General features: G+C 43.6%; 5 protein-coding genes and 1 pseudogene across 11 annotated transcripts in view; 3 read left to right on the forward strand and 3 right to left on the reverse strand.

Moving 5' to 3' along the window:
- Positions 1-1,742: 1,742 nt before the first annotated feature.
- LOC118794507 (galanin receptor 2a-like) lies at positions 1,743-3,760 on the forward strand. Its single transcript, XM_036552769.1, has 2 exons — positions 1,743-2,089; positions 2,995-3,760. Exons 1-2 carry the CDS (start codon positions 1,743-1,745, stop codon positions 3,758-3,760), a joined length of 1,113 nt encoding a protein of 370 aa, XP_036408662.1.
- Positions 3,761-17,486: 13,726 nt separating this feature from the next.
- Positions 17,487-23,325, forward strand: LOC118794510 (zinc-activated ligand-gated ion channel-like). The gene is made up of 9 exons (XM_036552771.1): positions 17,487-17,635; positions 19,059-19,204; positions 19,283-19,327; positions 19,720-19,826; positions 20,123-20,292; positions 20,597-20,712; positions 21,653-21,863; positions 22,138-22,302; positions 23,060-23,325. Exons 1-9 carry the CDS (start codon positions 17,578-17,580, stop codon positions 23,311-23,313), a joined length of 1,272 nt encoding a protein of 423 aa, XP_036408664.1. The 5' UTR covers positions 17,487-17,577; the 3' UTR covers positions 23,314-23,325.
- Positions 23,326-23,503: 178 nt separating this feature from the next.
- On the reverse strand, positions 23,504-43,374 carry LOC118794183 (exocyst complex component 7-like). Of its 7 annotated transcripts, XM_036552376.1 has the most exons (22): positions 43,168-43,374; positions 42,286-42,351; positions 41,761-41,945; positions 40,881-40,986; positions 40,514-40,736; positions 38,855-39,022; positions 38,268-38,279; positions 35,887-35,979; positions 35,159-35,227; positions 33,221-33,366; positions 32,426-32,578; positions 32,165-32,263; positions 31,765-31,827; positions 31,220-31,286; positions 30,069-30,107; positions 29,405-29,470; positions 27,360-27,480; positions 26,660-26,755; positions 26,343-26,406; positions 25,439-25,480; positions 24,836-24,969; positions 23,504-24,096 (listed from the first exon to the last, which is right to left on the reverse strand). In XM_036552376.1, the coding sequence occupies exons 1-22, from the start codon at positions 43,225-43,227 to the stop codon at positions 23,994-23,996; spliced, it is 2,175 nt and encodes a 724-aa protein (XP_036408269.1). In that variant the 5' UTR covers positions 43,228-43,374; the 3' UTR covers positions 23,504-23,993. The 7 variants fall into 7 exon arrangements, with proteins under 7 accessions (XP_036408269.1, XP_036408270.1, XP_036408272.1 ...); XM_036552377.1 differs by lacking the exon at positions 35,159-35,227; XM_036552379.1 differs by lacking the exons at positions 30,069-30,107; positions 38,268-38,279.
- A 2,054-nt stretch (positions 43,375-45,428) lies between these two features.
- Positions 45,429-47,092, reverse strand: LOC118794511. Its single transcript, XM_036552772.1, has one exon. The coding sequence runs from the start codon at positions 47,090-47,092 to the stop codon at positions 45,449-45,451; it is 1,644 nt and encodes a 547-aa protein (XP_036408665.1). The 3' UTR covers positions 45,429-45,448.
- Positions 47,093-57,615: 10,523 nt separating this feature from the next.
- LOC118794512 lies at positions 57,616-62,790 on the forward strand (annotated as a pseudogene).
- Positions 62,791-63,529: 739 nt separating this feature from the next.
- Positions 63,530-71,056, reverse strand: part of LOC118794514 (Golgi apparatus membrane protein TVP23 homolog B-like) — an 8,267-nt gene continuing 740 nt past the window's right edge. The window contains exons 3-7 of the mRNA XM_036552775.1: positions 70,646-70,790; positions 70,218-70,307; positions 65,721-65,849; positions 65,013-65,141; positions 63,530-63,553 (exon numbers count right to left, since the gene is read on the reverse strand). Of these exons, the coding sequence (XP_036408668.1) occupies positions 63,530-63,553; positions 65,013-65,141; positions 65,721-65,849; positions 70,218-70,307; positions 70,646-70,790 (517 nt within the window). The remainder of the gene's footprint in view (positions 63,554-65,012; positions 65,142-65,720; positions 65,850-70,217; positions 70,308-70,645; positions 70,791-71,056) is intronic.

Here is a 71,056-nt window from a genome sequence, read left to right on the forward strand (position 1 = left end):
CTGTGGCAAATGCTACACTATTGAGAAAACCCCTGGCCAAGATGCATAAGCCATATACCTGTAGAGACACACCTGCTCTGGGCAATGAATTAAATGGTCTACGTGCACTCTCAGGTAAACATACTTTCTTTCTGGCTGTTGTTGTTGTTGGTATTGTTTGTGTGAAAGGTTGAGATTAAAGATCCCATGAACCTTAATTTAAAGAAAAAGACTCTGGTATCCTAACCAAATTCCTACTCTGGCTCTTTCAAACTGTCCATCTGGTCATACCCTAGTTTGACTGGCTAAATATGAAAATGTACATACCATAAATGTACATACAACATACAGTTATACTCAGTACTAATAGTACCCTTTAAAAGTTCCATTTTGTTAAAAAGATTATTACTATCACAGTCAAAACCTCCCACAAAACGTGTCAGCGTTTAAACCTGTACTTCTCTAGATGAACACCAGGGGGCATGTTACGACAGTATTTGCTAGTACTTCTATCCCTGTAGGCATAAAAAAAAATTTAGTTATGCCACTTCTGTGAGCAATGACATACAACATGCTTATGAGTTTGAAATCCATATAATTATTGCTTTCTTCTGACGTAACCACTAGGGGGGCGTCGCGCTTCAAATTTTCTAGCGTTCCACCGTTTTCCAACTTAGCCTGGGCTAAATGTCACCCATCGATGCAGAAGGATGTTTACAGGAGTATTGCTGGCACCCAGTAATGTACCGTTCGAGCTGCAAGATACAACAACAGTTCCAACATCAAACTCCACACGTGTACGCAATTTAGCAGCCTGTGCTGATTATGTTCACCTTGTCACCTAGGGGGAATCAGAAGTGTTCTGCGTCTAATCTGAGCCCAGCACAGCCACCACTGCATTTCGTATGACAGGGCACGCGGGTTACGCCGTGCCTTCTCGATCGCAGTCTCAAACTGCGCGCAGTTTCGCAGTCGCTGCGTTCACTCGGAATCGTGTATTCCCTTGGGGTATTGGATCGCGTTTTGATTGAACGCCCACTCTTTTTTCTATAATCAGACTCATGCATGTTTTCTCTGTCGTGAAATGTGAACATGATATTGCTGTAACATGGGTGGGTGAGAGGAATTTTTTATGACCCCGTTCTTCTGGCATTTAAGAAAAATGGCATTAAAAGTCGGTCTGTGCTATGTTTAAATGATCAAACAATATATACTGTTGCAGATGTAGGTATGTTTCATTTATGTATTAGTTGTAGGTGGGGCTGGTGAGAGTTTGCAGTGGTATAAAATGAGTTGAGTAGATACAGAATGATCATTGTTATCATCAAAAGAATGCGAACAACTAAAAAAAAAGCACGGGACCCCTCTAGAGACGCTAATCCTTGCGTGGACCTTTTGTATCCCTGGTAACGGAGTGCATCTTTGCATTATGGTGCATTATGATCTTTGAGTTCTGGAAGACCTGAAGTTTTGGACATAGAACGCTGACGCTGAGGACCCAGGCAAGACAGCGCGCGGACGTACTGTGCAGAGGAGAGGAGGAGAGGAGAATTGCGTGATGATCCGATTTTTAATATGACAGACGTTGACTATTCTAAAGCACTTTTAAGAGAACTGTAACCGAATTTTCAGTTGGCAGCTAAATATGACACGCTCACGTGAAGACACATTAAAGAGTTGCACGGAAATTCGTATTTGAAATACGAAAACATTTCAGAGACATATTAAAGTCTTCTGGAGTGCTGAGGCGATTTAGAGGTACGATGAATGCGTCTCACGGCAATCACACCACTCTGACATGGAAATCGGAGTCGGTTGTAATTTCTCTGGTCTTCTCCCTGATCTTCCTGGTGGGCACTGTTGGGAACAGCCTGGTCCTCGCCGTGCTCCTCCGAAACGGTCAGATGCACACAAAGAGCACCAACCTTTTCATCCTGAATCTCGGGGTCGCAGATCTCAGCTTCATCGTCTTCTGCGTGCCGTTCCAAGCCACCATCTACACCATGGACGAGTGGGTCTTCGGTCCCTTCCTGTGCAAAGCGGTGCATTTTTTCATCTACCTCACCATGTATGCCAGCATCTTCACGCTCACCGCCGTGTCGCTGGACAGGTGAGGGGACTGCGCGCGCCGTTCAAGGTTGTGGGATTTTGTTAAACACTGTGAGATTACTCTACGAATTAATAATAATAATAATAGTAATAAAATACATGTTAATAAAACATATTTATGGGATTACTCTAAGATTTCATTTAAAAGCATGTTAATAAAGGTGACAAAAATGTGTTTTTACGAGAGTAATTGTCACACTGTTGATCGCCTACCGAGAGCTGGGGATGGATTACACAGGGAGAATATGTATGTATTACTTTAATTACAAAATGCGTTGTTTTAATGACTTATTTGATGGAATTCTACAAAATGTATTAAACACCATCTGATTTACTTTTTTGTACAGTATATACGATTATTGTCAGTTGTAATTATAATTTTAATGGATGATTGTGTAATTATTATTAATATCAGTAGTAGTAATAATGACGTAATAATTATAATACAGTTGATTATTCTGCATTATTATAATTCACGGTTTTGTATGTGAAAGGAAGCCAGACAATTCTCGCAGAAAACAGAAGGAATAAAACTTACAAAAGCTAATAATTAACCGTTAATTAAATAAATTATTTAAAACAAAACCAAACCAGCACTGAGCACACAGCCAAACGGCTGAAGCAAAAGCGTCTGACTAGGTACACACCTGTATTTTACTGTATTTATCAACAAGCGAAGGTAAGTGTGGCTCAGTAAGCAATTGCTTGTCTACAACTAAATTATAGATAAGAAATGAAACAAGATATGAAACAAACTTAAAAATACAACACGAACATTTCAGTTTTGGGGGTACAGGTGAAGACCCTCCTTCACAGCACAAACAGCAAAAGGATCATCACATTAGTGTGTGTACTTGAAGACGTGTGTGTATGTGTGTGCTTTTAATCATGCTCATGTGGACACAGGTACCTGGCAATCCGTTACCCTCTTCGCGCCAGAGAGCTGAGGACCCCCCGAAACGCCCTGGTGTCCATCTTCCTGGTGTGGTGTCTGTCCCTGGTGTTCTCCGGCCCGTATCTCAGCTACTACCAGCAGGTTGCGCTCAACGGCTCCGCCATCTGCATCCCCGTGTGGGACTTCCGAGAGCGCAGGGCCATGGACGTGTGCACCTTCGTATTCGGGTACCTGGTGCCCGTCCTCATCCTGGGCCTGACCTACGCCCGCACCATCCGCCACCTGCTGACGGCCACCGACCCGCTGGAGGAGGTGTCGGAGTCGCGGCAGGCCAAGCGCAAGGTCACCAAGATGATCGTGATCGTGGTGGCGCTCTTCTGCCTCTGCTGGCTGCCGCACCACCTGGTCATCCTCTGCATGTGGTTCGGCCACTTCCCCCTCAACCAGGCCACCTACGCCCTGCGCATCCTGTCCCACCTGGTGGCCTATGCCAACTCCTGCCTCAACCCCTTCGTCTACGCCCTGGTGTCCAAGCATTTCCGCAAGGGCTTCCGGAAGGCATTCGGGTGCGCCCGGCGGGGGAGGGCTGTCGACCCGGCACAGGCGGGCGGGCCGGCAAACGCGGCAGTCAGCACAGTGGAGGGCGGGTCCACCGAGGCCCTGCAGGTCAGCGACGGCTGGCAGGGAGAGGCGGGCGGGGCAGCGTGGGGCGGGGCCAAGGGCGACAGTTACCAGCGGAAAATGACCAGAAGCTTCATGACCTTCCATGTGACCTAGCCGTCAAAGATCCCGGGTGTTTTGCTTTTCTTGGTGGGGAAAGATAAAATGGAGCCTGACAGACTTCTTCTGCACAGGTTTTGCCTGCTGAGTGAGATTTAGCCTGCCCCAGCTGACTTCACCCAACACCCGAAACCACTCCGTGCTTGTGTTTTAGGCAATGCGTCTGACTGGGAAGTCACTCACACCCCTGGGCAAGGGAGGGGAGATGACATTTAGTTTTCGTTATTGGTCTGTTGCTCAGATAGGTAATCCTACCATTGGTAGGCAAAGCCTCAAGGGCAAACCAGGTATCCTACATCTGTCTGCGGAATGGGCTCAGTAAGAATATGAGAGACCAAGGCAATCAGGATATTTTGAAATTATTTCACAGGGTCTGTGAGATTTGAGATGTTTAGAACAAAAACAGTAACAGAAACTCTCTTGAAATTGTTTACTCATTTCAGACCATTTACTGCTTGCTTGCAGTCCTCACAGTATTGCTGTACCACTGCCAGGGAAGAGGACAGACTCCAGGAGCCCTGTGTTGCTGTATGTGCTGTGTTGTAATGACAGTGAAAACAAATAATATTCCCAAAGTCAGTGTTCATTAAGTGCAAATTAAACACAACAGAGGATTCATTTTGGTAGTGTGGTCTTGTGATGTAAATCGCTCAGCTTTCTTTCCATATTATTATCTTACAACCTTAATATTATCCTTACTATATTTTTTTTCTAAAGGGTGGTTCTCAATGTGGTAGTTGTACTGTGCAGCATTTGGTGTAAAATGTATGTATGACAGTGTTTGGATGATGTGGAATTGTGATTCATCCTCCCATTAAAGTCAGACTGGTGAACTGAAGTTTAGTCTTGCCTTAACTCTATCACAGTCTCATGTGACTTTAGGGTTATTATTTCCTGTTGTGTTTGTGGCTGTCTGAAATGTGTGTGTGTGGTTATGAGATAGAGTTTGGCCACATCCTCATCCCCAAACATTCTATTGAGATTCTCTTACGGCCATTCCTGGTTTGAAAAGGCTCACACAGGCTCTCTGACATCACTTCCTGTGCAGGGATGCAGGGATGTGTGTGCATGTTACACATCTGTGTTTTGATACTTACCAATGAGTACAGTCTTACAGTCAGACCCTGGTTATGGGTGATGGCTTCCAAAAACAGTTGCAGAGAGCATTTGATTTTTCATAAACATTTATTTACATTGAACAATTTTTCACAACTTCCACCGCTGGAAGAAAGAATTATTTGTATTATGAAGATATAAAGAATTATTTGTATTATGAGGATATTGTGTGTGAGAATAGGGAATTTAGAAGACTTTTTTAGAAGAGTTTTGAAAGGCACAGTTGAGAAACTGAGAATGCAGAAGTGATATGTATTCGCTGAAGGTAAATGAATTAGAACAAATGCACAGACAGACCTGTGTGTGTGATTTCAGTACTCAAAGCATAAACAAATGCTGTGTTGCTTCTGTGTTCTCCGATAATGGTTATCATAAGTTTTCTTTAAAAATATTTCTTGGAATGAAGCTGATCAAATGAGATCTGCATACTGTTAATGTGGTAATTAGGAAGACAAGTAAGGACCCTTTCTTTCAAAATACTCCTTTGGGTCAATTTTTTTAGAGTTCTTCCTTATTTTCCCCTAAAAAAATGACCTCAACTTTCACATAAATCTTTAAAAAAAATAAATTCAAGTGGAGGTTGTTAGGAGACAAATTCAAATGTAACTTCTTTGCTGTTACTGTTAGAGCGGGTTCAGGAGGACAGGTCGTTATTGTATCGGATGTCGAAAGCCACAGGCCCTCTCATGGTGAACCCCAGGTAAAAGGAAACGCGGCCAGGGCAGTGAACCTGCGCCACATTATCAGGATGGACCTGAATCTGCAGCTGTCCACAGTAAGCAAGCACTTTGCGATCCGCGATGACACCGCAAACTCGAAGAAGGCATCCTTTCACCTCGTCATTGTTCCAGACTGCTTGATCTCTCCACTGGTGGAACGCCTGATCTTGGAGAGCAGAGGCTGTTCCACTCCCCTGCTTTTGGTCGTTGCCCTTGTCTGAGTTACGGAGACAAAGGTCGACCGCAGATCGGTGAACCAGCCGGCCCAGTCCCTCCCCTTCCTTCAGGAAGAAGTGGGGTAGGATGTAACGGGACCGCAGGCGCTTCTTGTAGCGCTGGTCGTAGGTTTCCTCAAGCCGTTTCACCAGGTAGTTCAGGTCGAGGTGCTCATCTGTGGAGTGGTGTTCTTGGCCCCCATCCTCAGAGACAGCATCTTCGCATTTCTCTACCCACAGCAATATCAAGGCCAAGAAGTAAAACTCTGGCTCACCGCAAATTTTACTCTTTAGTAACTGGTGCATAGTGGATGCCAGGTCTGCAAAGGGGGCGACGTCTGGGGATGCAGGCCACACACAGCTCAGGGCGACATTTGCGAGCACATAGCACAGTTTGTCTGCGGGGGTCACATTTTCACTCTGCACGATTCCTTTCCACAGTGCCATGATCTTTGTTAGCTCTGTCTTCCTGTTTTTTTGGTAGAGACAGTGGAGCAAACCCGGGAAGCTGGTGGCTGTTTTCATCTTGAGTTCTTGGCGGAGTCCATCACCATCCACCATCACTCTGCCAGACTTTGCATACTTGAGAAAGCACTCAGTCACCTGATCGCGAATGTATGGCGGGTCGTACTCTGTACCCTTCAGTTTGGAGTATGTGAGGTAGCTTTCAAAGAACAGGAATACCTTCTCAACCTCGGGTTTTAAACCAGTGATTAAAGTCTTGAATTTCAGGAGTGTCTGCAGGGTTTTGTCTTCAACCTCTCCACGCAGAGACGTGATCTGGATGTCCAGTGTCAGGATCCTTGACATCATCTCTGTAGGAGGAAGACGAGTAAGCATGTCGAATACAATGCTGGCAACTTGAATGTGACCAAACATTCCCCTGTGGTTGAAAATGTTCGACTTCCTCGTGATGCCGTCATCTTCCATGGCAGCCTCATCCTCCTTCTCTGCCAGCTTTTGCTGTTGCTCAAACGCGGCAACTGCTTTCTGTGCCAATTCCAAGCATTTGCCCAACATTTCAGGATTCTCCCACTTCAAGTGGTTCTTGTGAAGTTGCCCCAAGGTGTCTGCGATGAAAGAGTTGTTGGGCGCTCTCCTCATGGCCTTGTTCGCCCACTTCTCAGCCTTTGAATAGTTACGCAGTTTGGAGAGGTAAAGGAAACGAGCCAGCGCCTGGGGTATGAAGGCGTTCTTGGAGAACTTCTCAGAGGCGCACTCCAGAATGTTCACACAGTCCATGACGCTCTTCTCCCTGATGCTCTCAATCAGTGGAGAAAACTGTTTGTCTGTCGTCCTCTTCACCAGCAGGTCATTGATGCTGACCGCCAGCTGTTTGTCTGTCTGCTCTCTGTCAAAGTCCCTCAGTAAGCACATTGTTGTATTGCTGAGTGTCAACCCACGATCTGCAAGGTAGTGGCAGCACTGAGTGGCTATCAGGGGGTGGACCATGCGGACCAGGTCATGACTGATCAGCTTCTCCCGTCTGGAGAAGGTGACTAAAAGGCTTGTGAAAGCCCCCATGCGTTCCTCAAAGGGCGGACCTCCATCGATGGGTGCAGGGGGCCCAAGGAATGCCTGGCACTCTGACTTCAACAGGGAGGAGTTGGGGACGTAGGAATTCAGCAGTGCCAAAAAAGAGAGGAGCCGGGTGTTTTGAGCCTTAGTCTGCACTCCTTTCAAAACCCGATCAACCACTTCTCGCACGTAGTTCGGGGAGAAATTGTTTCGCATTAAGTTGAAGCCATGGAAGTCCTCCACGCGCTTCTTATATTGCAAGCGCAGCTGGGCCTCCTTCTCCTCGAACTGAGACTGCTCCTCTGCAGAGAGCTCTCTCTTGAGGGTCACGCCATTCCTGAACTTGCTGTCGATGCTCGCGACACGCACGCAGTTCAGGACGATGACCACCGGCTTGTGGGCATCCACCTGGCTGTCAGCGATGCACTCGACCAGGCCGCGGTGCAGATCGTCCGTCTCCGCCATGTCGTCTATCAGCAGAAGGACTGTGTTCTGTTTCTCCGGCCCACCCTCCCTGAAGAGGGCGATAGCCTGGCGGGCGACGTCAGGGGCCTTGGCAGTGTCGTCTCTGAGCACCGCACACCTCAGCCGTTTCCTGAACTCCCACAGTACTTGCATGGCCAGCGTGGAGCCACCACTCCCTGGCTCGTGGTACAAATGGATGGAAGATACACTCAGGTGGCCACGTCTCTGCTTCTCCACCAGCTCCACCATCCTAGCGAAGCCGTCCCTCTTGACGAACGCCGACTCCTCCTGCCCCTCCGGTCCTGCCACCTTCTCAGCCAGGTAGAAATTGAGCCATTGGGCCTTCCCGCCTTTGTAGAAGTCGGCTTCTGCGTTGACCACATGCTTCTCTGGCATGGCTGAGCCCTCACATTCGTTGGCATACAAGATGTCCAGGGTAGAGAGCAAGTCCCGCTTTGCTCCCTCCAAGTAGGTCCTGCCCTGCCCGCAGTCGGGGACGTAATTGCCACTGTGCATTGTTTTGCTGTTGACAAGCAATTAGAAAAAAATCTCTTTACGTTTCTCTTTCCTTCTCTCTCTCTCTCTCTCTCTCTCTCTCTCTCTCTCTCTCTCTCTCTCGTGTTTCTTCAGTGAAGTATCTCCACTCCGTTAACTGTAGTTTTTATTCCTTGATGTCTGCTTGTAGCTGTGTGATTTCCTATAATGTCCTATAGTGTTAAATGAGACAAAAAGAGTAAATTTCCTTGAAATTTTAAAGCTTGTTTGACTGGAAAGACATGATTTTGCATACGGGCAGGTCATCATGGTTATGGTATGTTAAATGTAAACAAACACTCGATTCTCTAATCTCCATACTGGGCATATTTCAAATAATTTGGCACACTTGACCTGTTGGAAACAGATTCATCTCACTGATAATCAGTTAGTGTTAAATTTGGTAACAGTACTTACTTTCAACATACTTACATTCATACATTTACACAACTTTAACTGTCTAACCTAAAGTGCTTCTTTTGTGGTTGCTGTTTTTGATAAATTTAGGGTTCAATTCAAGTTCAGTTCAATCCAAAGTAAGGAACGCATAAATAATGAGAAGTTTTCCATGTTTTGGGTCGTACGCAGTTTGATAAAGTATTGTTGTTAAAATTGGACAGAATTTGTTTCTCTCTGTTTATAACTTATATCAGGGATCCAAATATACAAAGTTAGGGGCTTGCTACCCCGCATTGCCATCTGTCATTATGAAAAACAGAAAAATGAAATTGATCTTTGTTTAGGCAGAGGTAAAGTAATCCCCACCGGGCTGCAAGGTGTGTCTGCCAAGAGTGTAGAAATGAGAGAGAGCACGCAAGGGTATTTTTAGCGCTATGGCTACGCAGAATGATTTAATTCATTCTACAGGTTTACTGACAGGAATTTACCTGGTGGCTCATTGTTAATTATTTCTGTCCAGGAGCTAAGAGTTAGCAATGAGTTTACTTCACTGAAGACAAGCAGCAAAGGCTGCAACAGCAGTAATCAAGATAAAACATGCAAAGCTCTGGAGTTCCAGGTCGTTATCTGGCTCTGCCGTGTTGCTCATAGATAAGCACAGATGTACAGCCCACACCTCAAAGCTCATTAGCAAGTGCTTGGTCCAAGATCAGACCAGTATTTTGTCAGTAGCAAATATTGAAGCACAGCAATTTAGTCAGCATTCATTGTCTGAGGAATATGGGGAGTGATGATAACCACAGCCTGATAGGCTGCCTGGTCATACTCAAAGAGGGGCACTGCTGCTGAGTCCTTGAGCAAGGCACCCAACATAAATTAGCTCTGTGTTCTGCACAGTTTTTCACAGTGAAAATTTGATGAGCTGCATGTTAGCTGTACCTCTCTCAATGGTATGACTGCAGTGACCCGCCTGGGGGGGAAAGCACAGGAAAACTCACCTGTGCTGTACCTTCTATGTGTCAGTCCTCGATACGTCCACTGTGTATGTCCACGTCGCTCTCTCCAGTGTTTGCCAAGCAGGTGTGCTGAGATGTGAGTCTCAAGCAGCTGACTTGTGCTTTATATGTCCTATCCTGACACAATGGATGATGAATGAGCACGAAATGGAATGTAAGCACTCCCTGACACTCCTACATCAACATCAGTTTTATTTCAGGGGTCAAGCGGGCTTGAACGTAGGATTCACGTTCTTTGAAATGAAACTGAAAGTGTGAGAGCGTTACTCGTAAAAAGTATAAATAGATGTCTGTCTACAAAGCATGGGAGGGGCGGGCATCACACCTGTGGTATGGAAACCTAAACAGAGTTTCTTTTTCCCCGCAGATTTGAGCATTCTCTGGGCTGGGCAGAAGGATGGCATGCTTCCAGGGCAAAGAAGGCATTCCAAAAAAAATGGGAGCATAACAATAACCTGAGGTGTGTGGTTATGAAAGAATGAACCTCTGCCATTGCGCATACCTGAAGCTCGGTGGGGTGTTGGTTCCCTAAGCTTGTAACCCTCGTCAGCAGGCCGGTCAGGTTCGTCAGAACTTGAACTGATTGGTTTGAGAGCTAAGGTTTGATTACACCCAGGTATTCAGTGAATGAAATCTTCCAACGAAACAGACATACCATGGTATTGAGTAAACCTGTTAGGTTTCCCTGTACTATAATATTTCTATTTACAGGAATGGCTGCTAGATTAAAAAAAATAGGTTTGGATAAAGTACTTTGTGCGCATCCACAAATCTACGTCACTGAGTAAAACACTGAAAGCTGCACCTACCCGACCTTTTGTTGCGAACCAAGACTTTCTGAACTCTCTCAGCTTTTATTTGGAAGAGATCGATTACAGCAGGGAGAAAGCAATCTGACAGAGACACTAATGGCTCAAGCAGAAGAGGAAGTCATCATTCATGATCATGTGACACTTTAAATCCCAGGATTTCACTCGTGGTTTCCTCTATGGGAGCCAACAAAATTAGATATTGATTGACCACCACATCCTAGCAATGCCTTATTCAACACATAATGCCTGGATCTGATGCTGACATCTACAGTACCAGTCAAAAGCTTGGAATCACCTGATTAAGATAATGAGAAACATGCATTCAAAGACATTTTTACATAAACACTTATGTTTAAATGCTTGAAATTTGTTTCTTATACAAATATAAATTGTGAGGTTGATGCCTATGCATTGTGTGCGAAATACCTGGTGGCAATTGGGGGGTCCCCCCTACCCATACCTGCCAACATTTTGGTTTCAAAATACGGGAGGTTTTTTCGGCAGGGGGGCGGGGTTGGGGGGGCTGTGGATAGTAAATAGAGAAATAAATAAATAATTGTATGTATTGTATGTAGTGTGTGGATTGTGTGTGTAGATTGTGTTTCATAGACGATCTGGCAACTTGGTAGCTCTGGTAACGTTAGACAAACATACAAAACTTATGGATCTGTGTATGACAATTATTCATAATAAAGTTTGCTGGGCACGTCTTTTGACCACAACTTTTGAATCATTGCAATGAAAAGCAAATACATTATTTTGTGTTATTTTTCATACAAAGAGGGATGTAATGTCAGCCCTATGCTGGAGACAATGCAGAAATTTGCTGTGATTTCAAAACCGGTTTAGTCGACAACGCTTTTTATGCTGTTTATTTTGACATGCGGTACGTTGTGAAGCGATAGAGATTTCGTGACTTATTCAACCGAGAAGCAGGAGTGTGAAAATGGGTGTAGAAATTAGTAAAGATATTACTTTGCGGAAGTTTGATCTGTCTTCATAACGTGATTACTTCAGTATGTACAAATATGTGACTAGCATCATTACAAAGCTCCGGTTCCGCTCTTTCTTGTGATATGTATTCCATATCTATGCAATGGCGAGTTCATGAGTAATTCAAACAAGAGTAATGGGTGTGGAGATGGACGCAGAGCTGTATGCAAATTGTAACTATGATTAAATTTGATATAAACTCAAAAGTATTTTTCCAACACTTTGTCGCATAGACAAGCAACTAGCATCGTTAGCGATGAATCCTCCTTGAGCAATTCAACAGAGAAGAAGGGATGTGGATTTGGACGCAGACTGCGTCCGTCGGGCTTAAGGGTTAAAAGACATTTTTAGTGACAATTGTAAGTGCCAAATTTTTTTAAATGTTTTTTTCCCCCGAGACCTGGTATATGGTATAGAGCATTTATGAACAAGCATTTATGAACAGGTATTGCATTTTGGGTGATCGTTGGGATAATAATGACACATTGCCTAACAGTCTGAAACAGTCGTTGCCCCTTTCGGTAAAGGGTAAAGGATTCTCTGTCGCCATGAAGGAGAATTGTTTAATACGTTTATTTTTTCTGCATCTGGCAGAGATTGTTGTGGTCACATTAGATGCCAGATGCAAAAAAAAATAAAAATAAAAAAGTAAAGGTATCAAAGACGTAGTACTACTGGTGCTTCTGACGGCACTAGTGCTGTGATCAGTGCTTCTGACTGCACTGATTGCGGTCTGCAGGCTAGGCTAGCGCGGGGATGGGCTGGAGGAGAGCAATTCGTGCGCAGTTTCGGCGCTGGTGCCGGGGGCGCCCGCTCGGCCAGCGGGAGTCGCTGTTGCTGCGCCTGTGCCGCTGCGCCTGATCTGGCGGGGCCAGCGTGTGCCGCCTGTGGGCTCCTGTTCGCTCCCGGTCGCTGTCGGCTGTTGGCATGGTTGGGTTCGATCCCGGGTTGTGGTGCTTGGTCTGCGTTCAGGGTGGGTGCTTTTACCGACTGCGCCACTTGTGATCCCACCCACCCTCCTACCTTCCTGAGATGTTTTTAAGTCTGTCGTCAGTGGTTTTGGCCCTCCCTGTTCCTCTTTGCGACTCGCTGGCTGTTTAAACACACTTTGTATACACAGCGTTATCACTGCTCACGGTCTCAGGGCTGGTGGATTGTACCACTCCCACATAAGCTGTCAAACCGTCAAAACGGTGTTTTCTGTTTTATATTGCTGAGTTGGCTCAATGAAGGAACCATTCAGTGCACTTTTCATGTCCTTCCTTCTCATGACTTTCAACTCCTTTCTGTTTCCTGGAGTTTAAACGTGGTTTTTTACAGTGTATCTCCACTGCATGTAACGACTTTACAGAAATGCAGATGACTGGTAAAGATCTCGGGACACATTAATATTGATCCAGAGTGACAGGGTCTGGTGTTAATATTGTAATGTTAAGACTTAACAGGAGTCCTTCTATGGCCTGTCACCCTAAACTGAAGGAGGATTTGTAGAATAAATGTTAGAGTATTGATCTGTGGAGAGATGATCTGCTACATCTTTGAGCTGCTCATGTTCAGGGTCCCATTAAAAGGTCGTCGTGAGGAACCCTGGGTGCGTCATAAAAGCATTATGAACTGATCTGAGAGCGCGCTCCCCGTGGTTCACGTCACCATGATAATTAGTAAGAGTCGGCATGATGCTTCCCATCTTCAACATTTTTTAAAGATTTTTCCAGAGACCCCCCCCCCCAAATTTTGCTGTTGAGGCTTTAAGGGGGTCTCAGTATTTCAGTATGTACAAATATGTGACTATGATCTATGCAATGACGAGTTCATGAGTAATTCAAACAAGAGTAATGGGTGTGGACATGGACGCAGAGCTGTATGCAGATTGTAACTATGATTACAGTTGATATAAATTCAAAATAATTTTTCTCGCCAACACTTTGTCGCATAGACAAGCAACTAGCACCATTAGCAATGAATACTTCATAACCATATTAACTTATTTGTCATAAGTGACAAATAAGTTAATGGTGACAGAAGGTGACCTACGGGTGATCCCTTTCTCCAGGCATTCATAGAACCCGCACAGGCAGATCTGCTGGAGGAGGCTGGGGTGGAACTTCTCGAAGGCCTTCACTTTACGTTTACGTTTATTCACGTTTATTCATTTGGCAGACGCTTTTATCCAAAGCGACTTACATAGGTTACAGTTCTGTACAATGTTATCCATTTATACTGCTGGATATATTTACTGAGGCAATCATGGGTTAAGTACCTTGCCCAAGGGTACAGCAGCAGTGTCACAGCGAGGATCGAACCTGCAACCTTTCAGTTACGAATCCTGCTCCTTAACCACTATGCTACACTGCCGCCCTTCTTTCACTTCTTTCACTTCTTTCAGCCGGGTTAAAATGATGTCCACATCTTCCCCGGATCTTTCTGCGGGCCTGGAGGGAGGAGCACATCCCTGTTAGGTCTGCAACAAGCCTCAGATTAAGTGGGAAACCAGGTAACCTTACCTGTACGACGTGCTGCATGGCCCATGAGACCAGTGCAGATAACTAAACACCCTCAGCTCTACACTGCCTTTGTCAATGCAAGTCTAAAGACTTCCCCATACCTTACTTTTACCCCTGTGAAATTAATGGCAGCACTGTCCTATGCAACCAAGACATAAGAGATAAATAGAAAGACATGTAATATGTTATATTATATCTGCATCTATCTATATCAATATTACATATGTGGTAAATGGCATAGAGCATTTATGAACAGGCGTTTATGAACAGGCATTGCATTTCAGGTGATTGTTGTGGTAATAATGACACATTGCCTAACAGTCTGAAACAGTCTTTGCCCCTTTCAGTAAAGGATTCTCTGTTGCCATGAAGGATAATTATTTAAAATGGTTCAATTTAAAATGTTGTTCAAAAGATTTGTTTAGTAGTACTTCCCATGGCTCTGAGATGAGTTGGAGAAAGCATTTTGTATGCAGCGTTGACACATGGGCCACAGGTGCCTGATTGACCAGGAGGGGTCGCTGTTGCTGGTGGGACCGGGTCCGTCTACATGGCTCTGCTGCCAGCGTGCCTGCCCCTATTCCTGACGAGGGAGTCGGTGTGCTCTGCCTGTGGGTTCCTGGCTGCTGTCTGCTGGGGATGTGGCTGGGTTCGAACCTGAACTGCGGTGCATGTTCTGTGCGCAGGGTGAGCGTGTTTACCGACTGAGCCACTCGGGAGCCCCCCCACCCTCTTACATAGTTTTAACCCTGTCGTCTGTTTTGCAAGTACACAACTACAGACAATCTGCGCTGTTTCGCGAGCATAATCATTTACTCTATACCGATTGGTGTCAATTATTCTGTGAGGAGGATAAAGGGGAACAGGTTGAAAGTAATGATAGATTTAAAAGTAATGTTCGGGCTTCCCCTGTTTCCAGCTCACACGCCACCAAGCCTGTCGGGTAGCAGGTAGCGGCTAGACGAACGGTTTCAGCGGCTACATCACTCACCGAGACCCGGTTAAGTAGCGTTGTTGCCAACAGCCTAAGAGCAATTTGCGTTTAGCTCAACTGGCAACGACGCCGGTTTTATGTGTAAAATGTAAAAAAAAAAAAAAAAAAAAGTAATTTGGCGAAGTCACTCAGGATAAGAGTGTCTGCTAAATGCCAACAGTGTAATGTAATGTATAATTTGCAAAGCAGGGGGTGTCAGAATGCACCTGAAAATCTTTCCATTTCCAGCCTGCACAATTCAATCTGTGGCTCCGTGGCACTTAATTGTCACAAACACGGGAATTAACACAGGAACAGAAATGAACAACAGTCACCTGTCATCCCTATGCGTGAGGCATAGACAAGCCTTTCCCAGCACAATGCAGTGTTTGTGTGCATTTCCTGAAGAGGGGGATATGAAGAGACTCTGTGGTGTTAAGGCTATTACTGCGCTCCCGACACTAATGTGTTTCTGATGTTGTCTGCCTCCTTCCTTTGTGTACACATCTTCAAGTAGTCAAGTTATTAACGTCAATGTTTCAACGGCTCCATTGTGCTGCAGGCAGTGCACCATGGCAACCGTTCGGAACTTAATGCACCGTTCGGGTTCTACCAGTTTCTGTCTCCCCTTTCCGCCCACCACCTGGCTTTGATCAGGATGGCATTACCTGGACCAGAGAGGAGCGGTTAGTCATACAGACTGCATTTCCGAGAGCTCGGCTGTTTCCCTAGAGTGGCACACATCTCATCACCCTACAGCAAAGAGCTGCCCTCCACCACTGATTTCCCAGCATCCTCTGTGTTTTTCATACCGGGCTACACAGGCTGTGGAATGAAACAAGTGTAATTGCCAGTTAACAGCATGTTGCTTTTGTTACCATTGGTAGTCCTGATGTTGTCCTTCATTCTCTCTCACCTTATATGGCAGTAGGCTGTAGAGCGCAGAGTTGGGTAGAGGCTCTTGGCCATAAGCTATTGGCTATGGCTATAGGATGTAGGGTCCATGCTAGGGGGTAGGGTGTATGACGTAGGGTGTAGTGTGTATGCTGTAAGGTGATGTGATGATGATGATGATGAGGAAAACAACTCATGGAGAGTGACATTGATGAGAAGCATAGGGAGAAAGCACATTGTTAAAACATTCAATGGGTCATCTAGTACCAGCTGGAGTGAGCGTAGCTCCACTGCTGCCCAGGGGAGACCTGCAGAGACCTCCCCGATATCACGGACGGGAGATGGGGATGCTCCATCCACCATTGTGCTGAAGGGACTGAGAGGTCTTGCTCTCAAACGTCTCTCCTCCTGTTTCCATGTCAACCCTCCAGAAGGCTAATTATATTCACTAGAAAAGAGAATGACCAACTCCTCCACAACAGCAGTTCCTTAGTCAAATAAAATCGGGATTTCTAATACATTAGTACTAGAGAAACCATGGTTTCTAATACGTTAGTGCTACAGATGGCAGGGTGGCACAGTGATTAAGGAACAGGTTATGTGTCTTGAAGGCTGCATATTGGAATCCAAAGTGAGCTGTTACTCTGGAGCAAGATACCTAATCTCTGTTGCTTCAATAATATCCAGAGGCATATATGGCCAGTGTGTAGAGTAACAGTAGGCTCTGTAAGTTAAGTATGTAATTTGCCTTGTACAAGGGCACCTCCTTTGCAAATAAATCATTACCATGATCATAATGATGACACGACCATACATATTCAGATTTCCAAAGGTTCTTTGTGCGTAGCTGGTGCGTGAATGTCATGTTTAGCTTCCATCCAGGTGTACTAATCACACTGAAATGGATATAAGACCTAACCCCAGCCTCCCTGGGACTGCTGTCTCAGTGTTATTAAACCTAGTAAAGTATGAGCACGATGGTCTAATTATCATTTGTGTTGTGTTGCAGTACAGAAGCCAATTGTGTGCTATTATGTTCAAGCAAGGCGTGTCTGACTGTAAAGACCACAATGAGATGAACCAACCTCACCTCCACAGGCAGTATGAGGCAGACAATCAATATTCTGTTGTGACTGAAGTTATTTACACAGCAATCTACAATGATTGTATGAATATACAGCTGCAGTACAGCCAACTCCAGTCAACCAAAACCGATGGCATATTAGCTTTGGCTCATGTTCCTCCCGTTGACATGCAGTGGCTGATTAACAGATTTCTCGTTGGGTGATCTGTGTTTGTTTGCAGTGGGATGAAACCCACATAGGTGTCTGGGCCTCTTTTGTGGGCTTGGGTGGAGACGAACGCCCACAGCAGACACCAGCGTGCTTTTTAAAGAAGCCCGCAGAACTGTGATCTGATCCCTCCTTCCAAGGGAGAAGGAGAGGCCATTAAAATAGATGAGCTCTGAGTCCAGGGAAGGAAAAAGAGGGAAAAAAAAATAAACTAAAAAATAATAATAATTGGAAACAGCGGGCTAACTGCTGAGTGCCGGTTGCAGTGTGGGATTGAGCCTGCCTGGTGGGTGTTCAGTGAGCATCGGCACTGAGGGTTCCTGGGACCGCAACACCTGTGTTTTGTAAAGGTGGATGTGCAGTGATGGAGGCAGCTTACCTGCGGCTCCTGATCAGTCTCCTCTCCCTCCTCTTCCTCACAGGTAAGAGCCTCATTCATTGACACCCCCTTATAGTCAACCTGTGTGTGCTCAGCATTTCAAGCATCCCGGGCGTCTGCAGAATTTGTTTTCTCTAAATTACTACAATGTACTCCTGTATGTTTCCATCTTGCTGCTGTGATACTCATAGATTTAAATGCACAGAAATCACAGCTGACACTGGTTACAGTTTGCCAGGGAATATCAAACTTCTATGGAAATCTAACTGCTGCTTTTTCTTTAACTTTGAGTAGTGAATTTAAGCAAATCTTAAATCTTAATTTTTTTTTTCATGCGCATCTCCATGAGTTCAGAAGCCATTGAGAATAAAAAAATATTTAAGATTCAAAAAAAAAAGGAATGAATTCTTAATTTTGCAGCTCAATGCAAAGGTCAAAACACTGCAGTGGCTGAAAATTGCAGCTTAAGGCACAGAACCATAATCATTCTTGGATAAAGCCATAGTAGTCTGGTTAAGTTTAATTTTCCTGCGGTGAAAATGTGAAATCATGTAAATTACATGACAAGGATTCATAATCAATACTGAAATGAGTCGAAATCAAAGAGGTAGGAAATGACCATCATCAACGAATCATTCATAGCCTTCATTACTCTTAACCGGAGCAAACTGCACAGCTGACCACTTCTAAATGGTTATACAGGTGGATGTTTACTGAGGCAATTCAGGTAAAGTACCGTGCCTAAGGACACAAGGGTTAGAAGCCCTACTCCTTACCACTACACCATGCAACGCAAAATGCAACGCAAAAAAAAAAACAGGTCAGGTTAAAGGGATACAATAGAAGAGATGCCACATGATGGAAAAAAAACAATTTACTGTAGAAGAGAGAACTTATAGTGCAGTTGTTAAGGAGCAGGACTCGTAACCGAAAGGTTGCCGGTTCGATCCCCGCTGGGACACTGCTGCTGTACCCTTGAGCAAGGTACTTAACCCACAGTTGCCTCAGTAAATGTCCAGCTGTATAAATGGATAACATTGTAAAGAACTGTAACCTATGTAAGTCGCTTTGGATAAAAGCGTCTGCCAAATGAATAAATGTAAATGCAGTTGTGACAGTGCTCTGCAATGTCACAATATTGGATCTCAGCTCATAACCAGAGTTTTCATGCTCAAACCCTGGGTCAAGTAGTAGTGTAGTGTAGAACTCTTGAGCTGGGTTCTGTGCTGGAGACAGTTGCAGTGAATATTCAGCTGTATTAATGGTTAAACAGCTGTGCTCTTGCCCCAGATAAGGGTGACTACTATTCATGGAAATCAATTTCAATTGATACCTTTGTTCTTGTGAAAAAGCCCAGGCGAGATGCCACTGCAGGGATTTCAGATGATTAACAGTACAATATGACTTATATGTGAGAGACATCAGCACAGACCCTGGTGTCATGGTACCACGCTTTGATTCTGCAGTCTCCGCGGAGACCAGCCCGACTTGTGTGACCCGCCGTTGCCTCGCCAATGAGCTCATTGCTCAGGAAATCATCAGCCAGCCACAGACTGCAAACTGCAGCGTGGAGGTTTTCCTGAGGCAGATCATGTACAAAACCGTGGATGTTGTGAGTATTTTAATGTAATGCAACTTACATTTCGGTGTCAGTTGGTCATTATTGTAAAGGCTTCTATTTCCTCCGCAGGACACCAAAAGCCTTCTGTTCACCAGCTCTCTCATAATAATGATGGTAAGCACAGTGATAGGCACTGTAACAACCCAGCAACCAATGAAGAGAGACACATAAGCATGACTTACACACCACATTATACAAAACAACATCCTCTAAGGTTACTGAAAATCCAACAGAACAAACCACGAGTATGCAAATGTGAATATGAAGAAAATGCAAAAAAGTAGAATAAATTGTCTCATAACCAGGAGTTTGCAGGTTTCTATCCATAATCAAAAAATTACTGCTTTTTTTCCAGTATTGGCATTGTTAGTCACGGGTGGCACCAAAGTTGAAGCACACACCCAGATGTTATTTGACATGGAGCACATACATAATCTAAAAAGATAAAGAGTTCATAATCACTGCACTTGTGAATAAGTGTGGCTGTATGATTCGTACCTTCACAGGAGTGGGTAGACCCAGCCCTGGCCTGGAACAGGTCTGTATATCCATACGAAACAGTCATGGTGCCCATCGACAAGGTCTGGACTCCGCTCCTCCATGTGAAAAACTCGTGAGTCTGCACAAATGGAATATGTTGGATAAATGGAATAAAGATATTCTTTGTAGCTGTTTTAAAGGGGATACTCATGGCAGGCATAAGATGGAACAGGGATTAGACATGTTGATCTCAGATCTGATACCAAGCACAGAAAGCACCAGGAGGGAGGGTTCATGTCTATGCCCACCCGCTGGAAAAGGAAGACAAAGTGTTTTGATTGGTTCAGATTGAGAATGCTCTGTAGCTCCACCCACCCAGTTCTCCGAGGCACTCCCTCATCATGGTCGTCATGCCTCCCCTGTTTCTAGAGTGAGCACGCAGTCGGAGTCCAGCTCTTCAGACCTGCTGGTCTACAGCAACGGCACCGTGGAGCACGTGATCATCATGCACATCTCCGTCGACTGCGACATCAACCTCTACTCCTACCCCTACACTGTGGATTCCTGCCCCATCTACCTGAACGGCAGGACCTCCATGGGTGAGCGACGCCACGCCCTTCTGCCCGATAAACACAGCTGAATAACAATACCATGGCAATACAGAAATACACAAGTAAGGACCTCCCTCGTCTGCTTTGGGAGTAAAGCTGAGCAGGGCAGGCTTCTGTTATTTCACTGAATTATTATTATTATTATTATTATTAATGAATGAATTCATAAATCTGATAATTGATGCCTTATTAGTACTAAATGTCAGTCACCTCTGGAACAGGCAGCTCTACAAATTGGGGGAGGTTTCGTCATCAGCATTTCTGATTGGCTGGTCACCTCTCGTCCCGGCAGGATGTGGCACTGTGGTGCACTTCGGGACCATAATGCTGAAAGGTGGGGAGAGGGGGGACTGGAGGACCGAGGAGGTGGAGAACATCGAGGACCGCAATGGAGACACGTACCTCTGGGTATCCACAAGCCTCTCAGATCAAGTCTCCACCCCCCTTTTAATGGTCATGTGATCTGCACAAAAACAGAGGAGGCTCCTTTTTACTGGAGGATCCCAAATGTTAAATATTTGTTTGATTTTTTTTGGGTTAAATTAGATTTTATTTATTTATTTATTTATTTTCATTTTCAGCTGAGCTCACTAAGTGTCACTCAAATGAAGCAAATGAAGTCTGGTCAGATCTATGAACTGAAATGTCTACACGCTCTCTAAACTGATGTGTTGTATAACATCCATCACTGTTAGAGCAGATCTGACGCCCTAGTTCACAAATGTCTCTTTATTTCTACACAGGAAAATCTTGTTCTAAGTATCATTTTACCAATTTACATATTCTTCTGCTTTCATTCAGCCCAGCAATTAAAGGATTATTACAGTCTGCATCTGACAAGCCAGCATCAACATTTACACGAGATTTTATTACATTTGCTTAGCATACACTCTTATCCAGAGCATCTTACATAGCTTTACAATCTTACATGTGATCCATTTATACAACTGGACGTTTGCTGAGTTCAAAAGCAGTACCCGCCCTGCTTCTTCCCACTACATTACCTCTACACTGACGTTCTGTTCTTGTCAGATTACAGCAGCAAAAAGATTCTGCACAGAAGCATGTAAATGCTGTTCAGATTCACAGATCTTTATGGTATGTGGATCGACTGCGATGGTGGGCTCTGTGTAGAGGGTTGAGACTGGCCAGATGTGAATCTGTGCAGAATTTTGCCCTGTGTGAAAGCACTGATGCAAATGCAATGTGTTTCTCAGACTGCTATCTGAAAATGGCATGGCAGTACTGACACGTGTGACACATCGGTAGCGTTGTTACCCGAGGTTTGCATTCTTGGCCCCAGGAGACACAGGTGGGGTTGTGTGACCTTTGACCCTTTGACCCACAGGTCACCATGAGCACCAGGTCCTTTAACCCCACTGTGACACTGATCCTCCCCAGCGCGTTGATCATGCTGGCGGACATGGCGAGCTACTCACTGCCACTGGGCAAGAGCGATCGCGTCTCATTTAAGGTCACGCTGGTGCTCAGCTTCGTCATGTTCCTCCTCATCCTCTCTGATATCCTCCCCGGAGACAGCTTCTGCAGCCCGCTGATCCGTGAGTCTGTCTAACACTAAACACACACGTACTCACTCTCACACACGCACACACACACAGGCACACAGACACAGATACACACACACGCACACAGACACACACACACACAAAGTCACACACAGCTGTTCAAGGAGAGAAAACCATCTTAAGACAAGTCTGGCTATACTGTGGATGCGGGACTCCCATTGGTCGGCTCCAAACCAACGTGAATGTGGGTGCTGGAATCCCATTAGCCGGCTCCATGAGAGTATGAATGAGGCCTGTGTCTCTGCAGGCTATCATTTCTGCATCTGCTTGATCTGCCTGGTGATCAGTATGATCCAGTCCATGCTGACGACCCGCCTGGCTGCAGAAGGCTCTCTCCTGCCCTTCCGACTGCCCCGATGGTGTTCACCCTGTGGCGGGCCAGCCAGCCCAGAGGATGGAGCAGATACCGCAGGTAAAGATTATCTACAGCACTGTGCAGAACCCAGAGGACAGAGCAGATACTGCAGGTAAAGATTATCTAACAGCACTGGGTACAGAATCCAGAGGATGGAGCAGACACTCCAGGTAAAGATTATCTAATAGCACTGGGTACAGAACCAAGTTGGACACAGACTCCGTAGGGTAAGCCCCTCTAACCAGGCTGGGTCCAGGATCCAGAGAAGGCCTGGCCTTCACCCCCTCATGTATTAGCATGGTCATATTTCTCTCCGTGACTGCTGCTTTCTCCACCAAAATGATTTTACTCATCTTAACTGCTCCTACAGACAGACAGACACATTGATAAGGGGGCACTATATCTGACTCATTTTCTCAGTTATGATTTTTGAAGTTTACTTTTCCATATTATCCATTTGTACAGCTTGCTGTGTGTAGGGGCTCTTCATGTAAAGCACCTTCACACCTGCGATTCAATCCTACAACCTTTGAGTGACAGGCAGTGATGATTTCATGTGGTTTTTAATCCCCCAGAGAGAATATAGTTTACATATCTCTCGCTTGTCTTACTCACTGTACGTGTCCCTATAGGACGCCTCATGAATAGGTCATGTGATTTGTGATCTCTGTAGCACTTGCACAATTGTTTCCAGAGAACCACATCAATTAAAAGCGGGTTAACTGGTTGACATTTGGGTTGAGTAACTGTTTTGTTGGTTTACTAACTGACTGACTGACTGAGTGATTGATTGATTGATTGATTGACTTCGCAGAGCCCGGCCCGGAGCTGCTGAGCACCGTGGTGAATCTGAAGGCAGAGGCAGAGGCAGCCGCCCTGCGGAAGGTGGTGAAGTACCTCGAGGATGTGACCAGGAGAGAGAGGCAGGCCAAGAGGAGGGCGAGCTACGCCAACAGGGTGGACAGGATGTGCTTCTGGGGCTACGTGGGGCTCTTCCTGGCTTACTCCGCCTGCGCGGTGTTCATGATCGGGTTCTACAAGTGCAAGGTGGACCACTTTAACTTGTAGCCTGCGGAAGACGCTGACTTTGACTTCAAAGCAACCTTGCAGAGACCATCCAGCTTATTCCTTGTGGTTTTCTTTGTCTATTTTTGTGTCAATTTGGAATTTCAAGATCATGTTCTTGGAGGTTTTTTATTTGCTTTTGTTTCAAATTTCACGATAAACTTCTAACTCTCCCAGAGTCTTGAATAATTGGGATTCTACATCAATCTGTAAAATGCAAAGAGCTGCACTACATACAGAAAAAACAGCTTTTACTCCCTGCTGTGGGGTTTCCGCTCTGTATTCTACTTGAGTAGAACAGTATTCAGCCCAGATTAATACCAAAATCAGCCAGTAACAGCAGTTTAGTTAAGGCTGAATAATAGAAAAAACAGAATGCAAACAAACAGAACAAGTAAACTGTCAAAGAACAGTCAATGGAAACTCCTCTGCTGATCAACTCTTCCGCTGCTTAGAGCAGGGTCCAAAGGACAACGTGTGTCTGTGCACTTTCAACCCATCAATACAACACACAATCAATGAACTTCCTTTATTAGATGAACAAGGTCCCAGCAATAATGGAAAATAATGTATGTACAACACAACAACACATATGTACATATACACACACCAGACTCCCAGAACACGTATGTAACACTCTCCGGTCACGTGACAAGGACGGGGCCGGGAGATGCAAACTCGGCTCAAGCCGACGTGTCAAACAGCCTCTCGATCATGTCCTCCACCTGCTCGGGTTTGTACTTGTGGTACTTCTCCGGGTTTTTGGTGAAGGCGATGTTGCTGTACCTGTTTAGACAGTCCCACAAGGGCACACCTGTTACGTGCTGTAATCAAGCAGGTAGCAACTTTACCTGTTCTCATTCATCACACCAAAGTTCAGTTACATATTGCTTTATCTTCCTCGTTCTCATTCATCAAACCAAAGTTCAGTTACATATTGCTTTATCTTCCTCGTTCTCATTCATCAAACCAAAGTTCAGTTACATATTGCTTTATTTTTCCTGTTCTCATTCAGTGCAGTTGCTTCATCTTCTTTGCTGTGGACTGTTTCTTTAACCGCACATGGCTATTAAAAAAGTGCTGAGCATTCACAAAAGCAAACATAGTTTTTATTCGTCAAGGTTGCTAGCACAAGTCTGGGAGGATGCAATGCCACAGCGTAAGCAACAAGCAGTCTAAGTGTTTCAGTCACTGTCACATGAATATGTATGCTCATATTGGCTATATCACATGCAGGGGGTTCAAAATAAAATGCATCTTGAATAAGCCTCAGTGGTGTATCAGCTGTCCCCTGACTCCAGTGATGTACTGCTCAAAAGGGGCTAGCAGTGTCTCAGAGATTAGTTTCACCTCCTCCACAAAGGTTAGCGCTTCCTCACCTGTTCTACCAAAGTTAGCAGTGTCTCCTCTGTTTACAAAGGTATGCAACAACTCACCAGCTCAACGAAGGTTAACAGCGGCCCACCTGCTCTACAGAGGTTTTGAAGGTATCTCACCTGATGTGCAAAGCCTGGGGGTATCTTACCTGTGCAGGAAGGCCCGGTAGGCCTCGGACACGACCGTTTTCTGGGCCTGGCGGATGGCGTCACGCTGCTCCTGATCTGGGATGGCCCACACCTTCTGGATCTTACACAGCTCCTCCAGCCCATCGTTAAAGCCCTGCAGAGCCACAAACAGCCCGGTCTCACATTCAGTCTCAGGTCATTACAGCCCTGAACAGTCAAAAAGGGCAAAGGTCAATCTACAGTCAGAACTGCAGCTGTTAGGTGTCTGACTGGTCCAGGCTTGAAGGCCTGAACTGAACTGTTATCTAGACTGATGATCTTGTAATGGTTTTACTCTCTGCCCCACATCACCTCTGATTCCAAGTCGAAGTTAGCACCTTACTCAAGAGAAAATCTAAGAAACCAGAGCTGACAGAGAGGTGATGGACAAAAACAAACAACACACACACACATGCACACACACAAACATACGCGCACACACATGCACGCACACACACACACACACACACACACACACACACACACACACACACACACACACACACACACACACACACACACACACACACACACTCACAGAGTCATCGTAACCGCCCAGGCACAACTGATTCATCCATGTTTACCTTAAACTTCTCCTTGATCATCTGACGTTCTTTATCCTTCAGCTGGAGGGGAAGAGATAGATAAACACAGGAGAAAAAGAGTGAGATCCCACCTGAGATCTGAAAATCCGGAGCAGAACTGCTCACCATTTTTACAGGGATTTTAACAGGGAACTGCTCTAAAGGTGATCTCAGCATGAATAAACCTGACAGACCCAAGACAACCCACTGAGAGAGAGAGGGAGTGAGAGAGAGAGACAGAGGGAGAGGGAGTAAGAGGAGAAAGGGACAGAGAGACAGAGGGAGAAGGAGAGGGAGAGAGAGAGGGGGTAAGCGGGAGAAAGGGATTGGGGGGGAAAGACTGTGAAAGAGAGGGAGTGGGGTAAGACAGAGAAGGGGGTGAGAGGGTGCGAGAGGGAGAAAGAGAGAAAGAGGGAGAGAGAAAGGGGTGACAGAGAGAGAGATAGAGAGAGAGCGAGTGAGTTACACGCTCTGCAGGGTGACACCCACCCCATCATCTATCAGTGGTCAATAAAATACAAAACGAATGTGGCCACTTCTGCACAGACAAAAAAGCTTTCAGACTGTCATTTTTACCAATATTTATCACTCTTTGAACGCCATGTTCAATTAACCTTCTCTTCTCCTGACCTCTGCTTGTGTCATTCGCCGAAGCTTTGTAAGCTGTAAAAAAGATTCCTATCACTACTAAAATGCACACCCTTCTGTAATTTTTTTGTATACAGGATAATAACTAATTTGATGTTCAGAGGCACACTGAAGCCCAAAATTCATGTTTCTTGTTAAACAAAATAAAATGCTTGGTAGCTGAATCTGTCTGTCTGTCTGTGTGAATCTGACTGAAGCCCAGCGCTTCATGATGAGATTCATTCATCTTCACTTCCTGCTGGGTGGACGGCCTCACCTTGGCACCTTGTTGGAATGTAGGCATGTTCCTGTCTGTCAGGCACTCTGTCACCTTCAGCCAGCTGCAACACACACACATACATGCCTTAGCAAATGTATAGTTAGCTTACACTAGCACTCTCTCTCTCCCTCTCCCTCTCTCTCTCTCTCTCCCTCTCCCTCCCCCCCTCTCTCCCTCTCTCTCTCTCTCTCTCTCCCTCTCCCCATCTCTCGCTCTTTCTCCCCCCCCCCTTCTCCCTCCCCCCTCTCTCTCCCTCTCTCCCTCTCCCTCCTCCCCCCCCCCCCCCCCCCTCTCTCTCTCTCTCTCTCTCTCACCTGCGCTGGTAGTTCTGCATCTGCTGTTCGATCAGCTCTCGGTACAAAGCCTCCGCATTCTTCTGAGTCACGCCCACCAGCTGAATCAGCTCCGACCTGCAGAGAGAGACCGCCTTAACCACGCCGTCGACCAAACTGTTCACACACTGCTCACACAATACACACAGAACCAAACTCTGCCTTACCAGCCACGTGTAGGATTATCTACCCAAAAATGAAAACCTTCCCTCCTCTTAGGAGAGGACATGTTGCACAATGGCAGCACAGAATATCACTGCCTGCCACCATCTGAGGAACAGTCAATGACAATGAAAAAATACTTTAATACAATATTTTTCCTCTGTTTGCTATAGTTATATAAACTTTTTATAAATGTGCACATTTGTCATGTAAATAAAGTGCACTGAATTGAACTGGACTGAATTGGAAGCCCACTCTTTATGGATGTTTTGCCTTTAGCCTCTCTCGTTACTTTCAGATGGCGGCTATAATATCTTGGTTAGGTCAGTCTGATAACAGACTGGTCTTGGTTTTGGTCTCTCATAAGTTATGATCCATGTGTAGACCATAGTCTGACCGTGGGACCGCGTGGCCGTGTGACCGTTACATGAGGTGGATCAGTACGTGTCGGTACAGTCATTACATGGAGCGTGAAGGTGAGCAGAGATGGTTAGCTCTGAGAAGGACAGCGAGCACATACTTCTCCAGGGACTTGAGGATGTAGTTGTAGTTGTTGAGGAGGAAGACAGCGCTCAGGGCGGAGTCCTCATACACTTTGGACTTGCTCAGAAGATTCAGCTGCAGGTTCCCCAGAACTTTACCTGGAACCCAAACCATCCGAGAGTGAGGAGAGGACGCAAAGCAAGCCACTCCCACAGCACTCAAACCAGTCATGTTTTTCTCAATTCACTCAGTGTTCGAATCATTCACACAACTCCATTCAACCAATACTTCAGTTCGTTCACTCAGTACTCAAGCCACACCATTCCTGCAGTATTCAGACCAAAATCACTCCCACTGGCATCAAACAGTTCCCACAGTATTCAAACTAAGCCATCCACATGTAAGAATAATCCCAACCAAACCATGCACGTGAGAATGGTGTTGAAACCAAACTGCGCCCACTGTCAAAGCACTGCTCACACGAGAGTGCAGGGCATGAAGGAAACCTTTCTGACAGAACAGCAGAATTCACTACAAACAGGTCACACCTGAGAGGCCCAAACGGGTTTTCACACTCAAGAGCAAGGACGTCCGTCCTCTACAGCATCCTCACCCGCACTTCTCCCAATCCCACTGCTGCCACAAATCTCTGTTTACAAAGAGCGAATGAATGAATTAAGTGATTACTTGAATTGATACAGCCCTACATAGCTTTGGCCATCGGGCAGGAGACAGCTACAGGGTGGTAAAGTGGCTAAGGCAGTATTCACCTCTCCACTGTCTTGGTGTCCAAGGTTCAGGCTTCACAGAAGAAATATCAGTGAAATTTCAGTGATCTCTGATAACTACGTGTAACACCAAGTGCTCACATTGCCCCGGCGTTAAAGGTACACCTTAGAGAGGGTTGCCATTTTCACACTGTTAAGAAGTTATCTTCACACTAGCTCACGTCAGCCTACTCCCCCACCATGTAGTCTGCTTGCTATGATGTAATCTCCACAGGGCAGAGCTGATGTAACAAGGTGAGCATATGGCCCCACGATTCTCTGCTACAGTAAACCACACAGCACTCTACTAGAGATCCCCTTATCGATATGACCCTGTCTCCTAGTTACAGATCCAGACGACCCCTTCTGAAATGCCATCACTATTCCAGTTTCCCTGGAAACCAGGGCTCTGAGCCCAGAACACCGAGGTCTGAGAACTCGCCAACACGTGGTAGCCGAGCGGAGCTTCATGTCCCATTTAACGGGTGGCATCACCACGTGCGGACAGGCAGAAGCCGATTTCAGCCAATCAAAATGCTTTGCACATTAGACAGTCCCTGATAGGTCACTCACAAAGTGAACCAGGTCATGCAGCCTCCCTTACCTATGGCTTCTAAAGCGCAATATATGTTTTTGATTCACTGCAAGAGAGAGAGAGAGATTAATGGGGGGGGGGGGTAGTCAGAGAGAGAGAGAGAGAGAGAGGGAGGGGGGTAGTGAGAGAGGGAGAGCGAGAGAGAGGGAGGGGGGTAGTGAGAGAGAGAGAGGTAGATGGGGGGAGAGGGAGAGAGAGAGAGGGGGGTAGTGAGAGAGAGGGGTAGATGGGGGGAGAGGGAGAGAGAGAGGGGGTAGTGTGAGAGGGGTAGATGGGGGGAGAGGGAGAGAGAGAGAGAGGGGTAGATGGGGGGGAGAGGGAGAGAGAGAGAGAGGGTTAGATGGGAGGAGAGGGAGAGAGAGAGGGGGTAGTGAGAGAGAGGGGTAGATGGGGGGAGAGGGAGAGAGAGAGGGGGTAGTGAGAGAGAGGGGTAGATGGGGGGAGAGGGAGAGAGAGAGGGGGAGAGAGGAAGAGAGAGAGGGAGAGAGAGAGAGAGAGAGGGGGGTAGTGAGAGAGAGAGAGAGGTAGATGGGGGGAGAGGGAGAGAGAGAGGGGGGTAGTGAGAGAGAGGGGTAGATGGGGGGGAGAGGGAGAGAAAGAGGGAGAGAGAGAGAGAGGGTTAGGGTAGACGGGAAAAGGCATGACGATAAACCCCCTGAAAGTCTGCAGTTGAAAATGATAAAATATTAAAATGGTGAAAAAACTGAATGGCACACTCACAGATGTATGTGCTGAGGAGTCTCCGGCTGAACTCTGAGCTGTAGCTGCTCGCTGATGAGCTGCTCTCTGCAAATTAAAGAACAGTGAAACGGTTACGACCGCTTTTCAGCCATAAAGTTCATACGACTAATAATTCATTTCTTACCATCCATCCCCTTAAAAATCAATAAACCTAATTAAGGTCACTTAAAAGCCCTTATTATATAAATTATTGCTTCTTCATCATGGAGGCTCTTTGCCTGTTTACCCACGCAACCCTTCAGCAGGAATTTAATTAACACCAGATATGAAGGGATCTCTCTGCTAAATGCCATGGAAACTGCATTAACTGTAATTAAATCAAACGTGTGCATCACCAGTTTCCAGTCTCCTTTCTGGCACTTCAAGTAGACACCTACTGCATAAGTGTATAACAAACTCCAATATAATAGATGACCAGCGTAATATAATACTAACTGAAGTATCTAGCTGTAATATGAGAGTCAGATTCTGAATTTCTAACTCTGTGAAACCGCACGGCACTGACAGGGCCGTTTCCATGGGGATTACACCATTTAGCATCAGTGACGTTCCTGCCCCCTCAACCCGCCCACGGTCCCCCACAAGCCCCTCCCTCTTTTTTTTGCCCAACAGCGAATAAGGGACCGCGGGTGTGTCCGCTTACCTCGGGGGTCTAAAGGGATATTGTAAGTGTCCCCAAGGACTACAAGCCAGAGGCCAGAGAGGAAGAGAAGAAGAAAGGAAGAGTGCAAAAAGGTTAGAAAGTCTCGTTAGTACAGAGTCAGCATAGCTATCACAGCCAGAGAGGGAACGAGGGGGCGCGGATGAGGGGGGGGGGAATGAATGAGGTGTTACTGGACCGGAGGAGAAGAGAGGGAAGGAAGAAGAGAAAGACAGAGACGCGTGAGGGGTCGGAGGCTGAGGGAGAGACGTTTCTGGGGTTTCTGGAGGTTTGAGGGGACTGCATACAGGAAAACGAAACAGTAACTTTAGGAGTGCAAAGGGAGTGATGAGAGAGGGGGAGCCATTAAAGTTGTGAGGACAGAGGCATGGGGAACAAATGCTGTATCTGCTTTTAAACACATGCAATTATCTGCTGTACCACTGATGTACTTCTGCAGAGACTGTGGTGGAAACCACTGCGTGACCTCCTTTCACACGCTGTCAGCGCCAGCGTTTGCGCGCTAGCTTGCACAGAGCACACACGGTCAGAGGGCTCCCCCTGGTGGCTCAGAGGCAGCACTGACAAGGAGAGGAAGCAGCCGAGAGGAGACGGAGCAGGAGGACGGTGAAGGGGAACCAGAGGACAAACGCACACCGATGGAACAAATGTTTCAGATGCAGAGGATGAGGGGATCGTTTTCCAGGGCGCACAACTGAGGGGGGAGGAGGTCTCTTGGCTTGCTGTTTCAGCACAGATGAACAACATTTGTGTGTGTATCCGGAGACGGGGGGGTGATAGATTCCAATTACTTAGCATTCTATGTTAACCTGGATATTTCAAAAGCATTAAACTCTAAGCAGGAGAGTGCTTACATCGTTCTGTCATGTAGTCATGAAGTGCTATCGGGGGGTAACTCTATGATAGCACTGCATAGGCAGGGCTAAATGCCAGCATGCACTGCGTGGGGGTGGAGCTCAATTATGACATCACATAACTGTCATAGACAAGAGCACAATACAATCACCCTGGGAACCAGCACCCGGGAGAACTCCCAGCTCAGTGCAAGTATATGGGGTAAAATCCTCTCTCTGCTGGATATGGTCTAAGATACTGGGAGACTGGGGCCTGGCCCTCCACACCCCTCCCCTCACCCTGAGAGGCCAGCATGGCTCCGGCCGTCTCCTGGAAGTCCAGCAGCTGCTGCAGGAACAAGATAGCCTGGAAGGGCAAAAGAGCACCCAGAGTCAGTCAATTCCACCCCTCTCCCACTGTAATACACACTGGATATTCCCTGACTAAATCCACCCCGGGACATTCACAGGGGAACCAACTACTCTTACACCTTCCTCCCATCCGCACTTCATCATCATCATCATCATCATCATCATCATCATCATCAGCACTGCTTACTGACTGGATAGAAACATCACTGTCAGCCATGCTAACGATAGCTCTCATGAAGACTCGTCATGCTACATAGGAATTTAAATTGAAAAAAAAAAACAATTAAATCACATTACAAGAAATACTGGAAAAAAAGCCATTACACCAATTCCTCTAATTTACCAAAACTGTGTAACAATAGCAAAAGTACAGCCTATGCGCTCAGCCAGGATGGTGAGATATCTGAAGCCCCTGAGCTGGTGGCGAGAGGAAGAGAGAGAGGGAGAGAGCGAGAGAGAGAGAGCGATCGTACGTTGCTCGTCAGCTCGTGCACCGTTCCGTCCTTGGGCATGTTGTACTCCTTGTCTGGATCGTTCTGCGGGGGAGACGAGAGAACAGGGATCGTGCTAAAGCCGGAATAAAGAGCACCCCATACCCCAGCACGTAACAGCAAAGCTCTGCTCTGTTCTACAAGCTTCTGTCCAACGTAGGACAGCGTGAAAAGAAGAGATCTTGAGAAAACTGAAAAAATTCTGCATAGGTCCACATGCACAAGACAAATTCTACACAATGTTACAGAATGTTACACACATTTACATTTACTCATTTGGCAGATGCTTTTATCCAAAGCGACGTAAAAGTGGAGTACAACAGAAGCAAAAAAAAAAACATATGGAGTCAACATTAGAAGCACATGTCATATCATGTCATACCTTGATGCTGTCGGCGAACTCCTCCAGCGCTTTGGCCCCGATGGTCTCCATGGAGGTGATGAGGGTGGGCAGCTTGTTTTTGGTGCTGGCAGCAGTGCCCTGGGGAGAGAGGCCGTGGCTGCAGGTGATGTAGCGAAGTGATGCAGTGGAAAAAGATTTTTTTTCTGTCTAAAATACATGCAATCTGAAGCGTGTTACAACAGAGCATGTCTGGTGACACAGGTGTGGCCTCTGCCCTGCCCCGCCCTGCCCCCCACTCACCTGGAGCACGGAGTCGAAGTCGGACTTGGTCTGCTTCAGGTGACGCAGGATGGGGAAGATGGTGAGCACGGCCGAGTAGTCGTGCCGCATGATGGCCCGTCTGGCGGCCGACACAATGTCGTCCCCCTCCAGCATCAGGTTGTCTAGAGCTCCCTGCAGGGGGCAACAGCGCAGAGTGCGAGGTCACGGGAGGTCACCCGGGGTCACGGGAGGTCGCCCGGGGTCACACACACCCTCCATCGCCGCACCATGACTTAGTGTGACATCACAGGGCACCCCTCACGGAAAAGCACTTAATAGGTTAATAGATGGTGAATTATGGAATTTAAAAATAGCGCCTATGCCTTAGAAATAAACTTAAACATATCACAAAACACGCAGCATATTCCACTAATCATTATTACTGCACTGACCTATACAATATCTATGTTTTTACCATGTAGAAATGAAATTTAAATGTAACGTAAACGTAAAATTACAGACATACTTATTTTGCAATAGATGTGGTATATGTAAACAATCAAAGAACTCTATAAATTTCAGATTTTTTAAAGTTTAGACGTCCTAGGGATCACATAAGGACAGGCTATGATGAGAACAGGCCAAGCACATTATTATGAGGTGATCTCCAGCTGCTGACTGCTAAAGATAAAACAGAACTATCATATCTCTCTGGGCTGTAACAGCAGGGAAAGGAATCAAAAGGATAATCCTAAACAAAGTGAGGGAAAAGCAAGCGGGCAGCAAAGTGACGCAACCCTGCTGTCCCCCCGGTGACCCCCGGTGACCTCTGACCTGGATGAGGGAGTCGAAGGTCTTCTTCTGGTGGTGCTCGGGGATGATCTCGGTCAGCAGGGCGTACTCGCTCTGGGCCAGCTTGACGAAGGCGCTGATGCAGTGGATGTAGGAGTCGATCTCGATGTCCAGCACATCGTCCTTCCCTGGGGACACCGGAGAGGACAGGTGAGACCAGGACCGTGTGAGGCTGTCCCTAACCTGACCGCTCCCTCACCTCACTGCCTGACCTGCTAAGAGGCTGTCCTTTACTGCCCCACACCCGACCGCTCTCTCACCTCACTGCCTGACCTGCTAAGAGGCTGTCCCTAACCTGACCGCTCCCTCACCTCACTGCTGCGAGGCTGTCCTTTACTGCCCCACACCTGACCGCTCCCTCACCTCACTGCTTGACCTGCTAAGAGGCTGTCCCACACCTGACCGCTCCCTCACCTCACTGCCTGACCTGCTAAGAGGCTGTCCCACACCTGACCGCTCCCTCACCTCACTGCTGCGAGGCTGTCCTTTACTGCCCCACACCTGACCGCTCCCTCACCTCACTGTGAGGCTGTCCTTTACTGCCCCACACCTGACCGCTCCCTCACCTCACTGCTTGACCTGCTAAGAGGCTGTCCCACACCTGACCGCTCCCTCACCTCACTGCCTGACCTGCTGCGAGGCTGCCCCACACCTGACCGCTCCCTCACCTCACTGCCTGACCTGGCTCTCCATGTGGCACATTCACCTCCTCTGCCCCTCACCTCGCTACCTGTAAACCACCTGTTCTCTGTGTAACACGGTTCCCCATTCTACTCTCCTGTTTTACCAACATGAAGACAGAGATCAATGATATTACCATTATTATTTAACACTGTACACAAATCTGTCAACGTATGGTGCTGGTCCAGTGTATTCTTTTCTAATTATTCACGACAATAGCATCCTTAGGTGTATAAATATTTATATGTACGATGCTGCTGTTTTTTCTTCTTAAAGATTTTTTTGGAATGTAACCGTTTAACAAGCAGATCACTGTGCTAGACACCTTGTTACAGAAGTTTGGTCCATTAAATCAAAGAATTAAACTGTCTTTCCAACAGCATGTGGGAACAACATCGACATAAAGAAAGGATCACAAGATCTGGGCCAAAGCTGCAATGTCTCCCATGTATACTTCACTAATATACATTTTTAAAAAGTGCCGACATGAAGATGATTCAAGCTGCGATGTTCTGTTGAGATAGTCACGCTGTCGGTGTGGTACACAGTCAACTCCCAATTATCCCAGCAAAGAGAAAGGAGACACGGCACAGCCATCTGAGAAACAAGGATGGCCCACAAAACGTTTATGGCTTATTTACCTCTGAAAGACTAAATACAGTTTATCATCAAATACCACCAAAAATAGTTCAGTTTAAGACAGCGAGCCAGTTTATAAACTTGAAATAAGCTGACATATATATAGGAAGTTACTTGATTCCAAGAATGAAACATGTAGCAGGATGCAAGATAGAAGATAAGACAAGAAAAAGCTGAATATCTAAAACTGCCATGTATGATTACTTAACTACCGGCTGCTAGCTGGCTAAAATGAAGATTTATTTCTGTATTTCAACTTACCATTTTAACGGTAGCATAATTTGTTACCTTCCTCTTCAATAATGTGACCGACCCCTATCCCTACTACCAACATGTATAAAGAGTAAAAAAAAAAATTTCACATGCATATGTTTTCAACCACTGCTACAGATAATCTGCACACAGGATAATCAGTGGCCAGATAATTGGGAGCTGACTAGTAGCAGAATATGAATAATTTAACACCTTTTAAGACAAATGATAATGATAATAATGATGGAATGATAGGTCCCATTTGTTGGTTTGTTGAATAACTTCCCAGTGCCACGCCCATGGTGGCTGGACCCGCCCCTTACCCTGGCTCCTCCTCCCCATACTCACCTGTGGACGCCCCCTGCTTCTCACTCAGGGCGTCAACAAGGTGCTTAACCCTGAGGTCATGATCGTGGCCTAGTGGAGTGGGGTCACATGACCAGGGTTAAAACCGGGTCACTGTCTGGGCCAAGAGGTTGACCTGGGATTTTCCCACAGAAACACACCGACCACCAAGCAACCAGCAGGGGGGGAAGCAGCACGTACCAATGGAGGGGGACCGGGGGCCACAGGGCCCGGTGTGTGTGAGGGGCCAGCTCATCTGCCGAAACGGTCATCACAGAAGCTTTGGTTTTCCCTCTGAACGGCCTCATTTTTAGCCCTACATTTCCGCTCCCTGCTTATCGCCCATGGCCAGGCCTGCTGGCTTCTCCATCTGACTGGCAGTCACTCCACTGATCTGGCAGCAGGTCCTTTCTGACCTGCAATGCTGTGATTCAGTGGAACAGTGAGTTCAAGCCCCAAGCGGCTCAAGGACAGAGAGGCGGAGTCCTCTAATCAGTCAATGACTGCATGGAGGCGGGGTACTCCACTCAGCCAATGAATGCATGGAGGCAGAGTACTCCAATCAGTCAATGAATGCACCTGCCAATCAACACCCCTACCAAAGGATCTGTGACGACGGGCCGGCTTCAGTCTGGCCCCCGAGTAAAACCCACGAGCACAGGATGCAGGACGGGTGGCCGAGGGGTGGGGGTGGACACCGAGAGGACACCGAAAAGGCGAGGATGCGTTACCTTCCAGAGGAGTGAGGTTAGAGCCCCCCTTTCGCCCCTCCAGCCCGTGCTGGGAGTACTGTTTCAGAAGGTTCTGAGCCTTCCGGATCGTCCCTGAGCGTCCCACAGAGACGGAGAAACAGAGAGAGAGAAGCAGCCCAAACAGGAAGAGCGTGAGAGGAGAGAGGAGGCCCCGGAAAAAAGGAGGAGCGAGAAAAAGAGGAGGAAGAGAGGAGAGCTAGGAAGTGAGAGAAGAACAAGCACCATCACACCATCACACCATCCCACCTCTGCCCCAACCACCATGGCTGTGAGACAGCACTGACACAACTACACAGCTACACAACTACGGCACAGGACACAACACCAAACAACTACACAACAGAGAATGACTCGCGTAAGCAAAGCAAACAGAGAAAACATAGGTCAGTTACCAACACATCAAACAGCCAACAACCAAATGCACAATTACAAATGCTTTCATGTTCAGGGCTGTTATTACAAGTCAATAATCCGCAGCAATAATACCTCCAAAAAGCAACTGCATTGTTAAATACACATGACTGGAAATCTGTTCATGTCACTGTGAGTCATACAGTAAACTGATCAGGTTCACGTAAGACAAAGCCTCGTGGCACAAGGGACGAAGGCTTGCACATGCACATGGTTAGTGTGTTAGTAGGCATTCAGTGCAACAGCTTCAACTGCTGAGTGAAAATCAAATGCAGTTTATGGAAGCTGCAATCTCAAACAACATCATGCTGTGGAACACTTTTGTGGGGCGTGTCCCCCAAGCTTTGTGACGTCATGCTATTTGCGTCATGTTACAGGAATTGGGGGTATATGCGACCACATGGGATGGAATGTTCTCTGTCTGGCCTGTTCACAGCCAGCTGACCAGGGAGGCCACCACACTGCCTTTCTCAGTGCCTAAAGAACTCCAGTCACCACTTAAGCAGATGAAGAGCCAATGAATTCCAAAGACAGCACATTCTTGTGATGGAATGTGAAGTAGCAGGTTCAGGATTTAGAAAGTGAGCGTACTGAGACTTTGATATCACTTTAAATTTGGAGGAATCTTTGACTTAGCTAAGCCATTCTATGACATGTAAACCAATTGGCTTAACAGGAAGGCTTCACCTCATCTATACTCCAAATGCCATCTGTGCTAGCAACAGCAACAGTCAACATGCATGAAAAACTATTCTTACAACCACTACAGCCACGTTGCATGAATTCTACAATGCTGCTTTAGCTGGACAGTAAAGCTTTTTAGCAGTACAGCCAGGTAATGTGCAATAACCAGCACTGGGGAAGCACTTCAAAACATCACATTACATTACGTTACTGTCGTTTAGGTACCTTGCCCAAGGGTACAGCAGCAGTGCCAAAGTGGGAATCGAACCAGCAACGTTACGGTTAGTGGCCCTGCTCCCTACCACTACGCTGCATGGTACTACACACTGCCCTGGCATTTTCTGCTCTAATGTCAGCATGGCTCAGGACTGCAGTCTTACACACGATGGTGTATAGCGCTGAGAAACGTTTAAGCTCAATGCGACGTCTCCTATCACAGTACTGTACCAACACTGAGATGTGGGTAAGCTTGTCATTAACAGAGAACGGGTGGAGATGTGACACAGCCACGCCAAGAGGTGGGAACACAGGTCTCCTCCTTTATGGCGAGAGGGCAGGGCGTGGCTGCGGGTCACTCAGACAGTTCGAAAAGTGCCCCGCTCTCTGTCCTGCTCTATGCCCCTGCTTGACTGGTGGAAGCCAGCCACCCTGAGATGAAACATGCCAAATGCTTTCTCTGTTCCTTTTTTGATTCATATTATGATTTTTCATTCATATCCACATCTTAATAATTTGCATGGCTCTGCATATCATCTATTAAGCAGGAACAACCAAGAGGCTGCAGCTATAGCTGCTAACACTACAACTTATCTTCTTCAACATCATCTCAACTGCAACATAACATCTTCTATTCTACTCTGCCTGCGTCAATAATACTAAAAAGGTCAAACTCCAAAGAACTGGACATCAAGTAAATCCCTCTTTCTTAGTTGCATTTTACTGAAACACCAATAAAAATGCCAACTAGTCCCTTTCCCTGATCCATCATTGTCTTTTTGTGCCACACGATGGCATCATTTTACAGGCATATACTAGCTCAAAGGCAAAGCCGAATCACTCTTTCAGCTAAACGCTGGCCAAATGTGTAATTTAAATGAGTTTAATGTCAGGGCGTGTGAAATCCCACGGTCACGCACAGCGTCGGGATTCCAGCATGGATCGGACACTAGGGCTGTCGTCATGGTGACCCTCATTTGCAGTTAAACACGGTGTTCAGCAAACAGAGGCAAGCAACGGGGCGTGGCACACTAAAGCTGTGTCTTTACCTGGGATGTAGACTAGGGAGAGGAGTGTCATCACAACGCACACAAATCAAACAAGGAGAGAGAGAGAACATGCTCATTAGACAACAGCAGGTTAAATCAACAGGAACGGAAGGGGGGAAAAAGGGTTAAACGACAAGGGAAAAACAGAGGCGTGGAATCCGTCTCATTCGGTCAGTCAGAAACCCAGGGAAAACCCAACACAGAACATTCTGTGCTGATACATACACACGCATGAATGCGATCTCACACACTCACACGCTCGAACGCACAAACGCACACACACGTTCACTCAGTCACACACACACACACACACTCACACGCACGTATGCACACATTCACTCACTCACTCAGTCAGTCACACACACACACACACACACACACAAACACACACACCCCTAACTGAAACATAGCTGCACACTACAGATACAGGTCCAATGTGCCAGGATCAATTGCCTGTCTGTGGTGGCGGGTGACTTTTGACGTGTCAAAAACAGATTTTCCCAGCTGCAATTCAGAGTGCGGTGTGAGATTAGAGTGAGACAGCCGATTGGTTGAGCAGCTGGTGTGAGGGCGGGGCTCTCCCTGACCTGGCCTCTTGGGCGCCTTCTTGGTGGGCGTGTCCTTGCGCTTGTTGGGCACGGCGGGGGAGTAAAGGATTCCGGAGGAGGCGCTGTTCTTGCGGAAGTGCTCCTTCAGACCCTTAATGGAGCGGTCCAGCTGGGACGAGCGCACCTGGAAGTACACCGTCATGAAGTCTGCCGAGGGAAGACAGAGAGGAACACGTTTAAACCGTCTACAGGAGGGAGACGGTTTAAAGAGAGGACAGAGACACATTTCTGACACATCCATAGAGACTGCTTTAAAGAGAGGAGACAGATGTGCACTCATAAAGTTCTAAGGGAGAAAGCTAGCACATGGTGCAATAAGCAATGTAACAGCAGAAACTCAGATAAAGACAATAATACTCTCAAATTATTGATGGGGGATACGTCTTATGGGGGATAAGTGTTTTTTAAACTGCTGTCACATTGTCTCTCTGTGAGCCCACACATTTGTCTGTGAAGGGGTTCCCATTATCATATTCCTGTTCAGTTTAAGGTGCGCTGCGCTTCACCTGGCCTTCTCCCTCTTACTTACTCAGCCGTTCTGAGGCCCTGTCTCTGCTGTGGGTCAGAAAGGGCATGAGAGGAGGGTGCCTGTCTAACGATGCTGATTTCAGCCTGTCCCTCTGCCACCGGGAGGCCATCTTAGTGAAGGGGCCCTGGAGGGCCCCCAGAGGAACATCTCTGTCTAACGACTGGGTCCTCAGCTGGGCTGCCTTCCTCACAGAGCTGCACTTCCTGCCTGACTGAGTCTCCACTTCCTCCTCCTCCTCCTCCTCCTCACTGACCTGTCCTTCCTCTGAATCGAGAGTCGAGAATCAAGAGTCATCACTTCACTGAACACAAACTCTGAACTGGATTCAACATTAAAACAAACACCTGGACACACCAGTAGTTCCTTAATTCCACACCACTGGGCACAGCCTTTGAAGACACTGACAGCTTCTGTGCACATAGACATGCATACAAGCATACATATTGACTGCTACAGCAAACTAACACACACACACACACACACACACTGCAACCGTACATTGGCCTATAACAGTACGCAGACAATCACCCTACAATACCATATCTTCCAAACAAAGAGAAGCCATTTAATTCTAACACTGATCCGTTTTACTTGCTCTGGTCCTCATACTCTCACAACAGCTCCTATCTTTCTCTCTACTCCCACCTGCTGGCAAAGGAAAGTAAGAGCATCCCTAGTTGTCCGAGTGGTTTCAGTTTCAATGGTTACTCATCTGAGGGTTGACCAGGCTTATGGTAGGGCGGCCAACAGACAGAATTAAATACAAGACACAAATACAAGACAAAAATACAGCTTGTGCTGGTTGAGACTAACTTTTCAAATTAAGCAAGAATATGTAAGTTTTACTGAAACATTTATATGTTAAAATCGTAAGTAAAGTTTCAATATTTTATTGTGATTTATGCTTTGTTATTGTCATTACTACAACTGGTGACATTCAGGTTAATTCATTATCGTTGTTATTATGTTATTATGTTGCAATCATATTGTTTTACTCATCATTTTACATTCATTTTAAATGTACAGCCACCCCAATAAGGTGCACCCAAACTGAAGTGACTGTTTGAGCGAGAGCGCCCCCCGGGGGCCGGCAGTGGGGAGGCGGTTACCCTGGTTACGGCCGTACTCCACCAGCCAGCCGGAGATGCAGATGATGTCCTGGAGCACGGCTTCGGGGAGGTGCTCCAGCGTCACCTCCTCCTGCACCTCCAGCTCCTCGTCCACCCCGATGGCGTCCAGGATCAGGACGGGTGGGACCGGCTTGCTGTAGCGGGTCAGCAGCGCCCGGAACTCCGCCTCCAGCAGCTCCTTCCCCTTCTCAAAGCGCGCTTTCTGGAAAGTTGCACGCAAACCGCACAGACCAGGTGAGGGGGGGAATTCGGCCACAACACACGCCCTTTGCCTTGTAGGGGATTTTAGTATGAGATGAATGTGATTTATGCGTTGTGACTTTAACGTAAATGTGTAGGGCATTACCACTGTGTTGAGCTCTGGGCTGTCTGGATTGTTGTCCTGAAAGTACTCCACTGCCTTCTGGATCTTAGCAATGCAAGCCAGATACTCGTCCAGTCTGCCAGCAGGTCTGAAACACACACAAATGCGCAATCACACACGCACATGCATATACACAGGCGCACGCACACATGCACGCACACACACACACACACAGTACTGTGTAATGTAATGCTTATCATACCACATCACACTGCTTATCTGCTTTAACCTCACACTCATCCAAGATGGAACAACGCTTATGCACAGCATTGACTAATGAATTGTTATGGTTTTTTGTTCAGCATAAATACTTCACTCAGTAGTAATACCCCGAAATACTGAGACCCACTTTGGTCTTCAGTGCAGTGGTCTGACCTCTGCAGCCCCCCCCCGCAGTACTCTGGTCCCCCTGTAACTGGAATCATAGCAGCTGCTGACAGTCTAGTGCTCTGATATCCATTCCACACCCTGCTGTCTCTGCACTCTTTCTCTATTTTCCCCAAATCAGCAGACTGCCATCCTTCTCCACCTACCTCCCCCTCTCTCCATGTCTCCCTCCTATCCCTTTCTCTACTAAACAATCACCTCTCACCATTCCTCCTCTGTCTCTCGCTTTCCTTTTCTTCGCCATCCTCTCCATCCTGCTACCTCTCTATATATCTGCTCATCACTCTGTCCCCTTGGCCTTACTCTCCCCTCCAGCTCTGTCACTCAATCCCCTCCTCCTTTTCCTCCCTCCCTCTCTCTTTGCCCCCCATCCTTCCCACTCTCTCCCTTCCCTCCCATCTCCAGCAACCCTTGCAACCTCAGACCACCCCCCCCCCCCATCCCTCCCCCATCCCGGCAGCCCTTGCTGCCTCACCCCTCCCTGATGATCTTGTCCGTGTCCTTGGCCACGTGGTAGTAGCTGATCACGTGGTCCAGGCAGGACAGGGTCTTGTCCACGTTCTCCTGCAGCCGCTGCAGGTTTTCCGTCTGCTTGTGCACGGGGATGATGGAGTTCTCCAGCTGCACCAGCCGGCTCTCGAACGACGACAGGATGGCCACCTGGAGGACACAGGTTCAAAGCCCCGGCTCTCTCAACAGCATGCCTGTCACCTGTCAGGCGTTACCTTCCAGGTGGCAATAACAAGTTTGCTTTCTGTTTATCAAGGGTCAGATCTGTCCTGATTATTCCAATATCTTCAAATATACAACTAAAAGTTTGGGTATTGCTCTTAACTGTTTTATATACGCAAGGGAAACACAAGAAATTACCCACATTTCATGTAACACTAATATTCAATTACGTAGAAATGAACGCCATGTGTGACGTGATTGTCACATGGACACTCATTTGAATATGACACTGGGTGTGCGGTCATGTGTTTTTCCGTTAGTTGCTTACCATGCCTTTGGTTAGCTGATCGCTCTTTTCCAGGTTCTCACGGATGAACGACAGCGTTTCCTGTTCCTAGTTGGACAGGAACGCCACAGAGATATTAACCGCCGCTACCCCCTACATATTTTCATTGTTATGCATTCATAAAACTGTTACGCATTTATAAAACTTCGCCGCTATTCCAGAAAATGCATTCCCGCTGTTTACCGTTGCTAGCTAACTAGGAGTGGATGGAGTACCTTTTATTAACTTTCATGTGGGCGGGAGTGTGGCGTAGTGGTAAGGAGGAGGGCTTGTCAACAAAAGGTTGCAGGTTCGATTCCCCACTAAGCCACTGCTACTATACCCATCAGCAAGGTACTTAACTCAGAATCGCCTCAATAAATATCCCACTGTATAAATGATTAACATGTAAAGTTGTAACCTGTGTAAGTCGCTCTGGATAAGAACGTCTGCTAAATAATGTTATGAATGGCCACGTAAATACCTGAATCTCTATAGCAATAATTCGTACGTGGCAAACTAGCATGCCAGTAAATATCGAATTTTAGCGATAGCTGAATACATCAGTTTGTCCGCATAACCATCGTTTGCAACGAAACGATCCCTGCTCTCGGTAAACTAGCCTGTCAGACAGCTAGCCAGCTCTGTGTAGTGAATTAACAGTCTGTGTAATTATTTAACTGGTTAGCTAGCCAGCGACGATAACACATTTATCTTGTCACCTCCAAGCTAGCAACATGTTGTAGCTGGCCAGCCACAACAGTTATGTAAAAAACAACGATCCAGCCTCTCCTCTCTGGTTGTCCTTTCGGATGCTAGAAAGCTATCTGATGGCAGATGCCTTCCTTCCAAGCGCTCCTCAAGCTGGGACGCTAGCATGCTAACCTGTTTTAATTTCTCCTCAATCTCCCTCTTCCGCGCTGACGCGTCCTCCGTCGGAATCATCCTGACAACTGCTCAGGTTAATGCCGTGTAGTGTTTTTACTTACAGTATTTAGTGTATCTAATATAACCTATCTAATGTAGCCGATTTCTGGCCACCTAGCTACGCACTTAGCTAGCTATCTTGAGAGAGCTATTTACAAAACAGGGTAGACCCACACAAGAAGTACTTCCGGGTCACGATTCAGTGCCAGTTGTGTATAATAAAAGTTGTCGTTTACATGCGAAATATGACAATAAATGCTTAAAATAGTACGTTTTTGGACGGAACATATGAAACGATCATATTTATCAACTACAACATACTAAATATTGGGCTGTAGAGAAAAATCAAATTTTTTGGGCTGTTGTGTGGTGATTGTTCTTTCAGGATTAGTTAGAATTTCTCATAGACTGCAGCGGTGCCGTTGTTTACTGCAATAAGGCACAAAGAAAGGGATTTGTGTAACGGTAATACATTCCCCAGTGCAGGTGAGCACTGTTAGATCTGCAGTCTCTTCTAAAGCAGCAATTAAGTTCTGTATTAGGGCCAATATGTTATGGAGATGCATTTTAGCCGCTGCTGGAGAATACTGACAGGAGCAGCTACTGAAACAGATCTAGGTTTCTGACATACTGTCATAAACGAATCATTTAATGTTACAAGCTAGTGAGCTATGTGATATGCAATATGGTGATGAAAAATAATAATAATAACATTAATGTGGCTGCATAAAAAACATATAAACACATGTATGTGAAACTGTCAAATTTTACTTCCACTGGAGGCTTTTTTACCCTGTATTTTTAACTGGGGGGTTCCCACTCGCCCCTCGTAAATGTCAGATTTTTTTTTGTGTGTGTGTGTTTTTTTTCTGTCATTTTGAATTCCAGATTACTGTCATCTTTTGTGTGTAAATTGTGCAACACAAGCTGAATCTGCCATGTGTTGTGTCAGGTGGCTATTGCTGCGCTCCCCCTCACTCAGAGAAACACATCTTCATTGTTCTTCCACACTTCATTTCTTTCCCACCGACCAAGAAGTGTGTTGCTGTATCATTTTGTACAGATGATGTGGTTTATATCAATCACAACTTTCATGAACAAAATCATTTCACAGGAAGAGGAGAACTCCATAAACTAACAATTAAAAATCTAAAAAAAAAAAATCTAAATTGTGACAGACATAAAAAAAAAAACACAGGTAGGCAGAATGTGTATTCTTCTGTTTTGAATATACCCATCAATGACCATGTAACCAGTCATTTAACACGCAGTCTCTACCCAAGACACTACATGTGTAATGGTCTCGTGCTTATGTACACTGGTGGGTTATTATTTGTGAAAATAATAACAACAGTAGAATTCAAGCAAATACACTGTCAAAGTCATTTACTATAGATGTTTATTATGTTCTTTCAACAGTTGTTACCGAGGATCAACAATTCACAGCACCCTAAATTTCCTGTACTTTCTACACACCTTCACTGGCAAATTCTGCCCATGTGCAGACAGCAGCGATACTGTGATATGCACATACAATTATTATTGCAAATCACCCATTAGTACACAGTAATATACATTTATATTGGAGTAAATAATGTAATTTAAAAGCCAAAAGCAGAGCTAATATTTCTACCCATTTCCCACAAGCTGCTTAGTTATTTAGCTATTTGCTTTACACAGATCCTTAAAATGAATCTGGGCCTATGCACTTACTAATCACCCATGCAATATCAGCGTTACAGCACATAAGGATATATGACATGGGAATATCATACTAGGCAACCCCTACCTAGGGTGACCATACGTCCTCTTTTCCCAGACACATCCTCGTTTAGAGAAGCATGTTTTAGGTCCCAAAATGAGGACATGTCCAGGAAAAAGAGGACATATGGTCACCCTACCTCTACCCCTTGAGGCAAAACACCAACACAGATATTGCTGTAGCAACAACTGGGAGAATTCAAACTTTGGAACACACTTTCTGTGATGTTCCTGATTTTGTTTCCTGACTGAAACTGTTACAGTATGATCTATGTAGCCCTATTACTCATCAAGAAATAACAGTAATATGTAAAAACTCCCCTGAAACTTTGCAAATGTTTTATGAGCTTCAAAATGTTGAAGTATAATGTACATGCAGCTGTCATCCTTTATTCTGTTATTCTGTTCATTTAACCTATCTGATCATTCAGATTTCATATCTTTCCTACAGCAAGGGTTTCTTTGCTTTCTTGTGAAGCTATTTGAATAAATCAGAAACTTTATCAGGTAGAGAGCTCCCTCCCTCCTTATTCTTGAGTGCCTTTTCTGTTCTTTTCTTTATGCTCTTCAGCTTTTGAACCCGAACGGTGTCTTCAGTTTCTTTCATTCTTGCAATCAGGAAGTCAAGATGCTGAAGAGTAGACTGTGAGTCAGGCTTCAAGGCAATCTGATTCAGTCTGACAACACAGTTGTATGACTCGTCTATGAGTTTCTTCTTTTCTGCCTCAGATTTCTTCAGCTCATTCTGAAGGGTATTTTGCAGACTCTCTGCTGAGGCCTTCTCCCCTGATGCCCTGTCATATTTTAATTTCATTTCTCCAGAGGTCTTTTTTTCTTTTCTTGTCTTCAAATCATACATACTGTATTCTCTGACATGATCTTCAGGTTTGCATTTCCCATGACAGACTGTGCATTTATTCCCCTTCATTGCAGCACACCAGAATGTTCCCGGTATGAATTTACAGGGGTAGTGACAGGTTCTCTCACATTTCAGGCAGCTAGTAGCTTTTTGTTCGGTTTTGACTTTTTCCATATAATACACAGCTACCTCATATGTAAAGTCTTTGTTTGCATCTATGTCGTCTTTGTGTTTCTCCACTACATCTTGTGTCTGTCTGAGCTCATTCTGTATATATTCAGCCTCTCTGATCCTCTCCTGTAAATTCTGCACACGAGCCTCCAGCTGAATACGCTCCATCAGCACCTCCTGAGTCATCTGCACACTTCTCATTTCCATTGTGTTCAGGTACTGAAAAAAGCTCTGCATGTTTTTCACTCCCTTTGCCCAGCTGTTTTTCATGTCCTCTTTATCATCATCATCATCATCATCTCTCCATGACACATTATCAAATTTGAAGTGAACAGGTTGGTTTTTCTCATTCCTGGCACAGGGAACACCAGCTTTGTCAATGGCTTCAAGGGCTGCTGGTTTCCCCTTACTGTGGAACGTAATCAGAGCCATGATGTTATTCTTCATGTCCTTCCCAAATAAAGACAGGATAGCATCAAATATGTACCTCTGAGTATCTGTGAGACGATTTTGTGACGACTTCACGACAAAACACACTGCATCGATTTGCTGAACACCATTTTCAGATTTGAACAGATTGTGCAACTTTTCAGCAATGAGTTTGTCTTCTTGTTTTCCTCTGGTGTCTCCGTAACCAGGGGTGTCAATGATTCTGAGAGAAAATGGAACTCGAACCCCTTCCTGTCCATAGATCTCATACACAGTAACAGCAGTGGTTTGAGACTCAGTCTGGCTTCTTCCTTCATCTTCAATAATTTCAAACCGGATGTTATCATCCCACTCCACTCGTAGTATGTAGTTGACCATCACATTGATGAGGGTGGACTTTCCTGCTCCTGTCTCTCCCACCATCATTATGGTTCTGGTCATTTTGCTGGGATCCCTTACTCCAAATGAACATCTTCTGACCATTCCACCCTCAACCAGCTCCTCTTTAAAAGTCTTCAGAAGGTATGTTTTAGGGGGTCCCTGATGGACTTGTGTACTCCACTCTATTACTGATTGAAATCTTGAGATTGATTCTCTCTTTCCCTCTTCTCTTTCTTTGTCTTTTCTTCTATGACAGAATATTAAATTATCAACTGTGTCCATACTGCCATTGTATATCCTCTATGTTTAAAAGTACAGAAGTTATTTAAAATAAAAGAACCACAAAATTCCAATAAACAATTTTTGTACACAACACTCACGTGCTATGAGATTTTTTGAAGTGGTCCATGATGATCTTTTGTTCCAGATTCTTCACATTTAACAGTCTCACGGCAAACTCTGGAGCCCAGAGTCAGAGATGTCTTTGGCTGTTATTAAAGATATTGAGTTACAGAGAGGTTAAACTGATGCTGAAAATGTATTCAGGCACTCTTACATGGAAACCTTTAGAGTTTTAGACAAAACCATTAGAAATTGTACAAAGAAAAGTACTAGAAAAATACTAGAAAAAAATAAATAGAATAAGGAAGAGATTATATAATGTGATTAAATAAAGTGCTACCAAAGACTGAAATTAACACATAAATCAAAGCAAAAGTACTGATGTGAGTGTTATTTTGGAGAAGAGACTTGTGTGAGGTTTTTTGTACTGTAACACTGCTTTGTTAATTTTAGCAAGTACACAGTATAGTAGCAATTGGATAATAGATAAAATATTCATTGCATAATCAGCTTTCAACAACAGAAATCGACCTTCAAGATTTTTTCTTTTATAGATGGCAGTGGATGCAGTGCAATTGTACACAAAACTTAACCTGGTCCCTACTATATTTTTAATGGGGATTAATTTTGAGTGATTTTTTTTAAACATCTTTAAAACTATAAAAGTATAAAGGTACAAGCACACAAATGGTGAATGAGCGGTGTTGTATTAAGGCTAGAAGAAGAATAAATAATAATATGTCTAAGCTTCCTAATGCCCAAAAATGACATATAAATTTGCCCAGTTGCCCTTATTGCCACTAAAGGGCAGCAGCCATCTAAAATGTCTGACTGAAAATAATAGTATAAAGCTACAAACAACATTGCAACACACTATCCCAAGAAAACAGTTAAAGTTAAAGCTACCATGATGTGTGTATATGCAGTAGCCTATTCAAGGAAACAAGGAGGCCCCACAGTCTTCTTTAGGAGGGTGTATTATCTAATCTGATGCCACCTCCTAGTTTTGATCGATTGAGGGCTATTGTGTAATATTAATACCTAAAGGTTAAGAACGTTCAACTTACGGACAACTCGTACTTAAGAACGGACTGCCATAAAGCCTATTATATTACAAATTTGAGTTAAATACAATGGTTCGTAATAACGAACGCACGCACTACTTTGTGATGCTCATGAAAACATTGCGGGGCTTGGTTCGTCGGCTCGACGAAGGAGAACGTCATACACCGTTTTAAATCAGATCACGTTGCCGTTAACACTGTTGAGTGTGTATCTTTGTATTTGGCTTAAATTTTTCTCTTATTTACCCTTGTAACCATGCCTCCAAAGCGTAAATCCGATACAACTGCTGGAGACGCATCAAAGAGAAGGAAAACGATCTCCCTCTGTCTCTCTTCAGTACAGTACTGTATGTAGGTTTACTTTTATTATTGCTGTATTATTATTATTATTATTATTATTATTATTATGTTTAAGATGGTTTAGTGTATTTGGAAGTGTTTCCTAAATGTTTATATGCATAGACAGGTAAAATATATACTACATACTAAGACAAACATTTGACTAACGGACGCTAAGAACCGTATGTGCCTTTTCCGACTTACCTACAAATTCGACTTAGAGACAGACGTAGGAACGGATCTCGTTCGTAACAAGGGGACTGGCTGTTTTTACTTCATTTAAGCTTCAAGAAACCATAATTGCATAATGTAAAAGTGCATTAATTAGTACAAACATTAACACTTGTTTGTGGCTCAGAGTTAAAGACAAACTACAAAGTGGCAGAATCCATTCAACCTCTAGGACTGAAGCAGAAGTCAAAGAATAGCTCCTCACATACCTGTGGCCGTAGTGGTTCGTTTATGACAAAGTTTCTGTGGCATTCAGATAAATACCGTTTCTTTGTCCCTCCCCTTGATTTCATCAAAGAAACCAGTTTTCTTTTTAAATGACATGCAAATACACGTTCTGGCTGCAACCATTTAAACAGTCATGGGTATGTATTTGGGTGTGATTACATGGATAAATGTTAATATAAGATGTGAAGAGAATAAACCCAGAACTGAAAAAAGAAATATGTCAGCTCTCAGCTGCTCAGGAGCCTTGGACTTGGGAGCAAGGTCTTTGTTTTAAGACCAACTATTTACCTACATATAGTCTGTGTGAAGTGTTAAGCTGTCATAGAAACAGGCTAATGTCAAATGACAAGCTCTTCTGCTGTGTAGTATCTGTCATGTCATGTCATATGTAAGTTTGTCAGAACTCAGACAGGGACTCAAACGCAGACAGAGGAGATGGATGCCAAAAACGGGTTTATTAATCCAAACAGGTAATCCACAAGACGAAGTCAGGGCAGGCAGAGTCAAAAAAACGGGCAGACACGGCGACCAAAACCACAGGGCAAGAACGAGGAACGAAGTCAGGAAAAACAGGCAATGAAACAGAACCAGCAGGCAAACACGAAGAAATAACAGCGAGTAGCGACACAGTGACCTGAGATGAACTGGCAACGAGACACAACACAAGCAGGACTAAATAGGGCAAGGCTGATGAGGAGACGGGATGCAGGTGCGCAGGCAGGCAGGTGCAATCAGTCAGGTAATCTGGTGGGCAGCGACAGGGCGGAGAGCAGGGCAGGGCTGAAACACAGGGAAAAACAAAAGCACATGGACAGGGAAAAGAAAACAACCGGCTAAGACGCCGCAGTCCTGACAAAGTTATAGTGTATCTAGTCTTTGACCTAGTGCAGAAAAATGAACAAACATTTCATATTTACTGTTACTGAAGGATAACTATACAGTTCTCCAGTTCTGCATGTCTAATGGACATATTTCAAATGTTTCTGCTTGAAGCTCAAACAATGATGTCCAGAAAGGTGCAGTGCAAAATCAATGACTACTGCAGGTTGTATCAATGAAAATGCACTAAATGCTTGAATACACATACATTTCACACACAATAGTTTTCCAGAATTGCAGACAAAATATTTTAAATTAAATTGCATCTTTGATCAATGGAAGCAGTTCAGGGAGAACTGAAAGACAATGATGAGTGAGAGATAAGACTGAGTGGTATTAACAACATCAGGAAATATAGATACACAGGAAATATTGAAAGAAAATGATTTCCTCTTGTATTTGCTAGCTAGCTAGGTATTGTTTTTAGAGAAAACCTGAGATCTTACCACTGATTCACTTTCCTCAGTAATTTAAGAGAACATAGTATTGGACACATGGAGATTTGTTCTTACACAACATATGTCAGGGGACATTATTTGCCGATAGGTATATGTGTATCTGTACTTGCACGTATTACCTTTGAGTACATTAGGGTAGCCAAATTTTTTTCTACTTAATTGTCAAACATTCATTTATCAATGGAATCTGTGCCTCCCCTCAGACCTCAGAGACAATATTATGTTGTGTTTAAAGTAAACAACTGACATTTCATTGGTAGACCAAGTATGCAGGGTTCTCAAAGCATGTGACTTGATTCAAATGTAAAATTCAACATATGTTAAATAAAAATTTGGCTTTCTATGTTTTGACATCACAAAACAGACTTTGCCTGTAAAGTTACAAACAATGTTGTTGTTACACACAATGGCCAATGTGGTGCACAACTTATAACCTCAAAACTTTTTCCTGCGTGGAAGGGTTGCAGAGAGAAAACAGACTTATGTGTCAATTTGAAATATGCGTATTTAAAAAGCTATGCCCTGTCACATGTTCATGTTTTCTATTATTGACAAACACTGACTGATAGCAAGGGCCTGCACAGATGTAATGTTAGATCAATCTGCTGGATATAACACTTACAGAGGACATTAACAGGACGTGGTGGAAACAAAAAAAATTCTCCTCATAATTCCCACCCACAATTTTTCAGTCTGTATGCAGTTTAGCAATTGAACAAACTACCTCACTTCATAAATTTTGTAGCCTCGGTTTACCAATCTGTACCTCAAATTTAACAATTCTTACCCACAATTTAGTAATTCGTACCCTCAATTTATCAATCCCTACCCTATTCATACTCTCAAGTTAACAGGAATTCTGAGTGAGGCAGACTCAGTATAAACCTGTTATTGTTGCCAACTATGCTGCACTGAGTCTGCTGTAAGTCCTGGATTGCTTTTGATCCTCAGTTATAATTAATTATACTTGCTACTCAGAGTTAAGGACAAACTGTGATCGAAGGAATTACGGAAGCAAAGTTTATGTGGCATTCAGAATTTAATACATTTTTTCAGCCCCAACAAGGAATAAATCGCTAAAATACCTAAGTGTTGCTATTTATTTTGTGGCCAGATGAAGTTGTTTCTTAATTTTGTGTGCTGAAATGAAGTTAGATACAAAATACATTTTTTCAGCCCCTCCCCTTTGGGGAAGTCAGCTGATTTCAGAGAAGAGACTGACTTTCCTGTCAATAACACTATACAATATTGTGCAGTGGAAGAAACATTAAGATGGGGGCAAAGTAGAAAACAAGGAATAAATTGCTAAAATACCTGAGTGTTGCTATTTATTTTGTGGCCAGATGAAGTTGTTTCTTAATTTTGTGTGCTGAAATGAAGTTAGATACAAAATACATTTTTTCAGCCCCTCCCCTTTGGGGAAGTCAGCTGATTTCAGAGAAGAGACTGACTTTCCTGTCAATAACACTATACAATATTGTGCAGTGGAAGAAACATTAAGATGGGGGCAAAGTAGAAAACAAGGAATAAATTGCTAAAATACCTGAGTGTTGCTATTTATTTTGTGGCCAGATGAAGTTGTTTCTTAATTTTGTGTGCTGAAATGAAGTTAGATACAAAATACATTTTTTCAGCCCCTCCCCTTTGGGGAAGTCAGCTGATTTCAGAGAAGAGACTGACTTTCCTGTCAATAACACTATACAATATTGTGCAGTGGAAGAAACATTAAGATGGGGGCAAAGTAGAAAACAAGGAATAAATTGCTAAAATACCTGAGTGTTGCTATTTATTTTGTGGCCAGATGAAGTTGTATCTTAATTTTGTGTGCTGAAATGAAGTTAGATGTTGAAGAAGTAAAGGTTTTAATGAGATAGTCCTCAGTGCAGTATTGAGTAAACACTCAAGTGCTTCCAGGGAGAGTTGCATGCTTCAGTTACTACTAATCACACTCAGACATGTACTTTACTTGAAATCTGACATCAAAAAAGTCCAATATCCAACTAAAGCTTTCTTCCAAGCGAATGGAAATTAATTTTTAGCCATCAGTAATAATTATGTATGAATGTATTATGTATGAACTGTCATTTATTAAAAGCAATATGCTGACATGCTGTTGTGTCAAATGAGAGTGGCAGTCTGTAAATTGTAAGTGTGGTGTTGAAGACTATTTTGTTAGAAATGCAAAACCTGTGAATCAAACCCGAGACCCAAACATAGTGTGGTTAGATTGAATGTGGGCCAAAGGATATATTTCTCCAGGATGCTAACCTAGGGAACCAGGTTCCACCAATAATTGGTATCTGTACTGCAAAGAAGAATGGGAGAAAATTGCAAAATATAGATGTGAGAAGTTGGTAGAGACTTATCCAAACAGACTCACTGTAGTTATCAAAGCTTCCACCAAGTATTAATTTAAGGGTGTGCAGACTTAGGCAACCAAGACATTGAAAGTTATTCATAAAAATGACAGTGGAATGGGCTGGATCAACTTGCCTTGTAATGAAGACGCAAATAAATTTATTAACATTTGAGAAAGTCAGAGGTGTGTATTTCGGTGTGATTATATTGAAAAATGTTAATACTATGATGAGAATAGACCCAATAATAAAAAATAACAATTCTGCCACCATTGTCAGCTGCACAAGACAAGCTCTTCTGCTAAGTGGCGTTCCCCATGTTTGATAAATTGTGGTGCATCTAGTCTTTGGAAGCAATTAAAGGACAAAAAGACATTGGTTAGTGAGACATAAGACTGAGTAATCCTTGGTACTAGAAACATTTACATAACATTCAAATCAGCTAACTTTGAAGTGCTAACAACGGTTGTTTAATCCAGAAGACAGATACTTTATCTTCTTTGTTGACATACATTTCACAAATTCAGGACTTCCAGTTTCTTTTCAACTATTTCGGTAATCAACAGATCTCTTGCTGAAGAATGTGCCATCAAATTACTTTTCTCATTCAGATTACAATAGAGCAGCAATGGCAGTCAAAGAGATAGTATTTACACCTGCATACATGCACGTACACACACAGATGCAGATAATGTGGAGATAAGAGTGCACAGAATAAGTACAAACATTGGTAAACAGAGCATGAAAAGTATGAACTGAGATAAAATGATGAAGAATAGTGGTGATTATTTAGTGATCATTATATCACGAGACTGATTGGTTTGGTGGAATTAGTATGCACAGTGTATAATGTGACTGTGTCTGTGTAGTTTTTAGGCTGATCACAGAGTTGTGACCTGTGGCCTACATTCCAAGAGATGCTGCTATGTTGAAATAATCATGCACAGAGGCATACTGAAGTATGTACGTGGTACCAGGCTGTTCCAACGGAGAGGCCTATGATCCTGAGCACTTACCTAGCTGTAGTTCTAGACACTTTATATTTAATCATGAGGAAATGTATACATTCTTGGAGGATATGGGGATTGGGGATTTTCTATCCGGTAAGACTATCTCCTACTCACTCTGTCTTCCATGTCAGTGTTTGTGACAGAGAGGAGTCGGGTCAGTGTGCACTCCCTTATCCACCAAGGATACACTTTGGAACAATGTTTTTTCCAATTAGGCGCCAGACTCTAGATGGTACAAGGTCAGGTATAATCAAATATCTGGACAGCTTAGGTCATTAGTTTCCCACTCTTTAGGATAGTATAAGATGTTCTTTGTGCAGAAGGATTGTGAGAGGTTGATGAGTGTGTGAGGCGTAAGACTCTAAGTGAGACTCAGTGCGTGTAACATCTGAAACTCTGCTGAGCCGACTACCGACTGAAGTTCTTTGTGTAACAGTTTATTAGTTAGCCTGCAAGTGCATCAATTTCACCGAAAGCCAACAATGACTTAGATTCAGTCAGTGTAACTTGATCTCAAACTGTAACAGCTGAAGGACCATCGCAGCAGATTTTGTAGACAAGATGAATCTTACCCAACTGGGATCCATAACTTGGGGAAAGGAAAAGGAAAAGCCAATGAATAAGCTGTCTGAACAGACCCATCTGAGACATGAAAATGCTGATGGTACACATGCTCCTTGCCAGGACTTGAACCTGGAAAATCATGTTTGAAAGTCTGACATCTTACAAATTGCAAACCAGTGAGACATTGGTTTTGTCTATATCAAAATGTTTAATTCGTTCTGGGTTTAAATCAATGGTGGGCAATGGCCATGTTTCTTAAAGTAAAATCACTTAATTTTGAGATGTATATAATTGTTTTTTGAAGTACGCATATAGCAAATTCCAATGGCTTCCAATGGATCTAATTTGCTTATTTCGTGCCCCAAATTGATTGACCCATGGCAGATGTATGCATGTGTTCATGTCAATTACCTTTGGAAATGACACTTTGAAACCTGCAATTTTTAGATTTTTTTCTAAGTATTGAATCTGTTTTTAATTATATTCATACACAACATTTTATTGTGTGTCATGTGTTTCCCAATTTTTGGCTTGTACTCTGTAAGAACCTTTAGAGCAACAGTTTTAGATGAAACCTTTAGAAATAACATAAGTATGAGTACTATCAGTGTAAATATAATGAAGAGAATATAGCATGTAATTAAAAGAATAATTATCTAATACTGTAGCAGGGAAAAAGTAAAAGTAGTCAAAATTATTGATTCTGTGTCTAAACGACAAATTTCTGGCAGTGCCATTTCCAGACGAGAGCACTACAATGACAAGCATGTACAAGTTTCAGAATTGATGACATTGTGTTTTGAACAGTTTCCAATAAAGCGAATCAGATAAAGGACAACTGAAATGAGTGTAGGAAAGGAATTCAAAACATAATTATCACATTTCAACCTGCAAAGAGAGGACTTAAGAATATAATGTTTAATAAAAAACACAATGTTTTTTTTTAAAAAAAAACAACATTTCTCCATAAATGAATGAATATTGTTTTAACAGGTGATACTCAACCAACAAAAGTATTACATAAAATAAAAGCACATATATTTTTTATATATATATATTTTTTAAGAAAACTTGTGCAGTTTATCAAAGGACCTGCTAGCCTGCCAATTTATGAGGAATAAAAAGGACACTTTCTACAGATGAGAGCTTCTTGGTGAAGTGTCTTTTTGGTCTGTTGGAACTCAGCTAAGAAACTGGACATTCCATTGCTTGCACTAAACTTTAATGAAGAGAATAGGAGTCACATGAATGAGAATGCCAACCAGCAAGGCACAGCATGGAGGCATTTCATGTAGACTGGCCTACACACAGACAATTTCTGTGCATCACCTTCATAGGCAAAGCATTCCAGTTTACATTGCTCCCAACAGTGAATCATGTCTTCCACCTGCGTCTCATGGTCAACAAAGGAAAGCTACCAGATTGTTTCTCTAAAATAAATGGGACTGGAGAGACAAGGTTCAGGTGATGAGAGCCTGTTGCATTACTCTGCACCTATGGAGGAACAGAGGAAGAAAAGGAGACTAAGCTTACTTAAATGCTTTATTCAAAATTGATGACCACGTGACAAAAAGACTGCGTCGCTACCAGTCTTTTATCACATCTAACGAAATTAAATATGTAACTTCAACTAAATGTGACTGCTTCTAAACGAAAGCACTTCTCTGTCGTTGTACAAGTAAGAAAAACAATAATGAGCGCATACGAGTAAAAGCGGCAGAGGAGCCATTCTCTTTAATTTCGTTCCTTTTAACGTCTTTTCTAACGGAAAGGTTTTCACTCCACATCATCAATCGATGACAGAGAAGACCGTAAAACAGCTGACCATGGTGAAATTTAATCGCATAATTTAAGGTCCAGGGTGTTCATTTAAACCGCGTCGTGACGTTTTTGTGGAGATATGATTTCTTTTGGTTCAAAATTGTGTAGGTTAGAATTATAATTTGCATAACAAGTGGTGCAGCATAACAAAAGGACATCTGGGCAACAGGAATGTTGTGTAAGGCAGATTCAGTGCAAGATAGCTGGCAACAGTGTTATTGCCAACAGAAGCTTCCTGTAAGTGCTGATGAAGGGCCAGACTCCCCAACCACTGTTCTAACTTGTCCTACAACTGCAATCATGGGCAACTTCTGCTTGTAGCTCTCAGCACAGTCCCTGTGTTTTATTACAAGGTATGTTGTTATTTGCTCCTAACGCTTATGTACCCAGTCCATGCCCAAAGTTTAGGAAATTGTACCCTGTTGATAAATGCTTTGTGTATGATCATTATATAGGATATGTTTATTAAGTATGAATTATTATTATAATTATTGTGATTATTCAGTCATCTCAGTTAGGGGCTAATGCAGGGTTGGGATATGGTTGATTAATCCCTGCTTAAGTGCTTTTGTGGAGTTCCTCCCAACAGTAGTATTCCAGGAAATGCTGTCTTTTCTATGTAATCAGATGACCTCCTAAAGGGAGTGGCAACGAAAATATATTCTGAATGTCACATGAACTTTGTTAGACACAGGCTTCAACAATAAGAGGTATATAAGAACCTTTAATCCATTTGCTTCATGTATTTAGTTCTTAATGGGCAATTGAATACTAATATCTTGCAATGTTTTCTTACCTGAGTAACTAACTCAGTTACTATGTATAAGGAGGCGTTAAGGCAAGTTTTCGGACAATTTCATATGCTCTGAAAATAAGTAGGCCTACGTAAACGGAAAATAAGACACTAAGCCTACTTGCACGCTTCATTCTTAATTGATGACCACGTGACAAAAAAGATTTAACCACTAACACTGTCACTTTTAACAAAACTTAATATGTAACCTTAACCACTACGCAAATTCTAACGTCAGAAGTTTGAATGGGAGATCATTGTGTTCAGAAAGTTAGTACAGTATCTAACACTGACCTGTCCCTGAGTTGAGAAAGTACTCGCTGAAAAAGTCTTAAATAAATAGTTGCCGTTACCACGGTCCTTCATTTTTTGTTTGCTTCCCGTTGTAAACAATGCCTCTCCACTATTCTAACACTGATATTCAACATAAATCTAGCAATTTAAAGAGCTAAAATAAATGAATAGTTTTTATCTCATTTATTGTTGTTGAATTATTGTTTTATGCATTGCAGAGCGGCGCTGCGGGGCGTGAGAAATTTTGCAAGTTACTGCTAAGCAAACTCAGACCTGGGCTGCTTAAGATCCTGTGTGGGAAGTATATGTTTGGGGTTGAGTTAATCCAAAATGAGGGCATTTTGCTGGAAAAGAATGTCTCCTTATCTTCCAATATACGCATATTCCAACTTGACACATAAGCGTTTTCACTCTGCAATCGGTCCATGCAGGAAGAGGTCAAAGACATTGTGACCAGGGGTAAAATTGGTCCGGGGCTCAGCCCCAGCACATAGACATACGCTCTTCTATGTCATCAGGGGGCGCTCAGCCGCGCACATCTTCAACAAAGTATATATATTTTAGACTTTTGTCGTTCTTCACAATTTCAAAAATGACTACAACACGTTTCCTGTAGCTGTAGAGAACATAAATGAGGTGATGTAAGAACTTGCGAACATCAGAACTTTCACGGGGTTTCCCTTTTTTCTGTCAATGGGTTTCCTAAGGAAACTTTCCTTACTTTCGCACTTTTTGTAGGGCCCGTGTTACGTTACATGGTTCGCTATGTTTTCATTAGCGTTATTAAGCTTCTCATAGTTTTCAGTTAGCATTTGCTATATTTTCTAATGTTAAATCGCTGTTTCCTCAAAGCTAAAATTAGCTAGAATTTTTCCAATCACACCGGTTTTAGCTTACGCGCTAAATGGCTAATCACACCGGTGTGACCGTACGCGCGAAAGGGTTAAACACTACCTAGCAGACCAGCGATCACCTCAGTTACTTGTCAGTCGGACAGCAGATGGCACAGTGATAGGTGGATGGCAAGGTAAGGAGAAAAATAGTTCAGAAACTGACACGTTTAATGACAGAATGTAAATTGTTCTGATATTCTGCTTAAACAATGTTTCGATATTAGTAAATGATAGTTTAACGTTAAGTTTGCGGCAGGTTGCCTCCGATATTTGGTTGCTAGCTAACTGTTACATTAAGCTAGCTGGCAAGCTCTACTTCAAGTTAAACTGTCAAGCAAGCTAGCACGTATTGAAATCTCTCAGCATTGTCAGGCCAATCGTGGTTTGAGCAAAATAGATCAACTCAAATGACTTCCATGGCTAGGTAATGCAGGCTAGTCTGACCATTTCCTATCTGTAACATTAATTAATGAAAAGGAACTAAGCTTGCGGTCTTTGTCTTGCCTCTCATAGGAACATGGCTTCGTTTAATTTTAGATTATTAAGCTTTTTTACACTCCCATTTTCACTTAGATAATAATGATCTGATGAACCAACTGTACATGTAGGCTACAACTGTACTGAATTATAATATATATAATAATAATACAGAATTTTTAGAAAGTCATGGAATTTGATTGTCTTCTCTGTGATGGAACTGTAACATTAGCCTACCGTTTCCACTGTGTATTGATGTGGAAGTTAAAATCTAGCTAGTTGGTATAATGTGTCTTCAGTGAGTACACATGTAGTTGCTTCTCCATTTTTTCACTTTTCTATCTATAGATTATGGTTAGCAAGATTGCGAGGAAATGGTGATTGAAATTTTATGCAACTTTGAAAAGTCATGGAAAGGTTTGGAAATTTGAAGAGGTGTTGACAGCCTGTGTATACTGTGATATTGTAAGATGTAAGTTAATTCCACTTTAATGTAACTATTAGAAAGACTGTTCTATTAATATTACTTTGTATTATTATTATTTTCTCTCCTTTAGTGGTAAAAACACCATTCCTATATTTGATACAGATACACAGGAGAGTGCACTTACAGAAAGATTTTATTGTCATCGGGTGTAGTTTTGCGCACTGCCAACCGTATCTAGAATGACTTTGATTAGCGTTTTAGTGTTCAGAGCAGAGGGTGGTCTCACCTTGTAATATTTTATTTACAGTTTGTCAAATGATATCAGATTTGTAGTCGCGCACACACACAGAGCTACAGAAACTACAGAACCTCAGCAATCTGATAGAAGCCAAGTCTACTACGATACAACAGTCCCTACAACACAGAATCAAAATACATCACAATACTACACATAAAATTCTAGAGGTAGCAGGTGTTAGGGAGTAGGGATAGAAGTGGAACCGAGACACAGTTTGAAGAGGTGATCTTCAATCTGTGTCGGAAGATGGCCAGTGATTCTGCTGTCCTAACCCCCATGAGAACTTCATTCCACCACTGAGGGACCAGTACAGACAGCTATCGTGTCTGAAAAGAACGACCCCATTGGGTCAGGACAGTCAGTTGCCCTGTGGATGCAGAGCACAGCAATCTTGAGGGAATATAGGGTTTGAAGAGGGGTCAGAGGTATGAGGGGGCTGTCCCATACACTGTCCTGTATGCCAGCACCAAGGTTTTGAACTTGATGCAAGCAATAACAGGAAGCCAGTGAAGTGAGTGAGGAGGGGAGTAACTTGACTACATTTAGGGACATTGTAGACAAGCCGTGTAGCTGCATTTTGGATTAGTTGTACAGGTTTGATTGCACAGACAGGAAAGCAAGCAAAGAGGGAGTTGCAGTAGTCCAGGACGTGAGAGGACTAGGGCCTGAACTAGGAGCTGTGTTGAATATGTATTGAGATGGGGGCGGATCCTTTGGATGTTGTACAGGAAGAATCCGCAAGCCTGACTCACTGCTGTCACCTAAGAGGAAAAGTACAGCTGGCTCATCAGTAATCAAGCAAGACTTTTGACAGTGCTGTTGGTTGTAAGCCTTGTCGAGTCTATGCTCTCGCAATATATATTTGCTAATTTGTTTTTTGTTTCCATGATGGAAAACAAGGAAAAGCTTACAAGCAAACATTTTATCCTGCCTCCAAAACAAAATGTATTTTTTGTACTTTTTGAGTTTTTGAGAACACATGTAATTTAAGGTAAGATGTGTAATTTAAGATTGACAGTTAGTAATAAACATGCCAAAATGCTTTAACAATGTTGTAACATTCATCTAGTGTCTCTTCAGTTCAACATCGTTACATTTTTCTAGGTCCAAGAAGACAGCCGCCCTGTCCTGAGGCACCAGTTTGCTGTGAGAGTGAAATTTAATGCTGATCACTGTCCCTGACTCTGTCACAAGTTGGCATAGATTATTATGGACCCCACTAATGAATCTCAAAGCTTGTAAGTGTTGTAAACGATTGAAACAATTCATCAAATTTGTAACAGTGCTTTTTCATTTGAATTAGAATAAAACATTGAAAAGAATAATTTGTAAAGGAAATGTTAAAAACAGAAAATCCAGTCCAGTTGTGGAAAATTCTTTCCCATCCCCAAAAAAGTCAGTTGAGAAGTTCATAGAAAACAGTATATAAGAAACGGTGAAATAGAAACACATGAAAACTAGTAAATGGAAACATCCAATTCAGAGACTGAAAGCGTGCCTGTTGATGGGCTATGGAAAGTATCAGCAGAGTGTCAGAATGTCAGGGGTTTCCCCATAATAATAATAATATAATAATAATAATAATAATAATAATAAGTAAATATGCATCTGTTGTAGAGACGAAGACTTGTACACAGGAATGGAGTCCACGATTTCAATCAGTAATCAACCTGAGTGAACAAATCCAGCAGGAACCCCCTGCAACATACCTGCTGAATACTGTCAGGGAGAATCTGGATGAGTCTGGAAGGGTCAGAAAATGGACCTTTGGAACAAAGAATCCCAGCATAATGACCAGAACCATAATGATGGTGGGAGAGACAGGAGCAGGGAAGTCCACCCTCATCAATGTGATGGTCAACTACATCCTGGGCGTGGAGTGGGAAGACAACATTCAGTTTCAGATTATTGAAGATGAAGGAAGAAGCCAGACTGAGTCTCAAACCACTGCTGTTACTGTGTATGAGATCTATGGGCAGGAAGGGGTTCGAGTCCCATTTTCTCTCAGAATCATTGATACCCCTGGTTATGGGGACACCGAAGGAAATGACAAACTCATTGCTGGCAACTTGCTGAAGTTGTTCAAATCTGAAAATGGTGTTCATCAAATTGATGCAGTATGTTTAGTTGTTAAAGCCTCACAGAATCGTCTCACACCCTCTCAGAGATACATATTTGATGTCATCCTGTCTTTATTTGGGAAGGACCTGAAAAATAACATCATGGCTCTGATTACATTCTCAGATGGGGGGAAACCAGCAGCCCTTGCAGCCATTGACAAAGCTGGTGTTCCCTGTGCCAGAAATGAGAAAAACCAACCTGTTCACTTTAAATTCAACAATGTGTCAGATGAAGATGAAGATGGAGGTTTTTTGCAAAGAAACTGGAAAATGGGAGTGGGAACTCTGGAGAAATTTTTCCAGACCCTGAACACGATGGAGGTGAGGAGCTTGCAGATGACTCAGGAGGTGCTGGTGGAGCGTATTCAGCTGGAGGCTCGTATACAGAGTTTACAGGAGAGGATCAGAGAGGCTGAGAGTAAACAGAATGAGCTCAGACAGACACAAGATGTAGTGTAGAAACACAAGGAGGAAATGGAAGCAAACAAAAATTTTACATTTGAGATAGAAGACCATTATAGAGAGCTAGTTGAAGCAAGTAAACCAGCTACCAGCTGCAAAAAGTGCGAGATGACTTGTCACCATCCATGTACATTCATCTTGTTTGGTTGGCTGCACTTGTGTGCTGTAATGTCAGAGGGTCATTGTACAGTCTGTCCTAGCCAATGCAGCTCTGGGGATCACATCAGAGAGAAAAAAATGTATGAACAAAAGACTTGCATACTCAACATGACGAGTGACGATCTGAAAGAAAAATATGAAAAAGCAACAGGAGAAAAAGCAACAGCAGAAAAAATGGTGCAGAGCCTTGAGGAAGATCTCAGGAAAACTGAAGCAGAAAAGATAAGACTCCTAGAAAAGTTATACCAGAGTGTAGTTAAACTGGATCAGATTGCCTTGAGACCCGAGTCAATGTGTACTCTTCAGCACATGGACTTCCTGATCACAAAAGTCAGAGAAACAGGAAATGCAGAGAGGGTTCAAAAACTGGAGGACATCAAGAGAAGGGCTGAAAAAGCACTACTGTACGAGAGGGAAGGCCCTTCTGTCGCTGAGAGAGTAACTGGCTTCATTCCAAATTTCAGGAAGACCAAACAGGAAACTGAGAAACCTTTAGAGTAAACACATCTAAACAAAAAAGAAACAATTTGCCAGCTGTATGTACACTTTACTATATTTATTTTGGGGTCATAAAACTTAAACACAGCCTTCAGAGGATATCTTTCATACTCTTTTTCATTCTTCATGAATAATAGGACTGCATGCAAAAGTACTGATTGTTGTCAAAAGCATTTCTTCTGTTCTAGAAAATGCAGTGACTGAATATTTGGCATCCTTCTTTAGCTATCATGACCATTTGTGTTGCTCTTTGCTTCTAAGAGTAGGAGACACTTAGTATGATGCTCAATCGTCATATATCCATATGTGCTGTAACGCTGGGTAATAAAGGAAATAGCAGTTAAATAATAATTAAGCAGCTTTGTGGAAACGGGGAAAAATAGATAATCAACATTAGCTCTGCATATCTGAGATCATTATTTACTCAAATGTAAATGTCTGTTACTGTGTTAATGAATTATGATGTACTGCTAGTAAGACATGATCTATATGTGGGCAATTCACTGTGAGCTGTTTCTCACCATGGATCTGAGCTAAAGCTAGTCTAATTTCAAAGGACAACAGGACAATGCACGTTGGAAATACTAAGTTGGCATTTGTCATTGCTCACATACAAAGACGTATTTACAAAGAGTCTTTTTATTCTGATACAGACATCAAAGTAAAGACATCGGATATATAATACTATACAGAAATAATGTCTTTGAAGAGGAAAAAAAAATCACATTTTTGAAGAAACAAAAAAGAGCAATTACAAAAAAAACATGCAGATCCTGAAACTGTCTATGAATTATACAGCAGAATAAAAATGCAATGTATGGAGTTTCAACTGTTCTATCACTCAAGTGTTACAGCATTTTTAGAAACTGTAATTTACTCCATAGAAACAAGCAGTGATTCCTTTCAATAAGGCAAGAGATTTTTAAATGTCTTTAAAATCAGAAATTACTGTTATATACATGGATAGCAGACATGCTGATTGATTCTCCTTTCACCTGTTTCTCTCTAGAATTCTTCTTTAGCCATTGCCTGTCAACAACACAACCAGCACAGAAACAGATCATTACATTTCTCATAGACAAGTATTCAGCTGGAATGAAATAAAGAGTAGTGCTTACTGTCAACTGTATCACGTGTGGTCTTCCTTCATTACAAACCCTCCTTATAAAGCAAAAGTAGGAGCTTTTCCATCATTATGAACCACTGTATGCTGTACAAGTTACCTAATGAATCCCAAACAGCTGCAGGATTTTAGCATCAGCAACTGACATAAAAGGGGTCAGTTTCATATTGGCATGTTCCTGTTAACAATTATTTTAGGTGATTACCTACTCCAAATAACCTCTAAAATGTGTAATTTAAATTAATGTGTAAATACCACTGCAGCATAGGATATTTTGCATAAATCTTGTTTTCCCACTTTCAAAGATGTTTCTTTCAGTGATTCTAACAGTCAGTGACTGATGCTGTTTAAATATCCACTCTGAGTGAAATTCTGGCCGTGTCATTTCATATAAACCTCCTGGATCCCTGCTGAACTGATGTTTTTGGCAACATGATTTCTGAGAAACTGAAACTATCAACATATGAGACCCTGACAAACAGGAAGCAGGATGTGGCTCAAACGACAAACGGAAGGATGTAAACCGTTACCACCTCTGAACAGAAGAGGAGAAATGGAAATAAAAATTTAAAAATGCATTTAAGATGCACCCATATTAATAACGTTTAAGAGATGGACGCAGGGTTGCATATGAAACTGTTTTCTCACTATCTTTTTATGGAGCAACTCTTTCACAAAAGGAGTATTTCTCATAGGCAATTATTCAGCTGGAACAAAATAAAGAGTAGTGTTTACTGCCAGCTGCATCATGTGTGGTGTTCCGTCATTACAATCCCTCCTTATGAAGCCACAGTAGGAGCTTTGGGATGTAATTCCATCATTATGAACCACTGTATACTCTAAAAGTTAAATAATGCATCCCAAACCACTTTATGACAAAGAAGAATATTGTATTGCATACTGTTTAAACTGAGCACCGTCACATGGAAGAACCCCACACACCGTCTAGGACAATACTGAACAAAGGATTACATTGTTTATTTGCTTGGTCAACAGCCATAGCTTGTATATGACAGCCATATGTTTCACATTGATATTTTGAGGTTTCTGTCCTTTTTGTTTCTTTATCATCATAATTATTATTATCCATTTATGCAGTTGGATATTTACTGCAGTGTTTCAGGTTAAATTCATTGCTCAATTGTACAGCAGTAATATCACACCTGGAATTCAAATTTACAACCAACTGACGACAAATCATCTTCCATAAGCACTCCACCACCCTGCAGGACTGAGACTGCAGATGCAGTTTAGTGTAGGAGCTGCACTGCAGCACTGAATGCGGAAGCAGGCAAACAGGAGCAGTAAAGCTCCAGGTGAGAACGCTGCCCCTTCATGCTGCCGTGTGGATGTGAAACACTGTACCTGCTTAAAGAGCTGACGGCCAAAGTAGCTGGTGTCCATGCTCTTCAGGTTGGTCCCCCCGCCCACTTTGCAGCGGACGTAGCCATACAGGTTGGCCCATTGCAGGACCACGCCCATGATCACCACTGCCTGTGTGCCCATATAAGGGCATGAAAGAGGAGAGTGCAGTCAGCAGCATAGAAACTGAATGACTAGAATGGTTCTGCTGATAACAAGCAAGAGCAGGCTACATGCAGCAACCACCAGGCAGCCATATTTCATAGAACAACAAATATCAGAATACTGTCTATTAGCTCCTAATATTCTGAATGCAAATCTGGACTCCTGAAGAATGCCATCATGTCACAATACTGGATAGTTACAGGATAATATTCACATAATATTTTCCTTACCTCTCAACAGGGACCAGGATAGAGTAACTGCCTTCCATCATTTATTTCCAAAACAAGCCTCCTTATTTAGGACTTACACACTTTAATCATAATACAATACAATATTATGTGTTATAATGATACTATATACATTATCAATCTATGTCACTGTATATTCCCCAAGGAAATGCAGAGTTTGTACCATCGCTTGGGGACAACAGCTGTGCACCCACATGGACTCTGAACCTGCAACATGCTGGTAACAAGCTCAGGCTCCTAATCACTACCCTGCACTGCTAGGCTTTACACTGGAAGCACAAGACAGTGGTGGTCTCACCAGCCACTTGATCTTGAACGAGAAGATTGTGCTGAAGATGAAGAACACCCAGACGATGGGGCACACGGTCAGCCCCAGCCAGAATATCCTGGACTCTGAGCTGGAGGGGACTTTCCTCCCGGCCCCCTGCTGAACAGAGATAAGGGAGAAACTCGGGGCCTTTCCACAGGCTGTGCCTGCAGCTGATCCAAAACTCCTACAGTGCCGACCATCCTGACTGCATGTGTGTGTCCAACAGAGCTGTACTGTGTGTCCAATGTATTGCTTACTATTCTTCTGCCTGTGACTGGGACAGTTATGTTACTCTATTTTTATTGTTTTAATATTTTATAGTAATACTAGTATTTTATGGGATAGTAGTGTTGTGCTGTTTGCAAACAAATCTCATGGATTTGAAATACTGGGTCATTATTCTGCGACTGAATTGATATGTTGCTCATCTCTTTCAAACATGACAGCTTTTTCACATGACTGTAACTCTATAGATTCATAGACTCATAGATTTTCCCTCTAAAAGTGTGGCGGTGTAGCATTGTAGAAAGAAGCAGGGCTTGTAACTGACGGCTACTGGTTTCATTTCCTGCTGGGGCACTGCTGCAGTACCCTTGGGCAAGGTACCTAAGACAGAATTGCCTCCGTAGATACCTATATGAATGAGCTGTATGAATTGATAACGTTTCAAAGATTAACAAATATAAGTTGATCTGGGTAAGACCATCTACTTAATGCCAACAATGTACTGTAAATGCTAAATTATTGTGAACTTTAATTGCAGACTGCTTATAATAATGCTTCATTGAATTTGGTTCCTCTGAAAATTCAAATTTGGTTCTTCCTCTCAAATTTGCAGTTTTCTTTTGGTTCATTTCTTCTCGGAGTCTTGTCATCATTTGGGCATGTTCACACCTTGATTGTTGTCAAATTTTAATTTTAAATACAAGGATGGTTTAATTCATTTGACACTATGCATGCATCTGATAGTATTGTGACATATACCAGCACACACAATAAAGATGATCATTTCTGTGTTGCTCTTATATACCATTATGTACTGTAATGCTGATATTGCATGGGTAATTAGTAAGTGCATAGGCCCAGGTTCATTATGAGGATCTGTGTAAACGAAATAGCAGTTAAATAATAATTAAGCAGCTTTGTGAAAACGGGGAAAAATAGATAATCAACATTAGCTCTGCGTATCCGAGATCATTATTTACTCAAATGTAAATGTCTGTTACTGTGTTGATGAATTATGATGTACTGCTAGTAAGACATGATCTATATGTGGGCAATTCACTGTGAGCTGTTTCTCACCATGGATCTGAGCTAAAGCTAGTCTAATTTCAAAGGACAACAGGACAATGCACGTTGGAAATACTAAGTTGGCATTTGTCATTGCTCACATACAAAGACGTATTTACAAAGAGTCTTTTTATTCTGATACAGACATCAAAGTAAAGACATTGGATATATAATACTATACAGAAATAATGTCTTTGAAGAGGAAAAAAAAATCACATTTTTGAAGAAACAAAAAAGAGCAATTATAAAAAAACATTCAGATCCTGAAATTGTCTATGAATTATACAGCAGAATAAAAATGCAATGTATGGACTTTCAACTGTTCTATCACTCAAGTGTTACAGCATTTTTAGAAACTGTAATTTACTCCATAGAAACAAGTAGTGATTCCTTTCAATAAGGCAAGAGATTTTTAAATGTCTTTAAAATCAGAAATTACTGTTATATACATGGATAGCAGACATGCTGATTGATTCTCCTTTCACCTGTTTCTCTCTAGAATTCTTCTTTAGCCATTGCCTGTCAACAACACAACCAGCACAGAAACAGATCATTACATTTCTCATAGACAAGTATTCAGCTGGAATGAAATAAAGATTAGTGCTTACTGCCAGCTGTATCACGTGTGGTCTTCCTTCATTACAAACCCTCCTTATAAAGCAAAAGTAGGAGCTTTTCCATCATTATGAACCACTGTATGCTGTACAAGTTACCTAATGAATCCCAAACAGCTGCAGGATTTTAGCATCAGCAACTGACATAAAAGGGGTCAGTTTCATATTGGCATGTTCCTGTTAACAATTATTTTAGGCGATTACCTACTCAAAATAACCTCTAAAATGTGTAATTTAAATTAATGTGTAAATACCACTGCAGCATAGGATATTTTGCATAAATCTTGTTTTCCCACTTTCAAAGACGTTTCTTTCAGTGATTCTAACAGTCAGTGACTGATGCTGTTTAAATATCCACTCTGAGTGAAATTCTGGCCGTGGCATTTCATATAAACCTCCTGGATCCCTGCTGAACTGATGTTTTTGGCAACATGATTTCTGAGAAACTGAAACTATCAACATATGAGACCCTGACAAACAGGAAGCAGGATGTGGCTCAAACGACAAACGGAAGGATGTAAACCGTTACCACCTCTGAACAGAAGAGGAGAAATAAAAATTTAAAAATGCATTTAAGATGCACCCATATTAATAATGTTTAAGAGATGGAGGCAGGGTTGCATATGAAACTGTTTTCTCACTATCTTTTCATGGAGCAACTCTTTCACAAAAGGAGTATGGAATGGAATTCCATCATTATGAACCACTGTATACTCTGAAAGTTAACTAATGCATCCCAAACCACTTTATGACAAAGAAGAATATTGTATTGCATACTGTTTAAACTGAGCACCGTCACATGGAAGAACCCCACACATCGTCTAGGACAATACTGAACAAAGGATTACATTGTTTATTTGCTTGGGCAACAGCCATAGCTTGTATATGACAGCCATATGTTTCACATTGATATTTTGATTTCTCCTTCTTTTTTGTTTATTTATCATAATTATTATCCATTTATGCAGTTGGATATTTACTGAAATGTTTCAGGTTAAGTTCATTGCTCAATGGTACAGCAGTAATATCACACCTGGAATTCAAATTTACAACCAACTGACAACAAATCAAATTCCATAAGCACTCCACCACCCTGCAGGACTGAGACTGCAGATGCAGTTTAGTGTAGGAGCTGCACTGCAGCACTGAATGCGGAAGCAGGCAGACAGGAGCAGTAAAGCTCCAGGTGAGAACGCTGCCCCTTCATGCTGCCGTGTGGATGTGAAACACTGTACCTGCTTAAAGAGCTGACGGCCGAAGTAGCTGGAGGCCATGCTCTTCAGGTTGGTCCCCCCGCCCACTTTGCAGCGGACGTAGCCATACAGGTTGGCCCACTGCAGGACCACGCCCATGATCACCACTGCCTGTGTGCCCATAAAAGGGCATGAAAGAGGAGAATGCAGTCAGCAGTGTAAAAACTGAATGACTAGAATGGTTCTGCTGGTAACAAGCAAGAGTACATTACGTGCAATAACCACCGGACATGCATATTGCATAGAACAACAAATATCAAAATACTCTCTCTGGCTCCTAATATTCTGAATACAAATCTAGACCTACTGAAGTATGTCATCATGTCACAATACTGGATAGTTACAGGATAATATTCACATAATAATTTCATTACCTCTCAACAGGGATCTGGGTAGAGTAACTGCCTTACATCATTTATTTCCCAAACAAGCATGCTCATTTAGGACAACTTACACACTTTAACCATACCAAAATACTATAGTATATGTTACATTGTTGCTATTTGCATTATAATTCTACGTCACTGTATATTCATAAAGACAATGCGGGGTTTGTACCATTGCATGGAGGGGACAATGGCTGTGCATCCACATGGACTCTGAACCTGCAACCTCCTGGTAATAAGGTCAGACTCCTAATTGCTACACCACACTGCCAGGCTTTACACTGGAAGCACAGGAGAGCAGTGACCTCACCAGCCACTTGATCTTGAATGAGAAGATTGTGCTGAAGACGAAGAACACCCAGACGATGGGGCACACGGTCAGCCCCAGCCAGAATATCCTGGACTCTGAGCTGGAGGGGTCTTTCCTCGCGGCCCCCTGCTGAACAGAGATAAGGGAGAGACTCAGGGCGTTTCCACAGGCTGTGCCTGCAGCTGATCCAGAACTCCTACAGTGCCGACCATCCTGACTGCATGTGTGTGTCCAACAGAGCTGTACTGTGTGTCCAATGTATTGCTTACTATTCTTCTGCCCGTGACTGAGACAGTTTCTTTACACATATATTTTGTTCTGTTTTCATATTTTTAATAACCTTATTTCACACAGTCCATTGGGGAGCTCATGTAATGCTCTGTTCATGTGATGCATCTTTTGACATTAAATTACTTCCTGCTTTTGGAGAAAGTAAGTTATGTCACATGAACTGTGTGTATGTGTGTGTGTGGTATGTGTCTGTGTATATGTGTATGTGTGTATGTATGTATGTGTACATGTGTATGTGTGTGTGTGTGTATGTGTGTGTGTGTGTGTGGTATGTGTCTGTGTATATGTGTATGTGTGTATGTATGTATGTGTGTATGTGTGTGTGTGTGTGTGTGTCCTACCTTCCGCGACTCAAACACCCAGTGGCTCTTCCCATCATCATCCACCTGGTTCCACCATCTCAGCCCCACCAGCAGCCTGCCTGTGACATTCTGACAGAGGGGACACATTTCAGTGTTGCACTCAAAGAGGGAAATACACCGAAACATAACTCACTATGTGCTTTTGGTTAAAAGTGGCAACTTTCGCTTTGTGTGTCATCCTGTACAGATGCCATGCAGTGCAGCCTAGTGTACAACGTGCACAATATGCATGAAGACACGGCTGTGGAATTCAGTTTCATGCTGCAAAGGTCTGTATGGTATGCGGATTGGTTGAAATAAGCGGGTACAGTGAATGGAGATGGTGCCATCCCGGTGATTCACAGATCAGTGAATCTGTGCAGACTCTGGGCAGCAGAACGTGTTTAAGCCCTCGCAGGACCACCGACCTTCACGGTCCAGAAGTCGCAGGAGAGGAGGAAGATGATGGTGACCATGCAGGCGATGAAGCTGCTGCTCAGGAGCTCGCATAGCAGGTAGACCAGGATGGCGCTCGCTCGGAAGAACAGGTGGAAAAAAGAGGCCAGCGGGTGCCTGGGACACAGGATTGTCATCGTTTCGCTTAGCGAACAGTGTCACTGGCCCCTGCAACATGACCCAGGAACGTAACCACAGCCTAGGAGTTACAGCACCTGACAGCAGTACAGGCTGGACAGCGCTAATATGACACCCCAGCAAAGTCTGATTTCATTCTGTATGTCACCCTTTCACAGCACTGTTAAATCAAAGGTTCCATAACCCAAGCAGACCGAACTCCAGATACGCAAAAGCACTAGTTACGGGGACCAGGAAATTGATTG

Source organism: Megalops cyprinoides, chromosome 19, assembly GCF_013368585.1.
Source record: "Megalops cyprinoides isolate fMegCyp1 chromosome 19, fMegCyp1.pri, whole genome shotgun sequence".
NCBI lineage: Eukaryota > Metazoa > Chordata > Actinopteri > Elopiformes > Megalopidae > Megalops > Megalops cyprinoides.

Bases quoted from the DNA above. Each gene is read 5' to 3' on its own strand.
- LOC118794507 (XM_036552769.1), top strand. From the start codon at position 1,743: ATGAATGCGTCTCACGGCAATCACACCACTCTGACATGGAAATCGGAG. The intron at 2,090-2,994 runs GTGAGGGGACTG...ATGTGGACACAG, and splicing joins ACCGCCGTGTCGCTGGACAG to GTACCTGGCAATCCGTTACC.
- LOC118794183 (XM_036552376.1), bottom strand. From the start codon at position 43,227: ATGATTCCGACGGAGGACGCGTCAGCGCGGAAGAGGGAGATTGAGGAG. The intron at 32,579-33,220 runs GTCAGAGGTCAC...TGCCCCCTGCAG, and splicing joins CCTTCGACTCCCTCATCCAG to GGAGCTCTAGACAACCTGAT. The intron at 27,481-29,404 runs GTGAGTGTGCCA...TTTGGGTTCCAG, and splicing joins ACTCCTCAGCACATACATCT to GTAAAGTTCTGGGGAACCTG.
- LOC118794510 (XM_036552771.1), top strand. From the start codon at position 17,578: ATGGAGGCAGCTTACCTGCGGCTCCTGATCAGTCTCCTCTCCCTCCTC. The intron at 17,636-19,058 runs GTAAGAGCCTCA...TTGATTCTGCAG, and splicing joins CTCCCTCCTCTTCCTCACAG to TCTCCGCGGAGACCAGCCCG. The intron at 19,328-19,719 runs GTAAGCACAGTG...GTACCTTCACAG, and splicing joins GCTCTCTCATAATAATGATG to GAGTGGGTAGACCCAGCCCT.
- LOC118794511 (XM_036552772.1), bottom strand. From the start codon at position 47,092: ATGGACACAGTTGATAATTTAATATTCTGTCATAGAAGAAAAGACAAA.